Source organism: Dreissena polymorpha, chromosome 2 (assembly GCF_020536995.1).
Source record: "Dreissena polymorpha isolate Duluth1 chromosome 2, UMN_Dpol_1.0, whole genome shotgun sequence".
Lineage (NCBI taxonomy): Eukaryota > Metazoa > Mollusca > Bivalvia > Myida > Dreissenidae > Dreissena > Dreissena polymorpha.
This window is the reverse complement of record NC_068356.1, coordinates 16140359-16203730: the sequence shown is the minus strand read 5'-3', so window position 1 is coordinate 16203730 and position 63372 is coordinate 16140359. Positions and strand designations below refer to the sequence as shown.

Genomic DNA, 63372 nt, shown 5'->3' with positions numbered 1-63372 from the left:
ACGCCACGTTTTGTGGCGTTTCATCCTGGATCCAAACTGTTTGTAAAGCCTTCAAAATTCGTTCCACACTGAACGTTTAAAATCAATTTATAACATTTCGTGTACATAACTTCTAGATTGACGTCAATGATTACACCATTGGCGCTTGCATTCACAGAAAATAATGTTTAGTGCGCATAGTTGTGGCTGAATTAGATGATTGTTTTTTAATCTGCTCTTTTGTTTTCGTCTGTTTGAACATTTCAATTTTAGTCACACAAAATTTTGACAGGTACTCAGAGTGGAAATGATCATTTTTTTATCATTCCCTCGAGCTAGAGATGAATTATCAATTTTCATTGACATGTATTCTACGCTTATTCACCGAATTGTATGAAACAAGTTAAACATATACGAAAATGTATTATTAATGATTAGAGTTGGGATATAAAATATAAATTATCAGCCGCAACTAATGATGTCAGAACAAACGTGCTTCAGTGAAATTCACAAGACCGTTGTTGAAGTTATGCTAGCTGATATCGAAACGTTCACTAGTATTTTTTGCGGAACAAAAAGTCGAGTGGATTCCTGAGTGTACATTATTAATAAATTAATAAGTTTGTCTGTACAAACATAAAGTATTTGCTATTGATTTAATTTCTTTAATCTGTTGGTTCAATCTCTTCCTGGATTTTGTTATAGTTTATTATTCATGACGTATATCGCATTCCCCGTTCTTTTGCTTTAGTAAGGGTGCGGGATCAGGTGATTTGTGGGTTCACAATTAAACATAAAGGATGTAAACCATCGGTAAGTGTTGCGTTTTTCAAATAACTGTTTGAAACTATTTTCTCTTAGAATTTCAACTAGTCCGTGAAAGACATGTTTATGCTGCTTATTGCTATGTGAACATCAGAATTATTACCTTATTTGATACGCATGTGTTCTTGGCAAACAAATCAATTAGTAAAGCATACATGTACACGATTATGCTTGACGTATTCAATAATTAATTTTAAATCTTAAGATATCGGCGTAACACTGTGAACCCCGTTGATCCCGATTCCTGAAAGTGACCATAGTTTTAACCCATTTATGCCTAGTTGACTCTCCCATCCTTCTAAATTGGATCAATTTATTTCCAAAATTAGAGATGTCTAGTATATTTATTTCTATATATAGAATATATCTTACAGAAATTTCTTTAAGCAAACAGCGCAGACCCTGATGAACAACGCATGATGCGACGTCTCATCTGGATCAACGCTGTTTGTCAATGCCTTTTTCTAGACGCTAGGCATAAATGGTTTAATCCTCGTTTATGTTAAATGGTGTATTTAAAGCATTGTGCTGCATCGTAGAATCCTGTAGTCACTTAAATGATTTTTCCAGAGTTGCATATTCAACATATATGAATTTGCAACACAATTGCTACTGTCGCGTAATTAATTCATTCTTTGACAATTTGGTACCCACTGATGTAATTCATTTTTATGCAAATGCAATCTCGTCATTATAAGACTTTCCCCGTGTTCTGACATGGGATTTCTGGCAGAATAGTTGTGCGGTCCACTAAATCGGATATGAAAACAGTGTTTATCGCCAACTCCACCTTATCAATCTCAGCACTACATGAACGATGACGCATTTTTCCAAAATATAGAAACTGCATTCTCGAACACTTATATTTCGCTTCTCAATCAATGCGCGTTTTTACATATTGATTACAATTACAGCCATTGCTATGGACATAGTCACGTGGCAAAAACAAAATAATATCAAATAATTATTTAACGGAAATGCTAGCGCAATCAACGGCGGTCGTTACTTGTTGTATAATGTTACGCTACCACTACTTTAATTTCAGCGTGTAACCACAGCCAATTGTAATAACATCATTGTTGTTAGAAATATGAATATAGGGCGATGTTAGCGATGTATAGAAGTAACAATTAATCACATTTATTATGGTTCCGAATAAACTGTGGCGGTATCATGGGAGAGCATGACGTTGGCTGTATTGATGTTAACAATGTTGATTGATTGATCAGGCCATGGGTCATGTACAAGCGCTCGTGATGCGAAAAGGTGTTGCCCTGCTCACTTATTGTATTCCATCATGTACACATTCATATTTGGAATTTACTTTAAGTTGTATGGTGTTAATTATATGATCAGCCAAATGGTCTTTTATGTACAAAAAATCTACGTGCTCATTAGATTCTATAATACTGCGGTTAATAGACTGACTTTGAAGATAATTATCATGTTTATGTAGCTATTGCCGGTGTTGCGATATTCGGCTAACTAAACACTGACTATCTTTGGCCTAACGTAGTCGTATTTATGAGTTTGTTTTGTAATGGTAATAGTTCGAAAAAAGTGTATCAAAACCTACTCGATCTGCGGGAATTTTTTGCCACTTTACCACATTCCAGTTTAAAGCTATACGGTAGTTGACTTCAGGTTAACTTAAACCCGATAAAACACTCAAAATCAACGAATATTTCCTAAATGTTTTCGTAAAATAACGTAAAAAACATCTAAAAAAATCAGTGTTCCCTGTAGCAATAGCCAAAACGTCAAAGCTTAGTGTTGTATAGTAACATTCAGTTAACGAGATATAAAATGCTCGTTTTTTGTGTGTGAAATATATGCCATGTACATTCATCGCGACGATATCCGAACATTTACGAGCGAACGCGAGATTAAATTTGGGTAGCGTTGGAAGTACGGCGTAGTTCTCAGGAGCTGCCCAAAAGCAAATCTCGCGTTACTTTTCGAAATATTTTACGAAATGTTCGTTGATTTTGAGTGAGGGGCTTTAAGGAAGGGATAAATAACTTCAATTAAGTACATGATGTCCCATGAAACATCGTTAAAGTGTGCGAGTGTTTTTACGCGACATGTCGGTAAAACAATTAATATTTAGCTTTATAAATAAGTACATTGTCAATCAAACATGTTAAGTTCGAAAGAAATGCTTACTATAAATTGAATCAAAACTGATTTCAAACGAATAAACGGATTAACAAGAATGTATAAACTGCACAATTATTATTTGACTAGTATGATGTTTCATATGTGACAAACGTGATGAGGGCATTAAATACACTTCAAGGTTTTAAACCAAATGGCTACTTAAATACAGGAGTTAAAGAATAAAGTGACTTAAATAAACATTTTAAATATTTGGTTAAAATTTATTTTCAGTGCATTGAAAAAAAAAAGTTTAACGTTTCATGACTCCGCAAAGAGTCCTACATAGGATTATCTTTTGCAGAGCTTTATGTTCTTTGCGCAGACTTATCTGAACATCGATCAATATACAAAATCCGATTCATTACAAGAACATCCAATTTTACAAATGTTGCAAGGACTAGTCGGACAAGCACAATAGAATGATATGTGTGATCCCAATCAGACTTCGAGGCATCGTTTTTGACAGTTGATCGGTAAATATATATAGGACATCAAAGACCTACGCTTTGCTTTTAACCGCAGAGAAATGTCTCTGATTTGTTGTTCCATCGAGACATTAACAATTTTTAATTTTGCAAAAACAGAAATAAAAGCGACGAACATTTTTATGTTTATCTATTAGAATGTCTTAGTACTACGGTTTTTACTTTTTAATATCTACTTAACATATTCAATAAATAACAATCTTCTAACAATGTGTCCTTTGATTTACATAAACACTTTTTTTAATGTTGACGTTAATATGTTGGAAGTAACTTTTAATTTCAGATGTAAATTCAAATATGATTAAAAAAAAGAATTTAAAATGACGTGTTGCAACGTACTTGGTGCCTTACAATAGGGCACTAAAATTGCAGGGTCGTAGCTAGTAAATAATGTTTCAGTCATTATCCACTCGAACCAAACTAGCATGTCTCCGTGGGTTGATGGCCATATGCTTGCGAGTCCATGTGTTATAAATACTATTTTGGGACCGTGTTGGCTTTCATGTCACATCACACCTGACAGACAGGCACTAGTGTTGCCCAAAGTGTATATATGAGTCGTGTTCTGATAAAACTGGGCGTAATGCATGAGCGTAAAGTGTCGTCCCAGATAAGCCTGTGCAGTCCGCACAGGCTAATCAGGGACGACACTTTCCGCCTACACTTGATTTTCGGTAAGAAGGGACTTCCTTGAAACTAAGAATACCTTAAAAAGCGGAAAGTGTCGTCCCTGATTAGCCTGTGCGGACTGCACAGGCTAATCTGGGACGATACTTTACGCACATGCGTTATGCCCAATTTTCTCAGAACACGAATCGTATGCCAAACATGCGGAAATTGTTTTACAATAAGCCAGTTAAAATAACAATAACTCGTACCAGCTATAATACAGAAACGATCATTTCAAGGAAAAAAGTCACTTTTGATATAAAACCTTCACTTTATGTTTTTATTATTTGAATACTATTATCGCGTATATTTGTTTCTGTTATCGCTTGTTTCGAGTACAAAGAAACATGTTCAACTTGGTCTTGTCATAATCAAAGAACTAGGTATTAGCTTGAACTGCGAATGAAATTTATATACATTAAGTTAATAAATTAGCCATGCCACCAGAAAATGCGTTATTTGTCTCCGTTTTAATCTTCTTTGTACCATTTTATTTTTTCATACATCTGCCATTAAATTTGTTATGTCTAGGCGGTTGCAAAGGTTGACATAAGTATTTTGTCACAGCCTCCCGAGGGTCTTCGTTCTAACGACTCTTCTGTGAAACTTCTCGACAATCGAAGAAACGCATCAAAATATGAAGTGATGGATTATGAGGATGTCTTCCCTTTCCTTTTTAATATCTTCTACAGTTTCAATGCAATTCGATTGTAATCCAATTAATCATGCCGCAACCAAAACCTCTGAGATATTTTTTCTACTCATGGATCCTACAAAATAGAGACGTGGATTAGTGTGTCATGATAAAAACTTTGTTTAAGACCAAAACGTATAGTGTGTAGAAGAATATTAATAAATTAATGCATTTACAATCCTGAAACGAGTAATATAATGGTCCATACATAATGTTATAATTTCATGCACACAACACAACAATAGTGCGTGAAAAGCGTGGACATGGTAGTAAAACGTCTCGGATCGATTGTTAATATAATATTTTGATATAATTATCATTGACACTATTGCTAATTAGTACTATTGTTATTTGTTTAAGCTTAATGAATCGTGAGGACTGTTCAAATAAATTGACTGTTTAAGACCACTGATCATGTATGAATACATGAACAAGGAACGTTTGATTTGCACATTATTCAATGTTGTATAATTTGAACATGGCAGATTTTATTTCATGAAAGCAATGATAAGAAAACAAAAACGTATATGAATTCTTCTTCGAAGATCTTGCTAAGTACGTTTATTAATATAGGACGTTTAACCAACTAAGACAGCGTTTGTACATGGCGTTATAAAAAATGTAGATCAAGATATATAAAAGTGTCTCAGGACGTAGAAAAGGAAGACAGTAAGACTAAGCGGAAAGACGAAAACCAGTTGCGGAAGAAGGACACTCGACAACATCAAATATGTTTGGTTGTTGCTTGTTATTATGAGAAACGTTTTGACAAGACGATATATCGTTTGAAATTAGGATTAAGAGGTTTGTTTTGGTCGGGTTTAATGTATCCACGTCAAAAAAGTAAATTCTTTCTTGTAAGATGATATGGCATATTTCAAAACAGATAATTCTGAAGAATCTTTAAGTGCTGACAATGAGGAAGGACATGTTGGCAGTTTAAATTTCTCTACATGAGCAAAGCGGGCTGCCAACTAGTGATTTTTATATACGGAATAAGTCTTTATTAGGGGACTGCAATCAATGTGCAAATTTGCGAGAAGGATTTTACCAACTCTTGTTCCAATATTGAATAATTCAGACACTATTTAAAGATTTTTGCACAAAGAGACAACAAGTAACGTTTCTGCGGACTGTCCCTTTCCAAAATATCGTTGACAGTTTTGGAAACAGTGCGCTTACAAAATTGACTAATCTACGTTTTTTCTCGAAGATACATGTAGCAATCGGCCTCAATCATTACCTCTAATAAGACCAATGTCATATTCATCATCTTGTCCCTCTTCATCATCTTCATCACCTTCTAAATCAACTTCGTCATCAACACTAACAACACAACCACTTTATTAACAGACATCGCAATAATTTAATTATTATAGAATATCTTCAACACGTGTAAAGCAGCGACGTACTAGTGCAACATCCGAAGCATTTCACCAGAATATCGAGAAACCCTCGCCAAATGAAATGACTGAGCATCACGTAAGAGAGTATGTGAAGAGGGTAGCATCCATCGACATTGAAAACTACCCGGAATGGGACCTAACGGTAAGAGTTTATATAATTTACATTCCAAAATGTCATATAGATGGGTCACATATTCCACGAATTGTTGGCTTGAGGTAGAGTTTGAAGGGAGTAATGATATGGCGAAAGTTGCACTTTATATTAGACTAATAGACATACACTTTCTTATGGCTTACTTAAGGGGTTTGATTCTGTTTCAAAGTTAAGTTTGTGCAATGGAAAGATATAATGCTTCTTGTGACGTATAGAAATGTATATACTGGTTATAATACGTTTACGAGTAATTAATTTTACAAAAACAGTTTTGTGTGGAAGGTAGTTACAACTTAAGCAAATGAAATGTGCTGACGTTGTAATTTTGTAAGAACACATAGTTGTAAAATTATTACAAATATTTTTAAGAGCATTCCCGTGTATAGATCCGAATAAACCTTATATTTGGTTAATTCTACCACAAGAAACATAACGTATGAGTTGAACAGTTAAAGTAAAGAGTTTCATCAAAAATAGAAGAATACGCGTTTTGTTTCAAATAAGCTGATTTAATCCTGAATTGCCTAATGATAAGTGTTTTTTTGTTTCCAAATACATGCGCGTAGTGTTGTCCCAGATTGACCTTTGCAGTACGTACTGGCTTAGCAGGAAAAACTTCAAAACACTCGAACAATGTGAAAGAAGTTCCGTATGCATGTCGGTCTCTGGGAAAACGAGTCTTAATGCATGGTGTTCCCTGCTAAGCCTGTACGGACTGCAAAGGTCGATTTGGGAAAAACCTCAGCGCACATGCATTAATACTTCTTTCTATTATGAGTGTTTGTTTACAGTAATTAAGCGGATTTTGAACAATAAAATATACACATGTAGTTTGATTTGATTACACATAAATAAACAAATGATAGGTAAAAAAACATCGATTTGCATAAACTTAACGTGTATTTCCAGAGAAATAAAACATTTATTGTTTTTGTAAAATGATTTTGGATGTTTTGGGTTGAGTAACTAAAATAATTGAATTAAAGTACTGAACACTTCGAATAGCATTTAAATTATCTCAAATAACTCTTACCAATTAAAATACCGTGACCGCATTGCATTCTGTAAAATCATACACGCTAATAAACCTTTCCTCAAGTACTTGTGTATGCAATTTATGAAGTATTTTTTTTAAGGACTGCAACAACTGTCACATTGTTAAAAGGTTATAACGTGTTTCATTCTTTCCTTTAAAAGTGCATACAGGAATATGTGTGCTTTTTATAAAGACATTTTTTAATATTATTTTACGATTGAAGCGAACTCGAGTTTTAACCGAGGTGAACAGTTTACATATAGAAGATTTCCTTGCACGGATAATTTTGTTCAGTAAAACTCGTTACCATTTTTAGTCTAGATTTCATAGCGAATATCATTCAAAATAAAAAAAAGGTAAAACGTTTCAAAAGAAATTCATGATAAGTGTCATCAACGTTCAATGCCAATATTGATATAATGTCATATTCTGGCGAGTTGTAAGGTGTGCGTGAAAATGTTTCAGTTGTCACGAAAATTATCTGGTTATATTAAGCAGAAAATAATTTAAAAATCGTTCACACTTTCCCATTTTTTTCTTGACTGAGGTGATAACAAAAGTGTTCGTAAAAATTGCACCGACATATCTTTATGTTTTTAGACCATGAATGGTGAAGTGAACAAGAACGTCATAAAAACTCCAATGATTATTCATGCAAATATAAAGTGCCATCCTCAGAACATTACTTTGGATTTTCTTGTCGTTGTAAACCAATTGGCGATGTTGTTTGCGCTTGCGTTAATAGTGAAGACTACATAGAAATATATAAATCTCGAGAGACATTTTATGGCGCGTAAAAAAGTCCGTTAAGCCTTTGGAATTACCTCTCGCTTATTAGGTTCAGATTTCCAATCATGCGAATGTAATACAATTAGACGACGGTCATTTTTCGCCAGTCTGATTAATTTATTATGTGACTGATAAATACTACCAATCAGAAGATATATACGGCCACATTTTAAATCCATTTAAACAGCTTCATGAACCATTATCTGAAAAGTATGAAGGTCATGAAATGGGATGGGTCGATTTTATTTGCTCAGCTATTTTATAAGACATATGCATTCAGAGTATGACGCAAATTTCGGTAAAAATAGTTTCATCGTTACTGTAAAAGAACTTTTTTCTTTTAGATAATTCTAATAAAAACGTGTAATCTTTGTAATCGGCGGTAAATAATACTTACCCGGGTCATATCATGATAATACTTCGTGGTGTAGTTTAGTGTTTCAGATACTACGTGGTGGGTAGTTTAGTGTTTCAGATACTACGTGGTGGGTACTTTAGTGTTTCAGATACTACGTGGTGGGTAGTTTAGTGTTTCAGATACTACGTGGTGGGTAGTTTAGTGTTTCAGATACTACGTGGTGGGTAGTTTAGTGTTCAGATACTACGTGGTGGGTAGTTTAGTGTTTCATATACTACGCGGTGGGTAGTTTAGTGTTTCAGATACTACGCTACGCGGTGGGTAGTTTAGTGTTTCAGATACTACGCGGTGGGTAGTTTAGTGTTTCAGATACTACGTGGTGGGTAATTGAAGTGTTTCAGATACTACGCTGGTGGGTAGTTTAGTGTTTCAAATACTACGTGGTGGGTAGTTTAGTGTTTCAGATACTACGTGGTGGGTAGTTTAGTGTTTCAGATACTACGCGGTGGGTAGTTTAGTGTTTCAGATACTACGCGGTGGGTAGTTAGTGTTCAGATACTACCGGTGGTAGTTAGTGTTTCAGATACTACGTGGTGAGTAGTTTAGTGTTTCAAATACTACGTGGTGGGTAGTTTAGTGTTTCAGATACTACGTGGTGGGTAGTTTAGTGTTTCAGATACTACGTGGTGGGTACTTTAGTGTTTCAGATACTACGTGGTGGGTAGTTTAGTGTTTCAGATACTACGTGGTGGGTAGTTTAGTGTTTCAGATTCTACGTGGTGGGTAGTTTAGTGTTTCAGATACTACGTGGTGGGTAGTTTAGTGTTTCAGATACTACGTGGTGGGTAGTTTAATGTTTCTGATACTACGTGGTGGGTAGTTTAGTGTTTCAGATACTACGTTGTGGGTTGTAGTTTAGTGTTTCAGATACTTCTACAAGAAATGGTGGGTAGTTTAGTGTTTCGGATACTTCTACAAAAAATGCATTCTTACGGAAATCGTTTTTGACATGTTTGCCATTTACATTGTATTTAATTTCAGAACATTAATTATACAGAGTTCAAATTGGGTAATTTCTGACTTTTACTCATACAAAGTGCGTTCTTAAATACATCTATTTCAAACCGGCATTTGTGCGTACATCTTGTTCCTGTGATTGACTGCTCTTGTTATGGAATCTCTTGGGAGAATTGACAAAGATGATCGAATTATGTATTCCAATTTCGTAGGTAACTAAATATATGAAGGAAGAAAAACATGCATTCTTTGGTAAATTGAAAGCGCTCTTGAGAAGTGCTTGCCCATAATTTCGCGGACAAAAGACTATCTTGCTTCTTTATTTGCCGACTATGTTCTATTACCATGTCGGCTGTGTCATAATTGTTCACGCATGTATGTCATTCAACACGTTGAGTCAGAAAATCGCGGACCAAATGCGTTTATACCTCATTTCAAGTATGATGTCGTGTATCTGAGTCATACATACAATTTGTTGTATCCATATACATCGTTCTGGTGTTTTAGAAACTGTTTTGTTGTAATGTTATTTTGAACTAAAAAGTAAAGCTGCGAAAATGTAAACGGCTGATCATACAACCCTATTATTCCTAATATGCAAGACACATTATGAGAAACTGTTTAAATCGCCTGGGAAAATGTTAAATTATTTATTCCAACGCGACATTAAATTAAATGTCAAAATCGCGGGTAATATGGGGTTGCAAAAAGTCGTTTCATTTTAATTACCAATATCAATATTCCTGGGGTTAACATTTCATGCAGTTGAACACCACGTCGGTGCCTTTTAAAACTCCATAAATCACACATTCACCGTCTATTGCTTCAAAATGCACGATTGAAGTCGAAAGTATTGCTTTATCCGCCTCGTTATCCCATCAACTAAATGATCCTGAACCAAATCTTTATCAGAATGTTTCAGTTGCCGCATTAACATTTTGAGCATATTATACAGCTACATCTTTTGAACTATTGTACATTCCTTTAAGTAAGTAAGACAATTCATTTTCATTTTTGTCAAATAACTCTGAATACTAAATGAATGGCATCTTAAGAAGTCATTTAAGTATTTCTTCAATTATAAATTAGTAATGTGTATCGAATTATTATATAACTTAAAATATTTATGTTCGACGAATATATTATTTTTTCTAACTAAGTAGTATATGCATTTGAATAATAATAATATAATATCAATATTAATAATAATATATTATGTTTATTCTCAGAAGCCACTACCGAAGCTGCCTGTACCGGACCTTATGGGTACCATGAATACCTACCTGACCATAATGAGTAGCGTCGTCTCGCCGAATGAGTTTAGGTAGGGAACAGTTTTAATAGACATATTGTTACAGCCATTTAAATTATTATTGTTTTATTTAACAAATGGCCCTTTCTTTGACCTGGTTAAGTGTCGATAAGATCTGTGAGAAACGCATGAAAATATTAACACCTGCTGTTTGATATACATTTATAATATATGAGACAAAAAAGCCCCTTATTGTTATCAATCTTATCAATATGCGTATAACATGAACATAAAAAACTACGATTACGCAGTCCTGTTAAGCACCAACATTCAGCTCAGCTTATTTTTATTAAGTTCCTTTTTTTCACACATCCATGAATTCAAGAACGTTTTTGTTAAACTATGCAATACAGGCGTAAATTGTCTAAACATGTTTTGTTAAAACAATACCAAGAACTCATGCTCACAAATGATTGACTACATGATCATGCTTTTTTTTAAACAAAAACGCATCGTATATATTAAGTCTTTGATAAATGATAGGATATAAATAAACCTAAGTACGTTCCCAAACATATTCATTCAAATGCTTAATTAAAGTAAACTCATCAAATCAAATAACATAATTATATCTAAATTGTATGAAGGATTCAAAAGTATGAAAACTTGTTAAAGTAATTAGGCCTTAAATGTGAAGAAACTACTGGATTCTTATGGGTTTTCATATGTTTGGCTTAATCCCTCTTCTGTCAATCTTTTTACCTTCCATATAGTTTTAAGTCCACTGTTGTAAATGTTTTTATACAATCTTGGTACAACTGAATTAATAATAGCAGCATTATTACCTACAAAGTATTTAAATGCACGTTGAAATTCGAGTCTTATCTTGATTATTTGACAAATAAATTGCGAAATTGCCTTTCAATACTACGACTATCGTCCCATAAATTAGCCAATGAAACAGGTAGACATAACACTATAGAAAGATCTCAGCGCTTATGAAAAAAATGTCATGTCAGAGATATTGAAGACGAGTGCCATTTCATTATGATGTGCCACGCCTTCAATTCACCGCGAAAAGAGTGTATCAAAGCATACTACTATAAAAGCTAAGCATGTTTAAATTTGTTAAATTGATTTGTACGTCAAACAAAAAACAAATTCAAACCCTGAGCAAGTTTATATGTAGAGCCCTAACACATGCTCCAACATAACTCATCCTGGACATAGTTGTTGAAATATTTATTGACCTTTTCCTCTTCATCTGTAGTGTGTTTTTTTCTTACCAACTCCTCTTGTAAAACGTTCTAATAACTGTATTTCTATGATTTTCATCCTCCCATATTTACGCGAAATAAAACAATTGAATTTATTCTATTCATCGTCTGTATGTTAGTTGAGCTTGTCGCTAATAATATAGATGCATAAAAATCAACGCAAATTTTGTACTACCTAATATCTTATATTTAAATTCAATTTATTCATCACGTGTACTTGTTTGTACAAAACGCTGTATAACTCATTTTACTCTTGTTCTATGTTTATGGTTTCATCCTCCAAATTTTATGCACAATTTAATAATTAAATTAATGTCATCCATCATTTATACATGTTTGTCACGAAAAATCTTAATTTTGTAGTTGCATATTTTGTAATTTGCATAGACGTGTCTGTCGAATTTATCATTTATATTCAATTTATTTATCATTTAGTAGTCGAATAAGACCCTTTATAAAAGATGCATATTTTGTTCTTTGTGTAAAATCACACCAAATAAATAAGTATATATATGTGATAAACTTTACGCGATCAAGATTATATTGAGCTGAATGCAATTATGTTAACGTTGACATAAGTATATGAAGATATATGACTAGCTATTTGTGAATGACAAACAACTATAAAGTTTACGTCAATTAAACGTTCTGTCTGTCTGTCTGTCTGCTTAATTAATTTGAAAACTATATATAATGTATACCATTATTGATGTTAAATAATGCTTCGAAAATGTTTCCCACTGTTTGCAGGCGCACAGAAATAATGGTAGAGGACTTTTGGAAGGATAATGGCTCTGGTCAAATGCTCCAGCAGAAGCTGAAACAATACGCGGAGACGAAAGAAAACTGGGTAACATATGACTATATTTGTCATACCATTCAATATGCTTATTCATAAATAAATTCATAAAATCATGAAAATGTATTAAGCTTTGTCTCAGCGTATAATAAAGATATTTTTTGAAGCCATAAGCTACAATTATCATGGTCTGTAATTTTTTTATACAAACATATACACGTTAAAGTTTGCATTATTCTGAGCCTCAATTCAAGAAGTGTAATGTGATAAAATGGGCCACGGGGAAGGATCTAATAAACAAATGCTTTTAGAGACAGGCTATCTGGGAAACTTCCTATCCAATCATGTTATTGCGTCATTTAGTTAAGAAAAGACGATCTGACTAAATCATAACTTACACAGGCTTGATGTTCTTCGCCGGTTCTTCTTTAATGACGAAGCATAAATCCGCGCAAATATATCGCATGCGCAAGTCTATTTATTCTGCGTAAATAGACTGCTTGATGTATTGGCCGCCGTTGGAGACAATCACATATGTCCGTTCTATTAAGTACGGACCCGTGCAAAAGGTCTATGTTCATCAATTACATTCAGATATCTTGTATAATAATAATATATGGGTTCGTAGTATTTGTCTTATTTTGCCAATTATATTCTTTGTTCGCTGAATGCAAGGCCTTTTTATCAGCGGTCGGTTAATTTCGATGTTGCCATCCAGGAAGTTTTACGGGAAATGCTTTAGGCATTTCGATTGAACGTTTTAAGACAAGAACCCAGGGCCATTCCCATCGATCATATTTGATAAGAGATACGGCGAACATAAAACGATGACTTTATTTCAATAAAAATCAATTGGGTCCGCTATGAGATGGGGGATCTATCATATTTGTTCAATATTCCGACAAATTGCCTATTGGAAAATCCTGTAGCATATCTCTGGCAAATGAGATTGTTTGATGTTATGATCTTTCTCGCTCTCTCATATCGCTATTTTTACGGTGTACGCAAGCTTTTTGTAAGATTCGACTTAAGATAATAAGGTAGCTTAGTTTTACCGAGGGTCATTTCATCCCGGAGATGTTAATTTACTTCGTAAATTGGCATTCTCAACAAGGATAGACCGAATAATTATAAGTAACATGAAGATGAACTGCGATTATATTTTTGTTTTAGAAGATTAGCTCAAGGCAAAAAATGTCGTTTATCTTCAACCTACTTTTAGTTTATGTTTGCGATTTAATGCGTTACCCCTTTTCATCCGAAAATACATCACATACCTGCATATATGTTTTATATGTATATTCGGAAGTGCCCGTAATTTTAGTGTCCGTAAACTACGGACTACTAATTACGGAACTGCAGACCGATAATATAAAAAATAGTACTGCTATTCTTGGAATTTAGTTTAAATTAACACACGAATAAAATGTCATATACATTAGCTTCTTTTTAGTAATTTAATAAATTTATGTTTACACAGTTAACATATTACTTTACATTTATATGGGTATCATTATCGTGTGTATAGTCATGCAAGTTGTAATACTAGTATCTACTATTCCATATGGTCTTAACCTAAAATACTTTGAACAGTGGTTTAATCAATTTTCTAGCACACTAAAACTATGTGAATATTCCTTTACAATTATCAAACACATGACGTTGAAAGTCTTAAATGCATCGTAAACAACAAGATATATAACAGTTATGCCAGAACAAAATGGGTTTCAATAGAAAAAATATTATTATCTTTAGGTCAATTTAAGATGCATCCTTTTATGAAACAGTACATACTCTGATAATAGATCACTGTGGCTAAACAGTCCATATATGAACGGTTTATATGGCAAACAACAATTTAACTCAGCTACATATTCCAATCCAATGAGTTATGATTGTTTTACATGTATGGTCATGCGATTTGAACGGCACATTTTTAAACATTTTTGGAAATGGTAGCGTTTCCTATACAAATATACCACTTTATGCGGTTTAAACGGGTTTAAAGGCATGCCGGACCTGATTAAAATTACAATGCTCAACGTAATCCCATTTTCTCCAGGCCTATTCGTGGTGGATGGACGATATGTACATGAAGGCCCGCCTACCCCTGCCCATCAACTCCAGCCCAGGGATGGTCTTCCCAAGGCAGTTCTTTGAGAACCGCAAGCAACAACTCCGGTAAGTCACTGTTGTGCATTTATGTGTGTGAATATCAGCTGTTGCTGAAATCTGCTGAAAATAGTTGACAGCATTTATATTTAATTAGGTTTTTTTCTATTGAATTGTTTGCATGGTCCTGTAGTACATCTACAATATTGGCAATACAAAATATATGCATCAATTCTAGACGACCGACAGCAATTGATAGAGCTTAAGCTTTTAACATAGCTAATCCTATTATACGTATATTTGAAGCTCGTTTCAACGCATTTTGAACATGATACATGTACAATGTTGTGCATCAACTTTGATAAACGGTAATGGAAATACACTCGAAATAAGTTCGCATTACATGCCCAATATGCGCAACAGGTTAAAAATTAATCAATTATAAATTGTAATTGTATTGATAATCGCCACATAAACATTGATCTTAAAATTGAAATCGATGTCACTCTATATATTAAGGTATGCAGCTCGTCTGATCTCCGGAATCTTGGACTACAAGACCATCATTGATGCGTGAGTATGTTTTCCAAAAAGCCCCATATGTTTGTAACAGTTACACGCATGCTTTTGTATTGGTAATAAAATCAAAATATTATCTCATTGCTAATATGGTCTACATCACTGACATGACTGGCTTAACCCTTTACCACTAAGATACGTTTTAACCCTTTACCACTTAGATGCGTATTTTTACGCATTTGTAGTCCTTTATTTAACATTTAATTAAATACCTTTCTTACTAAATTCAAGTTTTAAAGGCTTCATGTCCAACCCTTAGTTACTGATGAGCAGCAAAAGTCATATTTTCACTTTGCTTCTGAGTGGGAATATGTTATGATACTTCAGTGATTTCAAAGTCGGCGTTAATGTCCTTTTTCAGATAATAAGAACATTTACGCTTCATTTAAAAAATAGCTGGTTGAGTAAGTAAATTTCATGACATTATATAATTATCATTATAGTTAGCATCGTTTGTTGCTGCTTATGTCGCATACGAGACTGAAAGGCCGTTATTATTAGTTCATTATTAGTCTTTCCGGACAGGTTAAATCATTATAAACTCTTCAAACGATTCATTTGAGTCCATTTACCGTTATTTAAATCATTGATCATTTCGCTAACTAATTGCTTTATTCGCCTCGCTATCCCATCGATGAATATAATGATCATTGCAACGATTCTATTGCAAAATGTTTGGAGTTGTTAGGTTCTGTACTATTCTATTTTTAAGCATTTACTATAAAGAGCTTAACATGAATAAAGCTATGTTTCTTGAAATATTGTTAAATCAATTAAAGTCAGTTAGAACAAGATTCTTGAACTTTTGTCATTCCATTTAAGTTAGAACTAGACTATGTGTAAGCATTTATTGTGATAATATCATCACATTATTTTATTGCAAATATCGTCTATATCATTGGCATGACTGGTTTTTGATCTGTGTTTCTTCAGTGAAAAAAATAAAGTCATCGTTATTGTTGATTGCGAGAAGAATAGTTCACTTCGTGCATGATCACCTCACTTTTTCATATGCTTTTTATGTTTCTCGGAATCTCTTTTGCGATAATTAATATATAAAAAAAACAGTCACGTATCACGCACGTATCACATCATTTTGAAATTAAGTAGTGTTAAGAGAACATATTTGGTAAAATAAATTTCTTAGACTAATGTCTACAATAGTTTCGTTCAGTCAGTTAATTTTCATGACATTATGTTATTATCATTACAGTTATCATCATTATTTGCTGTTGATGTCACATACGAGATTGAAAGCCTATATTATTATTTCATCGTTCATTAGTCATTTTGGACATGTTAAACCAGTATAGCTCTTTACACTATTCATTTGAGTCCAGTTACCGTCATTTAAATCATCAAGCATTTCGTTAATAATAGTACGTTTATTGATTATGTGATTTTAACCTTCCACGAACGGTATGTTCATAAATATTGGTATATATTATATTATGACCTCTTGTGAACAAAATCATTTTATGAACACACTTACATTTATTTGTGAATGTGATACTTCTTGTTAGCTTACACTGGTTTGTTTGGTACGGCACTTTAACAGGATTCTTATTATAAAATATATTGTAATAGCTGTTTAATGCATAACGGTGTAACGTATTGCGCGATATTGTTTAGCGACAATCCAAATTCTATCCTTTAAACAACGTTACTCCATACAACTCCCATATTAACACGGTGTTGTGTACAATATAAATCAAATATGTATTTATATATCATTCTATCGTGTCCAGAAAAGCGCTTCCGGTGGACCGGTGTCGCCACAAACAGAAGGGACAGCCCCTGTGCATGGCCCAGTACTACCGGTTATTTAACTCCTACCGGGTGCCTGGTTACCTAAAGGACAAACTCGTGACCAAGGAGACGAGCAGAAATGACGCAGATTCACACCACATCATTGTGGCTTGCAAAAATCAGGTGTATAATTCAACTAACAATTTTAAAATGATATAGTTTGACTGGTATTTCGCGCTAAATATTGTCGATTTTTGTTTATGAATAGTTGTGTGACTTATCAAATAGAAACAAAAACTTTTTTTAAGTTAACAGAAATATACTTATACAAATATATATGTATTGGTTGTTTAGTGTTTTTATTCGTAAAAAATAGTAAAGTATTGTCTGAGTCACAATCCTAACACTCAAAAATGTGCCATATTAGAAAATGATATGTTGCCCCTTAACAATTCGGTATACAATATATTATTAAACAAGAGATTATGGTCTCTAATCAAGTATGTATGGTTGTTTCTTTCACAGTTTTTCGTCCTTGACCTTCTTTTGAACTACCAGCGACTCAGCGAGGACGACGTGTTCACGCAGTTAGAGCGCATATGCGACATGGCCGATGAAGGCGCCGAAACATGCCAGCCGGTCGGTGTTCTAACAACTTCCGACAGATCTACGTGGGCAGGAGCGAGAGCAGAAATGATGACAGGTATCTAACTATGTGCATGTCAATGGCAATGAGTACCGCTATCCCAATCAATCAATGTTTAGTTATAAGCTGCATTTCAGTGTATAACGTTTTCTTTGATTGTCTTCCAGATACATAAGAATATCTGCCAAGCATATAACTTAACCACTATAAAGCTGAAAGAATCATTTTTAAATATAATTATTTGTCATCGACATTACCTGCTGTTTTGAATGAATGAATATGAATTGTACGGGTGCCAGTTAACCAGTCAATCCTGTGCATTCATTGACCGTTATATGATTGAGACATCAGTTGTTGTTGTTTTTGTTACTGTTGTTGTTTTGGCACTGGATCTCTTCTTAATGAGCAATAATGAACAAAATCAAATAGACTCTGCATTCTAATCTAATAATCCGCTCACTTAACCTGTGTTTATTTTTAGATTTTTCCAACTACGTAGTCAAATTTACTTATATACATTTATTATGACGACATTTCATACAACGATGAAAAAAATAGTATATAGAAACTGGCTTCCTACTGCTAATTACAGTTTTCTATCGCTGTCACAGCTTGATATTCACCCGGTTTATTAATGAACGCAACCTTTGCAGACATGACAAACAGGGAGTCCCTGAGCGCACTGGAAACGTGCATGTTCGTGCTGTGCCTCGACAAGAGCATTCCAATCTCATTCAACCACCAGCGCAGTGTGGACGAGACGAGCATGAACCTCCGCGACGACGTCTCCCTCAGCACGCAGATGCTGCACGGCCAGGGCAGCAAGATCAATAGCTGTAACAGGTGGTTCGACAAAACTATGCAGGTACGTATCAAAGCTTTAACAGGTGGTTCGACAAAACTATGCAGGTACGTATCAAAGCTTTAACAGGTGGTTCGACAAAACTGTGCAGGTACGTGTGCAACAAAAGCTGTTTACCTTTTTTTCGACAACATTCTTTTGATACACATCAACAGATGAAACAAGGTTGTTCGGTAACATTATGCAGGTACACAACAATAGGTATTCATCATATCGTTACTATTTATAGTAACACATCCTATTATTATTATTATACCTGATTTGTATAGCGCTCTTTTCACACATAGTTGTGCGTTCAAAAGCGCTTATGTGGCCAATTTTATTTTTCATATATGAAAAAAATCGGATCGCACAGCTTCAACTGAACAAAATTCAGTCTAAGCAAACCGTGATAAATAATGTTAAGGCACAAATCAAAGAAAGAATTGAAAAAATATTGGCACACAATTGGGATGATGACATTATCGATTGCAACTGAAACAGTACTGTATTATAGAGTAATGACACTATTAGAGCTTTTCCAGGTGTCACCAAAAACAAAATAAAGCAAACGACACACTTACCCACATGAAAACTTAACTCCATTGCTAATAAACATAAAATTACAACGATATGCACTTCCACTGTCTGTTCTTCGGTTCCTTTATCTAAATCCTTTTAAACAACTTTATACGAAGGGTTTCCATTCTGGCTAAATACACGATTTACGAAAGCGAATTACTGTTTGGAGCGGTTTATTGTATTTCTATCGAAGTGCTCAATAATGCACGATAGACAATCAATGATATATATGTTTTCAATTCGGTCGATGTCTTTTTTAATATTTTACTCTAAAATAAATTACAAGGTTTGAACCATTTTCCCAGACATCCATAGAGTCTATGTTAAACGGGTGCGTTTCGTCAAGAATGGCGTCACTTGAGATACGCCATTATCAATTGAATGAAAATGAAAGTACGGAAACCTGCTTCGGTAAAATTAGTAAATGAACAACACACGGCATAGCTTGACCGGACGTATACAATCGAACTTAGCCGCATAAACCATGTGCTCACAGGCCATAAGCCCGTTATGTCTGCAGCGGGCCGATTGTTGACGTCCAGCCCAGCTCTAAGTAACATTTGGTGCGATTGAACTATGCACCTCACACCTCAGCAGCTGTAACTGCAGTACATGTAGCTCTTGTGTAAAATAATGCTGAAGCAATTGATTTTGTTGTAACATATATGCCTAATTTATAAAATAACCATTCGAAATAACTGAAAGAAAAACGATTCATTTTAAAAAAGAAATATTGGCAGGAATAGAATGTATGAACAGAGCCATCGATGTTCTTTTGTTGATATTTACGTCAAAGCTTGAATATACGTGCAGCTGATCGAGTTCGGTATATTTGCATGGATATAAGTATGTTGAATAATTATTTATTTATTTTATACAATTTCGTTCAAGTCCCCTTAAAATAATATTAACCCACATCACGATGTCGACACACATTTAAAATGGAACTCCTTTATATTTGCTTTTTCCACCCAGTTGATCATTCCAACGTTCTTAACAGTTATCGTCCGTATTTCAATAATGTATTCGTCATTATGGAGTGTACAAAGTTGATCAAAGAGTCACTTGTTAAAAATTCCATGTTTTTTTGTGAGTGTTTAAATTTCACACTTTGAACTCAATCGTCATGTAGATGACACCTTATGGGTTTTTACTAATTATTGGCGGTGGGTTACAGCCAATTCCCAATACGTGAACACCAGGGTGGTTATATAAACAATCCTGCAACTTCAATATGTAATCTGCGCGTGTAAGTCGATATAATAATGTTTTATTTTTTATTTTTGTAATATTAAGTCTCACAACAAGTTATTTGTCTCGCTCCTATGTGTTGTCTATTGATTAACTATATCTTAAACAGTTATTATTTGTGATTTATCTGGAACTATATCGTTTGTGTTATGTCTAATACACATCGATCCATTTTGACGCCATCTGGCTTTCTCGTTTGCATATTATGCTATACTGTAGATCGCTAAATATGTGAGTTCTGTTTTATCTTACATGTTTAGGGTCAAGTTTCTTTTTAGTGCATAATACCCATAATTTCTGGATGTGCCTTTTGAAAGCATGTGATACATATGTGACTTATTGGACAAGTTGATGGTGTAAGCAAGGTCCTTATCCCATTAAATTATCCAGGTAAAAATGTATGTTATTAAGCTATAAATTCAAAAGAACTTTTATTTGCTTGTCATCACATGGCTTTCTGTTCTTTAGTTTATCATATCACGTGACGGTGCATGTGGCCTAAACTACGAGCACTCACCGGCAGAGGGCATCGCAATTGTGCAGCTGATAGAGCACCTGCTCACATACATGTAAGAATGGCGAACAGATATAGGAAACAGGAGGCGTTTGTTGATTATAGTGTTACCACTCTTTATAACGGCCAAGCCAGTATTGACTTATAAGACACCTTAACTTTTTGAAATCTGTACTTCCAATTCCTATCCTAAGTCGGAATCCTTCTATGTAACTAACTGCTTGGTAAATTAGCGATCTTGTCAGAACGTGCCCTTTTAGAAGCTTGCACCTCATACTTATGCTAAGTATGGTGAACATCATAACAAATAAGGCCGCGTAGAATGTATATGGGCGTGTCAAAAGTGAGAAAACGCAGTTGATTGGTGCAGAAATTGAGACAACACATGCCATAGCTTTATTTCCTGAACAAATCGGTTAATGCATCTCGAAAAATTAATAAATGTTATACATTTATAGAATTGATTTAATGGCTCCATGATGTTGTTGAAACAATTCCAGATTCAACAGATCAAAATTGCTTATTTAGGGACAAATAATAGCATTTACCGGTATCATAATGCAATTGTATAGTTTACAATTAATTAGAGTTTCATATGTTTCGCAGGCAAGAGGTTCACGAGAAGAAACTGCGTCGAATGCAGTCTCTATGTGAGCTGCCTCGCCCTGTACAGCTGGAGTGGAACCTCTCTTCTAACGTAGAAAATGTCATAGCCGCTGCAACGGATTCTATTGACAGGTCGGTGCAAACAGTGATTATCACATGGAAGAATCTCAATGTTTATGCAATAACTTTTATGAATATCATAATCATGCGAAAATCGATCATATGACATGTGCTTTAAGCGAAGCATTCACACCGTCTTGTCAGACGCTTCTCTGTCCGCTCATAACACCAGGAGACATTACGGAACACTAAAACAGACAATATGGTCGCATTGGTCGTAAGACCCTTCTCCACATGAACAGGCCGGTAACATGACAAAGAAGACTTCAATGGGTGCCTTGATATTGTTTTCGATTGGATATTTCCAGCAGCTTAAAACCTTATAACCGTATATTCCGGCATAAAATCTAAACGACGAAACTTTTTAAAATAAAACAAGAAAGCTAATAATCCAATTAAACATTTGAGTTGCGAGAAAAAGGCTTCCTTTATAAATTGACGAAAAACTGCCCCATATCAATGTTAACATATTTTTGTCAATTGTGACCTCCATTAAGATAACATTTAAGTTTTAAAGGGACATTTTAACAATTTGGGCTTGAAAAATACTTGTCTCCAAAATATAATTTAAAAAATATATATATCCCTTGTAATTGTGTTTTGAAAAAGATAATTATTGTTATATGTTATGCCTTTGTTGACAAAAATCTCTGATGAGTTTGTTTTCTTTAATTATACTAGATATTCGTCTAAGTTTTAACTTTAAACCATTTCAGGTGCTGTCCAAACATAAATTAAATAATGAACAAAATCTGTTTAGACCAGAAAAGTAAAGTTAAGATAATAATAGATCCTTATGAACATAAATTTACTGATGTTATCGGTGAAACTTCTTCATTAGAAATACGCAGTGTGAAACATACCTTTAATGTTCCAGAATATGCTATCATCGCGAAATTGTGTTAAGAAATTGGATGGAATAAATCTTGACGCATTTATGTTTATTAAGCTGAATATTAGCACGAATACATACAGAATGACAATCATATACATCTTACTGTAATTGCTTGTTTTCGGCAATATTTATCAGTTAATGATATGGAATGCATAATCTTGGCATGAAAATTACGCCTTTAATCATTATAATGACAAGATTGGGATATTTCGCATGTTCTAAGAGCATAAATTTATAATAATCATCATGTCTGACTCTTACATGAAGATCTGAAAATAAGCTTCTTAAAATAATATGATTGTACTTGCGCGACGTACTGATTACATGCTATCACCATCATGTCTCGTTGTGATCTTAGGTGCATCCATGACCTCGACCTTTACGTGTTGCGTTTCGATCACTTCGGGAGGGAATTTCCAAAGCAATACAACATGAGTCCGGATGCGTTCATCCAGCTCGCACTGCAGCTAACCTACTTCAAGTGAGTGATGTTGTTACCTGCAGTCAGCAATGATACTTTATGGAAATTTTCGTTTATAAGAAGTCTTTTGTATACGAAAATCCAGTTTAGACGGAACGTGTCGTCCCTACAGACTACACAAGTAAATCTGGTGCGACACTTTACGCACGTGTATTATCCCAATATTCCTACAATACAGCTCCTTCATTCGTACATGTTAAATTCGTCATATTATATGAAAATATAATAAATGTAACTAAATATAACAATATTCTGTTGTTGTTTTTTCGATCTTATTCAAACACATCTCAGGTTTACATGCCTTCCGCAAAATAATAACAATATATCCCAACTAAAACACTTCTTTTCCATTTGTGTTGCATGTAGTTAATCTCACGTTTGATGTCGTTACTGAAGGAAAACGGACAAACATAATAAAGAGGCGTGCCAAAGGAAATCATTTCTTGGTGTAATGTCGTAAAGGGTTGTCCCGGATCACCTTGCGCAGTCCACACAGACTGATCAAGAAAGAGACTTTTCCAATATTATTATAGTGGATTTGTGCTTATAAGAATGCTTTAAAACGGAATTCAAATAATAGGAAAGTGGAGTCCTGCGCGAATATCACACAGTTTGATCTGGGTCGTCACTAACAACAGATATTTTCGAAAGAAACAACTCAAATTCAATTTCGTTTTTTTTAAAGAATCCACGGCCGGTTGGTGTCAACGTATGAGAGCGCCTCCACTCGTCGCTTTCGGTTGGGCCGTGTTGACAACATACGGGCAAACTCGCCGGCCGCCCTCGAGTGGGTTCAGGCCATGGTCGCCAAGAACGAGGCCTCGGTAAGTCTAAATGATGCTTACTGCATAAACATCGAATAGGTTATTTTCAGATGCTCCGATCTACCCTGCTAAAAATGCCACGACCCTACGACATTTTTTGTCAGATATACGTTATTGTTTTTAATGTTGTTACTTTTGTTGTTATTGTTGTTGTTGATATTGTTGTTGTTATTGTTGATGTTGCTATTATTTTGTTGTTGATGTTGTTTATACTGAATATGAATATTAATATTTTTGTAATTATCTGAAAAGGAGTCATACTGGTGTTCGAATGCTGCTCTTTCTCTGATCCACCGGTTCTGACCTACCGATTTACTTGTTTGACCCAGAAAGCCGTGTCTCAATTAGCTTCGAAGATTCAGCAAACATAATAAAGTTTTTAAATTGTACAATTATACTGTATCATGGCAAATGTCTAGCGCAATGACGGATACACTTTTAAGAAAATCACAATCGATTTAGTTAAATATACGCTGTGTGAATTATTATGATACATCTTTTGTGATTAATTAAGCTTATTTATTAGTTTACTGACGTTCAAAAGATAAAACAATACATGCGATGCAACTAGCCCCATAGCATGCAGACAAAATGTGCGAAATAAAATGATGATTGTGTCTAATCGCCCGATGTCCGAAGCGCGCTATTTAGTTGCCGCAAATTGGACAGTGAGATTTCGAAGTCTTATAAGTGGTGTCAAATTACAATAAAGACATGAGGAAAATTGATAAGGATCTAGTAAACCTTTTTAATCTAATAAACACGCTCTTCGGGAATCCTCCGAGCCGAACTTCTATAAACGGGCAGTACCCGGCTCAAAATAACCACCCGAATATATGTTGTATTCGTCTTTATTATTATACGAATTCCATGTCACTGAAACATATATAAACATGGTATCAGACACTATATTATTATATGCAAAGTAACAAATATATAAAACATATCATGTGTGGCCTTTAACAAGTTACAATGAAATATATATAAAAGATCTGGTAACATGATAAATGGTACATATACAGCATAAACATACAATTACATGAGATCTCAACTCTTTCTCGTTCTCACTTACCATTTGTGGAATGTGTACGGAACTCTCTCTCAATCTTATACAATTCTCTGCGGGTGCTGTGCTACTGCTGCAAATAAGATTATACATGTGAAGAGTATGGGAAACTGTGAATTATAGGAATCGTTAGCACGTTTAGGATGGCAATGCTGCTTTTCTGAATTTAACCTAATTACTTATCAAATATGAGTTATATCAACTCACAACATAAATACAACTCAATGCAAATACAAGAAAGAGTAAATGCAAACAGGTAGAAATAGAACTAACCTTATATTGAAGTAATGGCAACTCTGTACTATAAATGTACATCTTAAAAGTAGATGTGTACAGCTCTGTGTTCAAGTTAGAAGTGCCCAGAAGACAAAGGAAAGGGCGGGAAAATAACTGGTCAAGCCTGACTGAACAATTATATAAACTGGACATGTGTAACTCACATGCTTGACTGACTTTAACTCTAAGACTGGCCACAGGAGCACAGCTTAATAAGTAACCCAGGTAAACACAATGCGTTATATGGAAATAATAACATTTAAAACAGAACACATGAACAGAATCCGTGAAATGAATATTTCAACCCTGTTACAGACTTCCCTGGCCCGAAAAATGATGTCCTCATCATAACAAACCAAGAAGAAAACAAAATTGTCATGTCACAGTAAAAACAGAATCGTCCGTCAACAAATAACCTTTCTATACAAAATAGATACAATACCTATCTATCTCACTATACTGTTTATAATAACAGCATTGTACAAGCAAGAACAACATACTTTATCGAAACTACATCCACTAGTTATACTACTGAATAACTGATACATACTTACCTTACATAAATGTATAAATATGATTCTGACTCTTTTCCTCCTGCTCTTCAGAACTGTGTCCTCACATTAAAATAATACATTAAAAAAATCAATTGATACTATATGCAATATCAGCAATTCACATTGTTAATAAGAAAGTTACAAAAATAACATCACGTCACTCGCATGAAAACTCACTGAAATTTATTTCAGAGATAACTCTTTCTGATAATTATTAATCAGAATAATACTGCCCGAACTTTGCACAAAAAAAAACAACATCTGATATAAAATACACACAAAATACATACACAATATTGTTTAAAATATGTTAAAACAAATTTTTACTGAAAATTTCACTGAAAAATACTAGAAACCATACGTCCAGCTGTCTTACTGTCTAATTGATTTAAAACACCTGAGACAATCAATTTATTTAATGCCTCAAACCTGGCATCTTGTGGTCTTGGTACCACACAAGCATTCATCTGGTAATCCTTATACCGATCTGGAGGTCGTCTCTCTCTGACAGATTGTCTTGGTTTTGGTGTTGGAGCTCTAGTATCCGATGTAGATGTCTCTGTCCTTATCGGTTGTGCTTCATCCATTTCTATAGGGACTTCAATTTTTTCTCGATTATTATTATCTTGATCTTGTATAGGGTATTCAGTAATGTCTGGTTCTTCAGTAATGTCAGCTTCTTGCGACAAATCTACTTGATGAGGTACGTTTTCAGGCATCTCTTCTTCGTTGTTCTCTTCTTCATTCCCTGCTGTAGATTCAGGAACATCTTCAACAACGTCATCTACTCTATCCTCTGCTTGTATTAATTCTTCCCTATCTTCGTTTCGTTGTTCTCCGGGAACTTCACTAGAAATATCATCTCTGTCTTCTATCCTCGATTCTTCTGTAGACATATCTATGTTTTCCGTCCTTGATTCTTCTCTAGACATATCTATGTCGTCAGCTAGGATATGGGCGTCCCCACCTCTTGAAAAATATACAAGATCTCCTGCATCAGACTCATCCTCATCATCGTCTTCCATCTTTTCTACTTCTTTGGATGCATCCATGGTCTTCTTGTCTGATAATTCTTCTACTTCTTCTTCTGCTACGTCTACAGGTATGCTGTTACCTGAAGTAGTCTCCTGATTATCCCGGAACTCTTCTGCTTCATCCTGATTAACCAACAGGCGCAGATGATTCCTGTGCAGAGTTTTCTCCTTACCTGATTCTGACCTGACACGATAGACTGGTATATGGTCATTTACTTGTTCTAGGACAGTAAAAACTTCCTCTTCAAACTTATCTACCAGTTTGTGTTTTCCTTCAGTATGGGATAGGATTTTTACAAGAACCTTATCCCCTACTTGAACTCTTGCTGCTCGAGCTTTCATGTCATAATACTTCTTTTGCTTACCTTTGGCATTTTCTACATACTGTTCAACTATTTCTCTTGTCCTCTTCATTCTCATCTTTAAATGTTCAATGTAATCTTTGGTTTCTTTGGTCTTGAATTCTGATGTTACTTGTTCAAACTTGGTGTCCATGGGTAATTTTGCTTTACGTCCGAACATTAATTCGAAAGGTGATACTCTTGTCGATTCGTGTGGAGTACAATTGTAGCAAAATACCAGATGCTTAATGTAATCAGTCCAATGTTTCTTCTGATCATTCTCTAATGTTCCAAGCATGCCTAGTAATGTTCTATTAAATCTTTCTGGAGTTCCGTTTCCTTGAGGATGGTAAATAGAAGTATGAGTTTTCTTTGTATTGGTTAATTTGCAGAGCTCTTTGATTATCTGTGATTCGAAATTGGCTCCTTGGTCAGAGTGTAAAGTTGTTGGAATACCATACTGAACAACAAAATTGTTATAAAAGGCTTCGGCGGTTGTTTTCGCTGTCTGGTTCTTTGTCGGAATGGCCATGGCAAATTTGGTATAATGATCCGTTATCACTAGGATGTTACTATGTCCTTTAGATGGTTCAACTGACAGAAAGTCAAAGCACACTAATTCTAATGGATAAGTTGTATTCACATTAATCATTGGTGCCCTTGTATTCACTGTTGTCTTTCTCCTTAAACATCGATTACATCCTGTGACATGTTTCTCCACATCTGTTGTAATTCCTGGCCAAAAATAGCGTTCTCTCAGTAATCTTAGTGTCCTATCTCTTCCAGGGTGACCACAGTCGTCATGAAATCCTTCTAGTATTTCTCTCTTATAGCAGTTTGGTATAACGAGTTGTTCAATAATCTCTTCATTCTCATGTAAATTCCTGTACAGAATGCCTCTCTTTATGATAAAGTTTTCAAAGTTCTTTTTCATTATGATATCTCCAGGTAGAGTATTAAATTGGGGTAGGGTCTTGTCTATAGTTGCTATTCTCCACTTTTCAATTAATTGATCTTGTCTCTGTGCTTTCCTAATTTCTCTTAATTCAAGCTGTGCTATAGGTTGCATTGGTGTTTCTGTAGCTTCTATGATGTTGAGTGACAATGCTGGTAGTGTGTCAATGAGTGCTGGTGTTATGTACTTGCAAATTGTTTTCACTGTGCTGTTGTCTATTTTGATGTTTTCATGTTGTTGTTGGTCTATGATTTTGTGGTGAGGATATCTGCTGAGTGCATCTGCATCTGTGTTGTTTCTGCCTGCCCTGTATATGATGTCAAAGTTGTAATTGCCCAAATCTGATGCCCATCTTTGCCCTGTTGCGTCTAATTTCGCTGTAGTGAGAATGTAAGTGAGTGGATTGTTATCTGTGAGTAATGTAAAGTGAGTGTTGGTTAAGTAATCTGAAAACTTTTCGGTGACTGCCCATTTTAATGCCAAAAATTCTAATTTGAAAGCTGCGTAGTTTGATTCTGATTTACTGAGTGACCTGCTTGCATATGCTATGACGTGTTTGGTGTTGTCGTGATGTTGTTGATATAGCACAGCTCCTAAACCCTTACCTGATGCATCCGTGTGTACTTCAAACGGTAAGTTGAAATCTGGATATGCCAGAACTGGAGGTGTAGACAGAAATTCTTTCAGATTAGTAAATATATCTTCTTCAGTGTCTGTCCATTTCCATTCCTTCAGTGGTTTCTTCTGTCCCTTCTTTGCTTTGGTTGGTGGTAACAGATCATTCAACGGTCTCGTAATTTTGCTAAAGTCTTGAATAAATCTTCTGTAATATCCAGCAAATGACAAAAAACTTCTCAATTCTTCTGGTGTGCTTGGTGATGGCCAGTTTCTGATCTTGTCTATCTTACTTGGGTCAGTTTCAATTCCTTTACTACTCACAATGTGTCCTAGGAAAGCTATCTTTTCTCTGAAGAATTCACATTTTTCAGGAGCTAGTTTCAAACCAAATTCCCTTAATCTGTCAAAAATGGTGTTTATGTTATGTAGGTGTTCCTCAAAAGTTTTACTAAAGATGATAAGGTCGTCCAAATAAATAACGCAGATCTTCATATTCAAATCTCCTAACATTTCCTCTGAATTTCTTTGAAATGTTGCTGGGGCATTTGTCAATCCGAATGGCATTTTTCGGAAGTGGTAAAACCCTAGTGCTCCTACTGTAAAGGCTGTTCTTTCCTTATGCTCCTCCTCAATTTCAATTTGATGATAACCTGATTTCATATCCAACGTAGAAAAATACATCGCCCCCTGTAAACAATCAAAAACGTCTTCTATTCTGGGAAGGGCATAGGAGTCTTTAATAGTCTTGGCATTAAGATTTCTAAAGTCTATACACATTCTGAGTGTTCCATTCTTCTTCCTAACAAGAACTACTGGTGATGCCCATGGAGATTTGGATGGTGTTATTATACCGCATGAAAGTAACTGTTCCAGATGTGCTCTAACCTCTTCAACCATGTTAGGTGGTATCCTGCGATGTCTCATTTTAAATGGCGTTTCGTCATGTAGATTTATTCTATGTTTGGTTTTCGTACACGTTCCTATATCTGTGTCAGAAGTTGAAAATAAATCCTTGTGTTTTTGAAGAAGTGTTTTTAATTGTTCTCTTTGTTCAGGTGTTAAAATGTTGTCTTTGTCGATGTCCAAGCTTTCTATCAATGCCTCTTGTCTTCTCTTCAAATCTTCCTCTTCCTTCAGGTGTCTCCTTGTTGTATCATCTTCAATGTCAACTGGCTGTAGCTCTGCAATGATGGCTCTGGGTGCTATTGTAACTGTATTATAGGTGACGTTAGATAACTCCACTACATACTCATTCTTCTTAAAGTCATAATTCACGAGAGCTGGTCCGATGTCAATGAAGTCAGGAAGTGATGAATCTCCTATCTCTGATATCAATGCATTACATTCACTGTATGGTAGTTTTCTATAAGCTGTCACTGGTATATGTTTGGTTTGATTTGGTCCTATGGTAATCTTCTGTTCAGTAGCACATCTCAGTATAGCCAGACAATTCTTGTTTCTTCTAAGTGCTTTCTCTCTTATTACTAAACATCTAAAGCTTAAAAACCATGGAGTATGTAAATTAGCCTTCTGTAAAAATTGTTCACCAAAATTATCTTTGCAGTCTTGTAGTAATGTTTTCAATATGTTTGTTCCTAGAATTATTGGAGTTCTTGCAGAGTATTTCGTATCTGGTGATATCAAAAAGAGACATTGCTTTGATGTTGCTTTCTCCAATCCATTTTCAATACTAATGGTAGCTTCTATACATCCTAAGTATGGGAGTTGTTGACCATCAGCGCATTCTATGTTGATCATTTCTGTCAGTGGCTCTAATTCAGTATCAGCTAAGTGTTCTTTATAGAATGTTTCAGATATAATACTTACGCATGATCCAGTGTCCAAAAGAGCTGTGGTTGTATTGTTGTTAATATTCAGGTTGACTTCATTCACATCTCCAACTAGTTGAGGGTCTTTCTTAGTCTCTGGTGTGCTCCTCTCCGACCCGGCGACTGGAGCACAAACTAGTTTGGGCACTCCCTAGCAATGTGTCCACGTTGATTGCAGTGGTAACAGGTGGGCATAAACGTGGTTGATGACAGTGGCCTTGATGGTTCCCTTCTTGTTGTTCCTCTGAAACCCCTCTGATCTGGCCGGAAATGTCTATCATAACCGTGTTGTCCACGCCGAGCACCTCTGCTGATAAATGGTGTGTACTGGTTCTCTGACTGACCTGTTACTTTCTCTCTTTCTAATCTATCGATTCTTTCATTCAACCTTTTGAGTTGTGACAGGACTTCAGTCAATTCTGGTGCTGTTGTATTTACCGCAGGGTTGGCTGGCTTTGTTGTCTCTCTTTTCTCCTCTCTATCTTCAGACTCCATCTTTCTTAGATAGATTTTAAAGGCGTCATAATCATGTTCTGTTTCAAACTTGTAAGCTGCCTGCTGCCTGAGTTCCTTCTTCAATCCTTGGTATAAGACCCCTTTAATTATATTGTCATCCTTCTTAATACCCCCCAAAGAAACTGCCTTGTCGTACAAGTCTTCAAGCTTAGAAGAAAATGATGCAATGGACTCTGCAGGTTGCTGGGAACAATTGTAAAACTTTCTTAGAATAGTTTCCTTCGTTTCAACATTTCCATATGTACTCTCCAGCTTCCACATAACTTCATTCACTGTAACCTTTGTTCCTAGTCGTCTTAATATGTCAGCCACATCTTCTTTGGCAGCCTTTCTTATTCCAAATAATATTTGCTCTTCTCTGAATATCCTATCAGCCATCAAAGACTGAACTTCAAACTTGAAACTCTCCCAACTGGCTTCTCCTTTTCCACTAACCCCTCCAAAGGTTGATATCCTGGGGTAGCTACTACTATTGAAGGTTCTGTCATCCCCATATCTTCTTTCCTCAAAGGTTCTTCTGTCTTCAAAGTGTCTTCTGTCTTCAAAGTGTCTTCTGTCCTCAACATATCTTAAAGTATCAGCTGACCTATACCTATCTTCAGCCTTTTCCCGACATCTATATGTGGACATAAATTTGATTAAGTCTTCTGTATTTTCAATTCCAGGCTTAACATCAAGCTTCTTAAATGCTTCAAGCAATTTCCTATCTTCCTCTGTAATATCCTGACCTCCTTCTTCTTGAACAGTCTCCATAATCTTCCCTTCACTTGATGCCATGTTCATTTAACTTCAAATTCAACTTTCAATTATCAGTGATTTAATGCAACCTATCAATTAATCAATTAATTAATTCTGTCAAATAATCAATTCATGTCAACTTCAAAGTCAATAGTTTCCGAAGAAATAATGATAACCCTTCCAAGTATATTGTGTTTCAAAGAAACACTAATCTCTTCCAACATACATAGTATAATATAGCTTAGACCAAATAAAGTTCAAAGTCAGTTAAATGCTACCCAAAATTCAAAGTTGCTGCCAATAAAACAACAAACAAACACCTCACTGATGTCAGTATTGCATCAACTCAACCTTAAGTTCAACCAAATAAATCCTCAAAGACTAATTAAGTTGCAATTCAAAGTGAACTTCTATAAAATCAATTCAAAGTATAAGTACAAACAAATGAATCCACTTTAAATCAAATTCAATAAGTGGAAACACCAGTTAAATCACTTTTGCACTGTCTGAAAGTCAATCAATAATCACCAAGTATAATGAATAATAAATAAATCACTTGTGCGCAAACGGATCCTGGACTAAGAATATTATCACAAAGTATAAAAAAAATAAAGTTAAGATACAAGTAAATTAATTGACCCACAATGAACCAATCAATCAAGTATCACAACTAAAACAAAACATCAAATTCAAACTTCAAAGTATGAACAGTGATGCACTTTCACACAATTTCAGCAACGTTCAAACTAATTCGGTCACAAAAGCACAAACCCAAAATTGAATGAACTGAAAAATAGACTCCAAAGTACAAGAACAAGCTAACACACTATTGCGTCAACTTAAGTCACAACTAAACATGCACAACTTCAATCACCTATATCAAACAGAACTTCAACACACTATGTGTAAATGGAATGCAATGTACATGAAAATAATTAATTATCCAAAATGTCCAAGAATAATTCCAAATAAGATATGAAATGAAATTAACTAAGTATTTCCATCCGTAAACTGCAAGGAAGAACCTAAAAATCAAAGTCCAACTTAGAATAATACAATATAAATAAAACCAAATATTTCAAATCAAACCTAAGTATCAATAATAAATGAAAATATTTCACAAAAAAATAAAGAAGTTTAAATAAGTGTTCAAAATAATTTCAAATTAAATTCAAATGAATAAATTGCACCAAGTATTTTAATTCAAATCACTCAACCTACACTGTGTTATAAGTATTAACTTCAGAAATATTAAACGCCAAAATAAAAATGCAATGCCCTGAGACAAATCAAATTAACTAAAATAACAACCAAAGAAGCCGACCACAAATGTGTAAACAGATTTACCTGATATCAGCTCACACGGGAGACATCTGTCCAAAACAGACCTTACCTATATGTACATGTACTACTACACTGTGTTGAGAATTACTACTCTACTACAACCTCCATATAAGGTAAAATAGTAGTCACATGGTCTGTCAGTGAAAAAAAATTCAGTCATGTGTCAACCAATGAAAACCAAGGAAGCGATGATATCCAAACTCAGTATGCAAATTAGGGAATTCTATATCCAATCAAAACCAAATCATGTATAATCAAGGTGAACAAGTGTAACCTGATGTACTGTTAGCAATGCATAAACTCAGGAATGCAGCAAATCAAAACAAACACTCACACAGTAATAAAATGGAATACAATGGACTAAATAGAATTAAGGCCAAAATGTAAAAGGGCTGGATAAAGGTATGGACACTGGGAAAGGGATTATATGAGAATTTATAGAATAAAGAGGTTAAAGGGATAGCAATGAGTTGGTTACAAAATTAATGAATTTATAATCACTTTATGAATAAATTCAAAATAGCAGCATTTCAATGTTTTTAGTAACTGTTGATAAAGGATGAAGAATAGATCTTATAAAGATGTAACCGTCACCAAGTAATTAGAGCAATCAATTATATTAGTAAAACAAATAATATATTCTCTCTCTCACTCACATACATATACTCACGGTTACGAAGAAAGGTGAAGAATACACATATGATGAATATAGGCCACAAATGATTAAAAGTCTGAATATGATACACGATAACTATTTAAAGCTGTCCACTTCACAATTGTCCACACGGTAGGTACACGATATTGCACTATAAATCCTCGGAAATGTTCTAAATACACGGTTAAACGACTCCCACTTCCGCTACATCCTCAACGACCCTTCCAATAAGACTCTTCCTACGTACGCTCAGTCCTCAACGACCCTTCCACGACTTCTCCGCTTTCCACGGGCCGCCTTCCTCCTCTCGGGTCCGCAAAACACGTTGGGCGCCAAATATAAACGGGCAGTACCCGGCTCAAAATAACCACCCGAATATATGTTGTATTCGTCTTTATTATTATACGAATTCCATGTCACTGAAACATATATAAACATGGTATCAGACACTATATTATTATATGCAAAGTAACAAATATATAAAACATATCATGTGTGGCCTTTAACAAGTTACAATGAAATATATATAAAAGATCTGGTAACATGATAAATGGTACATATACAGCATAAACATACAATTACATGAGATCTCAACTCTTTCTCGTTCTCACTTACCATTTGTGGAATGTGTACGGAACTCTCTCTCAATCTTATACAATTCTCTGCGGGTGCTGTGCTACTGCTGCAAATAAGATTATACATGTGAAGAGTATGGGAAACTGTGAATTATAGGAATCGTTAGCACGTTTAGGATGGCAATGCTGCTTTTCTGAATTTAACCTAATTACTTATCAAATATGAGTTATATCAACTCACAACATAAATACAACTCAATGCAAATACAAGAAAGAGTAAATGCAAACAGGTAGAAATAGAACTAACCTTATATTGAAGTAATGGCAACTCTGTACTATAAATGTACATCTTAAAAGTAGATGTGTACAGCTCTGTGTTCAAGTTAGAAGTGCCCAGAAGACAAAGGAAAGGGCGGGAAAATAACTGGTCAAGCCTGACTGAACAATTATATAAACTGGACATGTGTAACTCACATGCTTGACTGACTTTAACTCTAAGACTGGCCACAGGAGCACAGCTTAATAAGTAACCCAGGTAAACACAATGCGTTATATGGAAATAATAACATTTAAAACAGAACACATGAACAGAATCCGTGAAATGAATATTTCAACCCTGTTACACTTCATTAGTAAACGGTCCGCAAAATAGACGAGTCTTTTATTGGAAAATGGCGGCATCAACTCGGAATGGTTTTCTTGGATTTGATTGCATACTTTACTCACATGACGGATCGCTATCAAAGCGGCCGTAGGGTGTCATTTATCGTTTACATAAAACATGGGATATTGTGGACAGTGAGATATTTATTTGGCAGATATCCGATCCGTTTTTTAGTGTTTTTTTTTACGGTTAAATGTCAAGAAGCGGCTGTTTGTTACTCTTTCCATTCGCAATGGCTGATATTAAGCTGTACCAAAATTACATACTTCCATCCATGTTAATAAACAAGAAACAGTCCCAAGCGGTTATTTTGATGTTCATTTGGAAGCGAATGTAAGCGTTTCTCTGTATCTTGTATTATTTGGGTGGGTTGAATAGACGTAATGTCAATATTTTGGATCAGACAATTCGCCTCCTGCTTATTGCTCAAGGACGGGACGGCGAACTATCAATCAGGGGAAAGTGGTTTTTATTAGAAATGAGTGAAGGTTTCGAAAAAGATTGGTTACATTTCATTAGTGTAATATGTAGTCAGAACCAATAATGGGTTATTGCAATAATCTGAATGATGATAAATAAGAACCTATAAAATGATTCTCCTAACAAGTGGGTCCATAACATGCAACAGTGCTTGTGATAAATAGGGAAAATAAATTACTAGGATTTGATTTTGTTACGGCAGTGGTATTTCTTAACGTAAACGGTAGGTAACCATACATTAAAGTAAAATAGCACAAATGAGAGGTTATAATTTGTCCATTCATGTACCATGTTTTCCATTAAGTTACCATGTTATCAATTACGTTACCATGTTTTCCACATTGTTTCCAGTACGAAACTAAGATGGCGCTGCTACGGAGGGCCATGGAATGGCAGACGCAGATCATGACCAAGGTAGGAGAGGCGAACTGTCCGGAGACTTGCAGTATATCGTAATTTGTAGAAAAGTTAATATAATATAAAGCTTATAAAGATCTAAATTTAATTAAATATGGACTTACTTCGTATTTGAAAATGGATGTTGCTGTTCTATCAACGGCATTCTTATTCTGTCAATTTGCTGTCGCATACAATGAAGAATTATTAAGGATAATACAATCAATCTTGCATATTATCCTGATTGTTCAGCAATATGTTTCTACTGTAACAACTATTGTATGAATACACATTACACTATGTACCCAAACGATTTTACTTTTATTTATTTAAATCGTCAATTTATAATATCGCTTTGAAAACAAAAACTGTAAGGGTAAGAACATACACTTAAATTAGTGATCCTATCTTCCGTCCACCATTTCAGACGATACTCGGCCACGGTATGGACTGCCACATGCTGGGACTCCGAGAAATGGCGGTCGAGTTGGCACTTCCGATACCAGACATCTTCACAGACGACACCTACCGGAAATCAAACCAGTTCACTCTGTCCACCAGCCAGGTGAGACACTCTTGATTTTCCTTACAAATCCTCGCGCGTGTACCATATGCATTTCAATTGTCATTGTTGTAGTTTTAAGTGTTTAAGTGCAAGTGATTACAAACAATGTGCACTTTTGAAATAGGCTTGTTGTCTTTTCAATTATACACAGATTTTTTCTTCTGAAACTTACGACACATGGTTTCATTATTTGCTTCGTGTACGTGTATATCATTTTAAGTCTAGTTTTCTTGGGAGAATATACACATGTTAGAGCACCTAATCTCTTCAATTATCTTTATTTTATGTTACCAACAGGTTAACACCACGATGGATACGTTCATGTGCTACGGACCGGTTGTTCCGGACGGGTACGGTGTATGTTACAACCCGCGCCCGGATGACATTATCGTTGTCATCTCGGCGTTCAAGTCGCATGCGGAGACCCAGTCGGACCATTTCGCGTACACGCTAGAGGGAAGTCTTCTGCAGATGAGCGAACTGTGCACCAAAATCAAAAGTGACTGTGACAATATTGCGGACAAAATCAGGAACGTCTCCTTGACCAACGGCTCGGTGGAAAATACGGGGTTGTCTCCTACATTAAATGGAAAAGCTGTTTGGGGACAAACAGACCTCGTCACGGTATCTAATGGACGCTACAAGAAAGATCTCGAATAGTGACTGTAGGTTGAGATATAAAGGCTAAACCTATATATCGTTCATATAAGACACATTCATATAATTTAATCATTGTTAACAGAAGATAATAGTGTCTTGTTATTTAAGCATTTAAGGAATAGGGTATTGATCTATCAACTACCATACCTACTGAAGAATCTTGACGTATTTTCGGAAACAGCGAGTACAGTGTTCCAACTCCTCCGATACGAAGTCACTGCAAATTAATTCATTTGAACACACCACACCTTTTCGTGTATTCAATTCACGTTGCAGAGTCGGCATAAAACTCTTTCCGTCTTTATTTTGTGACTTTCGCGATCGTGAGCAACTAGTTTACATGATTTGGGGGACGATTAACTTTAACTTGTTTAGATTTCACATGTTCGTATTAAGTACAAAGTGGATCGCATGGGTGCTATTATTTTCATTCGCGATAAATCCCAATAACGTTTGCGTATTATCAAAATCTACTCTTTAACTGAAAGTGGTAAAATGTGTAACTGAGTTTTACTATCCAAGATATGCTTTATAAAGTTGTGTCTTAAATTAACACTATGTGTTCGATACAAGAAATGCATTGGGAAAATCGTTTAATTGTATTTTGGAAATTAATCTTATTATGTATTGCAACGTAAATCAAGGATGTAATTTTTATTCCGTCAGCATTGCTGGAGTTATATGGTGTATAGTTGTATCTTTATACATGCACTGTAAAAGTAGGTCTGTACGATAGTTTTATACAATCGATAATAGCAGTTGTAACGCATCTGGAATTTTCTATACAACCAATGATATTTAGTACCCCATAATATATATAAGAAAACATTGACCATGTTTGGTGTATGTGTTAATATGTCAATTTAAATATTATACAATGATTTAAGTTGGTCAATAATCCGAATGCTTTATAGGCATTTATATATATTCTGACCAATTGATATACATGTATTGTTTCACCCTCATCTTACAATCTTAACTACCGCATATTAGAACTCGTTTTTTACTCATACCGTAACATAGTACACGTAGACATCACCTGTACCTGTGTATGGCTAGAAACATAGTACACGTAGACATCATCTGTACCTGTGTATGGCTAGTAACAAAGTACACGGAGACATCACCTGTACCTGTGTATGGCTAGTCAGTAGTAACGAACATGGAAAAAATACGTCATAGCGTAATAAATCACGTGCATAATATGACGAAGAATTTTTATGTCTTGTTGGGTTCGGTTTTTTTTCGTCTGTATTCAAAACATTATTCACGGTTTTGTAAGAAATATTCGAATAAATGTTTAAATTGGATCATATAACAAAAGCCTCTATACTGTTGGTTGTGCATTATGTAAAACCAGGATTAAGTTTATATTATTAGTATTCATGGTTGTCTGTTGATTGTTAGACTAAAAGTGTGAGTATTTATGGCTGTGTGTTGATTGTTGAGTCATAGTATGTGTTAATGTTGTTAGTATTTTCGTTTTCATAAACATTTAAACTGCACATTTTTGTTTCAAATGATGCTTAGTTTGAGCACACACAACTCGAAGGAATGTGTTTTTTTTTAAATTTATTCTGATATTAAACACGAAGTTTTCCAACAAAATAATCTAAGCAACAGGATACATGCGGTAACCTTCAAGTTCATCAAATATTTTAGTCATTCTAACGAATATCGATGGGACCTCCATAATGGAGGACCCCAAAATTTTACGAAATACGTCCATCGTCCCATCTGTCCACAAATTCAGCCGAAATAAACTTAATATACAGAATTTAGCTTGTTTGATGTACAAAACAACATATGTTTTTCGTACGATTTTGTAGCTACACATTTTGTCGTTTACGAACATAAAAATATTGAACCATAAACATTGTATAATTAAAGCAAATACTAATAAACAATATTTTGAATGTTAAAAAATTGGATGCTTATTTAATATCAGCGACTCCAGAAACTTAATTGAAAAAAATGCACTTATTTATGCGTAAGATATATCATGGGTTTGAATTAATCCACTTAAGCAATAGTGGTGACTTTCTTAGGTTAACTATTAAAGTATTTAATTTTAATCAATATCAAAGCCGAATTTCAAACAAAAATTCCTTTGAAACTTGAAAATCTTGTGAACATTGTTAAGTTATCACGTCACACAAACCGATAAAGTCTGTACATGTTATCTGGTGTACTGGAGTAGCCAGGATTATCCAAAAACTTATTATCAGCGGAAATATGAACCATAAAACTTCTAAATAAAAATTCCAACAGAACTGTTAAATTTGACCAATGAAAATGCGACATATGTATACCAGTCAGTAATGTTTTTTTTATAACAATAAACGCGGTAATTACTAGGTATGTGATATTGAGCAACCCGTTGTCATGTTTCAGCGTATAACCGCAGACAATTGTTTTAGCACCGTTGCAAATATGAATATAAAGACTACGTAGGCGATCTATACAAGCAACAAATAAATAACATGTATTGTGGTCCCAAATAAACTGTGGCGTTGTAATGGGAGAGCATGACGTTCATTGAATTAATGAAATTGGTTCATTAATCAGGCCATGGGACATTAACAGACGAGCGCTCATGATGCGCGCGAAAAAGGGTTGCACTCCGCTCTTATTGCATTCCTTTATGTTAGTTTTCATATTTCGATGCTTCTTTTAGTTGTATAGTTTCCATTAATTATTATGATCAGCCCTATCTATTTCTTTATAAATAAGATCTATATGATTTTTAATATTGCGCTTTTTTTAGAGACACTTATTTTTTAGATGAATAACATAAATTGTGTAGTAAGTTGTCCCTTGCACTGAGCATAGAGGCTAATATGAATAAATATGATTTTGCCGACGATGGTCATATTTATGACCTTATTTTAATCTAACCGTTTGATTATAATCTTACAAAAAAACGCATCGACCAAATGGAAGTGTTAACTAATTTGCCCATTGTCGTTTTCCAGTTTAAAGCCATGTCGTGGTCGGTATCATGTAAGATGGTGCCTAAATGCATGTGAACCCGTCAAATGAAATTTTAATTGTTGTTACAAGACAGGTCGGTCAAACAATCAAGGTATGGCTTTCTGAATAGCTTTACACATTTTCAATCAATGCTTGTCTTAAGCTTAACTACGAAACAGATACTTACTATTGTTTGAAACCAACCTGACAACAAGCGAATGCATGGGTTAACTAGAATATACAAACACCATACATATCTGAATAGCTTGAATATGACTATTGAAACGTGATTAAGACATGACACGCAGATCTCGGGTTTTTGAACCACTTCAAAAACGTAAATGTATAACTCAAACATGGGCCTATCCCGTGTACAGCGTTGTGTATTCTTGCTCGACTTATCTGAAAATCGATCAATATATAAAATCTGTTCAATAGCATTGGATATGATTCAAGAAAATCCAGTTTTACAAATGTGGAGGGGCTAGTCAGGCAAGCACTGTGGAATGATATTTGTGATCCCAATCAGACTGCCAGACATCGTTTATGACGGATGATCGGTTAATATATAACGAACATTACAGTCTTAAGCTCGGCGGTATAACGCTTTTTCCTGATTATTCAGTTTAATCGAGGCATTTTGACCGGAAAGGCATTAATGTCCTGTGAGCATTGCCAATATGTATTTCAAAACTTCTCAAATGTTCATATTCGGTAAAATAGGAATAACTTCGAAGAACATTTTTACAAACAAAATCAGTTAACTGTCCTTGCATTTGCAAAAAAAACTTAAAACTGTTGACATTTAAATGTTAGAACGTTATTATATGACCTTACATTGTTAATGTCTTCTTAAAACAATAAAATAAACATCTGCTAACAATCTGTCTTTTCATTTGCATCAAAACTCTTTAAAATGGTTTTGATATGTTAGACGTAATTGTATATTGTCTTATATCACAAAATGGTTAACAAAGAAATAGTTAACTCATTAACTGACTAGTTAACTCAATAACGCCTTTGAAACGGAAGAAACGAGAAGGGAAAACTGTGTTCATGACGCACTATTTATGTACACTATTAATGTACACTCAAAGAAGAAGTTTTCCATAAACACCAATGTATTTCATTTGATCGCCTTCAAATAAATTAAGCAAATATTCTACAATGTTGTTCTACAAAATTGTCCACGGACTGGTTGCTGTACCAATGCCTCCTTACATCATTCCTCCGACCCGGCTCACTAGACATCTGCACCTTCTTTAATTCATACAAATTCCCACTCCCAGCAACTATTATAAATTGTCCTTCTATCCAGCTACTATTATCCTATGGAACTCCCTACAAGCAAATATTGTACAGGCACCTATCCTGGACCAGTTTAGGCAGGGGGTGACCAAACTAGACCACAGTTTCTAAGCAGGTTGGCTGTTTCTAACATTTTATCTGTATATTTCTTCTTTTAATTAACACTTTCACCTTTGTTTCTATGTCTCACAAATACATTATGTATTACTTTGTATCTCCTATACATTTCTTCCTTTAATTTTCTAGCACTGACACGCGCCTGCTTGTAATGCTAATTGTTGGCGACTAGAAGTATATATAAATAGATAAATATAATATTACGATCGCAGTTTTTAATGTCATATATGTGTTATGTTGAGAACTAAGTAGCATATTTATCGCAAAATGAATCGGGCCATTATTTTTGTTACGTGAAATCGTTTTGTCGCGTACTAGCTTAATAACTTGCACTAAAAGGGTCAGAATCGACAAAAGTTTCTCTGGCATGATCCACTCTTACCCAACTTACAAGTGTGATAAGGCGATGGCCATTAAGAAACCTATTGGCTATCATATTATCCCACTCGACACACAGAAACCCTTAGGTAGACCATATAGTCAGTCAAATATGCGAACATTTATAGACAATAAGCCAGTAACGACAACTATGTCCTATCAGCTATAAAACATGATCGATCACTATATGAAAAAAGAAGTCACTGTAATATAAAAAAAATATTCAGTCTTGTTATATTATTTGAGTACAATAATCGAGTTGGTGTAGCTTTTTTGCTTGTGAATAACACTCACAAGTTAAACTATATGTTAGGTAATCAAAATCAATAATTTAAGATATTTGGTTCCACTAAGTATGAAAATTAATATATTGTTTATGCATTTGTCATATTAAAAACATTCTCATGGCCACCTGAAAATGTTCTTCGTCTCAATTTCAATCGTCGATCATTTTAATTTGTCATCATCTTTCATTGAATATGTCGTGTCTAGGAGATGGCCAAGGTTGACGCAATAATTTTATCACATCCTCAAGGAGCTCCGATTCTAACGTCTTTTGTGATACTTTTGGACAATTGAAGAGACGCAACGCAATGATAAATGATTGAATATGAGGATGCCTTTCCTCATTTTAATATCTTCAACAGTTTCAATGCATTTCGACGGTAATTCAACTGTTCATGCCGCAACCAAAATCTTTGATTTATTGGATCAAATGTGGGAATCAAACAAAAAGACATGTGAATTAATGTGTCATCATAATAATGTGTTTAATATTGTTTAGAAGAATATGAAAACACGTATCGACGGCATTTCCAATCTTGAAACGAGTAATATCAAGATAAGCCATTATCCAAACATAATATTGTCATTTTGTGTACACGTACAAATGTACAATGATATCGGAAACGGAACAGTAATTTCGGGTTAGATCTGATATTTTTAAGAAGTATTTCTGCAATAGTTGGTTTTGCATCATCATTGACTTTTTTGGTAAATGGTGTTTTGCTTTCGTAAACAGATTAATAATAAAACATGCCTACTTAAGCGGCATACGCATATATGTGTTGTGAAATATAGTAAAACATTACATACTATGCTACTTACGAACCACTTAACCTTCCAAAGCACAAGTTTACGAAATGCATGAAAAAATTGAATAAACCTCTCGATTTGATTGTTTATATTGTATTGTTTTTCAAAAATTATAAATGTTACTGCTGTAATTTAACACTACTGTTTATTTGTTCGGGTCAGATCGAAACTCCGAATAGTGCACCGTCGCACATATGCTCATAGCTACCATGTGTGTTAGTTTCAAGGTTCTTGTGCCAATAGTGTAGGAGGAGATAGTGGCCGACCACGGCCACCCAAAATTGTCTTTTAACATACCTACTTCATTTATTCACCAACTGACTTCAAATTAATACTGAACATTTCTTATGACAACACGGTCTATCTCGACCATTCATGTCTACATTACCCACCCCAGGGCCATTTATCAAGGTTAAGGCAGCTTTGTTCCCGTCCTCTTTCAAATTTATTAAGAGGTACACGGATACTACTTCCCCGTACTCCAAAAAAAAATTCGTACCCAACATTTTTCGTATCCATTTTTTTCCTACCCAATTTTTGTTCGTTCACATTTTTTTCGTAGCCAATTTTTTGTTCGTACCCAAATTTTGTTCGTACCCAAAAATGTTCTTACCCAATTTTTTTCGTACCCAAATTTTTTACGTACCCAAATTTTTTTTCGTACCCAACATTATTTTACTACCAAAATATTTTTTCGTACCCGAATTTTTTGAGCCCATTGTTTTTCGTACCCAAATTTTTTGTTCTACCCAATTGTGTTTTCGTACCCATTTTTTTCCGTACCAAATTTGTTTTCGTACCCAAATTTGTTCGTTACCATTTTTTTCGTACCAAGTTTATTTTTGCTACCCACATTTTTTTTCGGACCCAAATTGTTTGTAACCTCATTTTTTTGTACCTAATTTTTTTTCATACCCATTTTTTTTTTCGTTCCCAAATTTTTTTTCGTACCCAAAATGTTGTTTTAACATGACTTCTTCACTTATTTACCAATTGACTTCAAATTAATACTGAATATTTCTTATGTCAGCACGGTCTATCTCGACCATCCATGTCCACATTACCCACATTACCACATTACCCCACCAACATAGGCCTTGCCAACCCAAAATTGCTTTTTAATATATCATCTATGCGGCGTGGGGATACGCGTCGGCCTCTGCCGCGCCAGTTCTAGTTACTAAAATAGTTTGAACATAACGTGATTATTTTATTCATGCAATAATGGGAACAAAACCATGTTACTAAAATGTATATCAATTTTTCTTAATAAATATTAATAGTAAGTTTATGAATAAAGCATGTGTAACATATTAAGGCAATGCTAAACTGGAGGTGAATTATACAGGAAGAAGGACAATCGAAAACATCAAATTTGGTGGGCTGTAGCCAATGCTTATGAGAAACGTTTTGAAACGACTATGTATCGTTGGGCATTTAAATTTTGACTTTTGTTTTTATCAGGTGTAATGTATTAACCTCAAAATAGTGTGTTGTTTCTTGTAAGAGGATATGGGATATTTCCAAACAGTTGTTTTCCCATGAGGTTCGTTTTGCTGACGATTAAGAAAAACCTGGTTGGTAGTTTCAATTTCTCCATATAAGCAGTCATATTTGGAATAGGTCGTTTTTAGGGGAACTGCACTATTGCGAAGAAGATTAAATCAGCTTTTGTTCTAGTATTGAATAGTTCAGACGATTGCGTGAGATTAATATTTTTTTGCAAATAGAGGCCTAAAGTAACGTTTGTACAAACTGTAGCTTTCGAAACTATCTTTGACAAAATTTAAAGCTGTACGCTAACAATTATTAATATGCTAATAATAACAGCGTATTTATCTTCTTTTTCTTTATCAGCCTTATACGCCCAAAAATCATTTTTATTACCAATACAACCATTTTATTTACGACCATCGTAATAATTTCACTATTATAGGGTATCTTCAATAATTGAAAACAACGACGATCAATGCAGACATACTAAGCCAATTTACACCTTTACATTTAACCATAAATCGGTCAAACCTCAACAAAAGAAATGACTGAGCACGACGTCACAGACTATGTGAAGAGAGCAACATCCATTGACATTGGAAACTACCCGGAATGGGACCTGAAGAATTTCATGTACCGTTAATGTCACATAGATAGTTCCTCATCAAGGAGAGTAATGAGATGGAGATAGTTATACTTATTATATGACTATTTATTCTCACTGTCTTATAAGGCTTACCTTTTCGGGTTACATGAAAAGCATGTTGTTTTAATGTGTTATGGAGAAATATAATGCTTCTTCTGACGTATAAAATGTATGAATTTGCAATTTACTGGTGGTACACACGTTTATGAGCATTAACACATTGTTGAGTTGAGATCTGCTCCAGCATTTAATGTGCTGACGCTGAAGGATGCATTTTGTCAGAACAGATATTATTTTTTGTTGAAATAATACTTCAGAGCCTCCCCCAGTATATTGGCATGAACCTGGTATGTTGTCGTTCTTACCACATAAGAACGATGTATTTGCTAAAGAAAGATAAAATTCCAAAGGTAGACATATGTTCGACAGTAACTTCATTCCTGCAATATACAAATTTACAAAGACAGTGTCATGTGATCCAAATATAAAGTAAAAATCATATTTCAACAAGCATTATAACTTTTCATGACAAAGTAAAATCATAAAATGTTGTTTCGTTTATTCATAATCATCAAAGAAACAGTTTTTAATTGTGTTACCATGATGTGTTATGTAATTTATTTAGAGAAATGTTATCCAATAGGGCAATTTCTCGATCCCGTACTGCTTAATAGGTATTTTTTGTAGAAACTACACATTTCTATTTGGTGTTGTTTAATTGTTTAAGTGTTGATATTCGGGTTTTATAACTGTAATTAAGTAATTTGATTGCTGAGAAGGTACGACTAAACACTGCAAGCAGCCTTTAAATGTTTGGAAATAATTAGTTGGAATTTCTTACCGATCAAAATACCTTGATTACCTTGAAATGTTCTTTCTTGAGTCAAACACTTTGCCGTAATCTATCTAAATGAAATATCGTAAGTCATTTCAAACAAATCCATCATTGGAACGTCCAACTCTGAAAAGGTGTCAGATGTGCAAGAATAGTTTGTTTAAATGCCATGAACATTATCTGGCTATCCTGTGCAGAAAGGGATTTAAATGCACACTCTGCTAGATAACTACTTTTCATCGACTCAGGTAAACATTAAAGAGTCCGATAAATTTGCACCGGCACATCTTTATGTTCTAAGACCATGTGTTGTGAAGCGTACAAGAATATAATAAAATCTCCAATTATTATTCATGCAAATATAAAGTGCCATCCTCAGAACATTACTTTGGATTTCTTTGTCATTAGTGACCAATTTAATGTGTTGTTTGCGAGCGCGTTAATATCAACGAGTGCTTAGAAATATATTACTCTCAAGGGGCATTCTATGGCGCGTAAAATTGTCCGTTAAGCCTCTGGAATTACTTAATTCTCACTTATTAGGTTCATGTTCCCAAACAAGCGAATGTAATATGATAAGACGACGGCCGTTTATCGCCAGTCGGATTTATTTCAAATGTGAGTTATTCATACTTCCAATCAGATGATCTGTACGGCTAAACGTTTAAAATAAAAATCTTTTTTTTTTCGTAAAAGAAAGAAAAGTATGAAGCACACGAAATGTGAACAGTGCATATTCGATGTGAATATGACGAAACTTTCAGTATAAACGTATTCGTTGATATTTTGAAAATTAAGTTGCTCATGAAATAATTCAAATAGTATTGTTAAATGCTACTACATTGTCCTTATCATATATAACCCGCGTCATGCAAGAATATATCTTATGCCAACTAGGCTAGTTGTTGACCGGACTGTGCGAATGCGTCTAGAGGTACTCAGGTGGCATAATGCCCATTTTCGCATAACGCGGGCCATATGATGAAGAGAATGCAATATGGATAATTAAGTGTATCTAATAATTCTATAAGATATACATGTATACCAAAATTATCTTTTCACATATCGGTCGTATATTTCATTTCAGAACACAATTACAAAGCGAGGTCAGCTTTTAACTTCTAACTTCTAATCATCAGGAAGTGGCTTCAAAGTAATCACTTTATGGCGGCCTTTATGCGTGCATTGCTTGCTCTTGTGATATACCGCTCTTGTAATGCCATCTCTTGAGGACATTGAATGAGATTGATCGAATAATGTATTCCAATGTCGTAGGTAACTAAATATAAAATGAACGAAAAACATGCAGTCTTTGGTAAATTGAAATCGCTCTGCGGAAAAGCTTGCCAATAATGTCGCGGACAAAAGCCCATCTTGCTTTTTTATTTTCCGAATAGTTTTTTTTCATGGTCGCCTGTGTCATAATTGCTCACGCATGCGTGTTATTCATATATCTGGGTCAGCAACTCGCGGGACAACAGCGTTAATACCTCATTTAAAGCATACTGTTTTTGTTGTATCTTAGTCATACATACACTATTTTTTATCAATAAAAATCGGGTATGATGCAAAACTGTTTTGTTGTTATGTTATTTATATTATTACATGTATATTGAAGAACCGAAACTCTGAACGGCTGATCATGTAAGCCCTTTAGTCCTATGTACTAGAAAATATACGAGAACCTTTTTGAATCCCTTGGGTGTTGAAGGATCTATCTCCAAGCATCATAAAATAAAATTTTAAAATCGCTGCTTATGTTTGATTGCCAAAAGTCGCTTCATTTCATGACCAATTTCACCTTTCCTGTTGTGAACATCCCATAGATTTAAACACCACGTCGGTCTCTTTTTATGGCGATAAATCAAACATGCACTTTCGTTTGCTGGAAAATGCTCGGTTTGATGTCGAAATAATTGCTTTATTCGCCTCGCTATCTCATCAATGAAGTTAATGATCCTGAAAACAAATCTATTGCAAAATGTCTTGAGTTGTTAGATTTCAAAATATTCTATTTTAAGCATTTCATATAAAGAGCTTTAAATGAAAAAAGTTACGTTTATTGAAATATTGTTAATTCCATTGAAGTAAGTTAGTATAAGACTCTTGAACTTTTGTCATACCATTACGTTTAGAACTAGACTATGAGCAAGCATTTATTGTGATACATCATCACAGAATCTTATTAAAGATATCGTCTATATCACTGACATGACTGGCTTTTGATCTGCGTTTAATTCAGTTGTTATTTGAAGGTGATCGTTATTACCGATTGCGAGATCAATAATTCACTTTGTGCACCGACACCTCAATTTTTCATATGCTTTTTATTTTCTCGGAATCTATTGCCATAATAAATCTTAACAAAAGTCACGTATCACATCCATTTTAAATTAAGAAATGTGAAGATAGAACATGTGGTAAGATCAATTTCTTAGAATTATTGTCTATAATAGCTGGGTTGAGTAAGTAAATTTCATGACATCTTATAATTATCATTATACTTATCATCATTATTTCCTGCTGATGTCACATAAAGGACTTAGAGGCCTATATTATTATTCCATCGTTCATAAGTCATTCCGCACAGGTTGAACCATTATGAACTCTTCACACGATTCATTTGAGCCCAGTTACCGTCATTTAAATCATTGATTGTAATAGTACGTTAATTGATAATGTATTTTAACCTTCAATAAGCGTTTTTGTGTTATGTTCACAAATCAAGGTTTATATTATACATAATGACATTTTGTGATACATCTTAAGAACAAACGTATTTGTTAATGCGATACTACAAATTAGCTTACTTTGGTTGGTTTGGAAAGACACTTTAAAGGGGCCTTCTCACAGATGTTGGCATGTTTTGAAGTTTGTCATAAAATGCTTTATATTGATAAAATGTAAAGATTGGATAAAAATAGCTCCAGTAAAAAATCTAGAATAAAAAAAGGTAACCCTCAGCAGGACTCGAACCACTGACCTCTGGAGTCTTGTATTAAAAAGTCTAACACTTAGACCACTCGACCATCCCTCCGGACACAATACTCGACGTGTTTTACACTTGATAATTATAAGCAATCCTCGAACATTCCAAAAATTTAACGACATCAACAGAACTCTCCAAATTATTAATTCGTTTTGCGTTGCAACGCTTTATAATTTTCGGGTTTTTAAATCGTCAAATGATGCATATCATGGCTATTTTAGAACATGGTAAATGTTAATGGTAAATTTGTGTTCCCTCACAAATATCATAACTAACACGAAACTTGCGAATTGAAACAACTTTGTTCAATTTTGTCAATTGACCCAAAAAGGAAAAGGTCCCTTTAACAGGAGCATTTAGACGTCGATCAAAACAAGCACGTATACGATTCTCATTATAAAATATATTGTAATAGCTGTATAATGTCGTTTGGATGTAATGTATCGGGTGGTTAATGTTCAGCATCCAATAAAAAGTAACTCCATACAACTTCATCGTATTTAAAAATAAAATGTTTACACGGTAATTGTGTAAAATGCAAACCAAGTATGTATTTATGTATCGTTCTATCGTGACAAACAAAGCGCTTCCTGTTGACCGGTGTCGCCACCAGCTGAAAGGACAGGCCGAGGAATAATGGGTATTAAAGCTCCTACCGGGTACCGGGTTTCCCACACAGGCAAACACGTGACCATGGAGACGAGCAGGATTAACGCGGATTAACACTACGAAATTGTGGCATGCACAATTCATGTGTATAATCCAAGTTTTTAAATTGGACTCGTTTTGCTAGTATTGTCTGTTTTTGACTTGTCTATTATGAACAAAAAACATTTTTTAAAGTTAACAGATAATACTGTTTTTAAAATAAATCTGTATACTACACGTGTTCTCCGTAGGTCTCTGGCGTATTAATTCTTACACAACTATTTTAGTTTTGTTGTAGTTACAACCCTAACACTAAAAAACTGCCAATATCAAAAAAAATATTAACAATAAATTATCAAACGAGAGATTAATGACTCATTGTTGTTTCTTTCACAGTTTTTCGTCCTTGACTTGCTGTTGAACTACCAGCAACTCAGCGAGGACTACGTGTTCACGCAGTTAGAACACATATACGATTTGGCGACGCAGGCGCCGACACATGCCAGCCGTCGGCGTTATTACAACCTCCGACAGAACCACGTGGACAAGAACGAGAGCAAAACTGATGCGCTGCCATTACCATATAATAGTGTGCAGATATAAATTGCAATCCAGTATACAACGTATTCAACAATTTTCTGCCAGGTGCAGAAGTATTATATTATGTCTTCCAAACAGTTCTTGGCCATCATAAATGTAAGAGAGCTTATTATTAAATCATTATTTGTGAACGACTTTACATTATGTTTGCCTTCATACGCATCCACAAATTAAATAGTATATGTTAAAATGATCTCCACATGCGTTATTTACATTGCAACATTCTTGCGTATAATTTAGTTGCGTTTACCCATTTAACACACTGCTTTCATTGATCGTTCTTTGCCGGAAACGGCAGTTTTTTGTTGTGGTTTATTTTTGCTATTTGTTTGTGTGATGAAGTGTGTTGTTTTTACAATTGATCTCTTTTAAAAGTGCAATCATTAACTCTTTTTACATGTTAAAATAATATCTTCAGTCTGATTGGATCATCATCTTACGTGACAGGTGTTTATAACCTGATGAACCTCTTGCGGATTTTAGTATGGATACATGCTACCGACTGTTTATACAGCAATATAATAAAATGAATGCTATTTAATTATAAAATTTATAAAGGACCGCGCACTGCCAATAATCGTTTATTTATCGCTGCCGCAGATGGAGTTCCATCTGGTATGTAAATGCAAGTAATACTTGCAGACATGACAAACAGATAGACCCTGGTTTATGTTCGTGCTGTGCCTCGATAGGAGCATCCCAATCTCATTCAACCACCAGGGTAGCGTGGACGAGACGAGCATGGACCTCCACGGCGACGGCGTCTCCCTCTGGACGCACATGCTGCACGGTAAGAGCAGCAAGATCAACTGCTGTTGCAGATGGTTCGACAAACCATGCAGGTACGCATCAAAGCTTTTACTGTTGTTGTTTTTGTTTTTTCGACAACATTATTTTGATACGCATCCAACATGAACATGACAATAATAGACTCATCCTTATGTGATATTTATGGGTATATTAATACTGGTTTCGATTGGATATTGCAAGTGGCTTTATAGCTGTTACTCCCTAAATATACTATCAAGTTATTAACAGTATACCTAAAAAGTTAGGAACCTTTTTTAAATATTAAGTTGCAAGAAAACGGACTCCAATGAAATATTAGGTTTTCGATAAAAGTGTCCCATATGTACGTAAACATTAAAACATGTTTACATATTTAATGCCATGTTTGAACAAATAAAGATTACATTTCAGTTTTAAAAGGGATATGTTGAAAGTTTTTGATGAAAAAAAATTGCGTGTCTCTAAAGTATAATTTTAAAACCGGTATTTGTCGAATCTATCCAACTTGTTAACATTGCTGTTTTGTTTTTATAAACACAATTATTTTTTTTAATATTCTTTCTTTTTTTAAAGGTCTCAGGTATGATTAACCTGTTGGGTTAGTTTTTTTTTATCAATTATATATATTCGTCGAAGTGTACACTTTCAGGTTCTTTCTAAATATTAAAATATAAACAAAATTGTGTTAAAACCAGGAAAATAAACATGCATTCTTATGCACACAATTTCGCTGATATTTTAGGTGAAACATCTTCATTAGAAATAAGCAGTCTTAGACGAAATGTCTCATTCTGCAGAATATGCTTCCATTTCGCAATCGACCTTAAACTTTGATGAAATAAATCTTGAAACATTACTGTTTAATGACCTGAATATAATCACGAATACACAAAGAATGTCAAACATATAAGGTAAGACTGATTCTATCTCGTTGTTCTCGATGATTTTTTATCCATTAATGAAATAAAATGCGCGATCTTGCAAAAAATATTATGTTATCATTATAATGACAAAATGTAGATGTTTCGCGTGTTATAAGAGCATATATTAATAACAATCATCATGTCTACGTCTTACGTGGAGATCGGGCAATACAATCCTGATAACGATGTTATTGTATTCACCCGACGTTATGAAACCCTTACACTGTATCACCGTCATGTTTCGTTTTAACCCAGGTGCATCCTTGACCTTAAACTTTACGTGTTGCGTTTCGATCATTTCGGTAGGGAATTTCCCAAGCAGAACAACATGAGTCCGGACGAGTTCATTCAGCTCGCACTGCAGCTAACCTACTTAAAGTGAGTGATGCTGTAACCGAACCGGTTGTTTAAAACTACTTTGCCTCCTTCCATAAGGTTTAATTCGTCACATCATGAACATGTAAAAAAAGTAGTAAGAATATTATTGCACCGGTAATTAAATGGTTATAATGTATTATGTTTTGTCCGATCTTAATATACGTGAATAAATTGTCGCCCTTGATTAGCATGTGCAGGCCATACAGACAAGAAAGTGGCTTTCCTCAATAGTGGATTTATGAAAAAATCTATTATGAATGTGTCGTCCTGTGCGAATTTCACATGACGATCTGGATTGGCATTTAAAGAAACGTTTTTCAAAAGAAACAACGCAAATTAATTTTCGTTCTTCTCCAGAACTTACTGTCTGCTGGTTTCCGGGAACGAGAGCTCCCCGTTGAGTCGCGTGTGCATATTACAGGCAAACTAGCCAGCCGCCCTCGAATGGGTATACATGGTCTCAAGAATGAAGCCTCATTAAGTCATCACGACATAAACCTAGAATAGGGCTGACTAATGTGCCACGACCTACCCTGCTAAAAAATATCACACAACTCAACAACAATTATGTTACATATATAGTGTTATATGTTTATCTTCATGTTGTTGTTCTTGTTGTTTGCAATTAACATGTAGTTTCAAAAGCGTTTTTAATAATGTTAATCCCACTAGTGTTCCAATTTAACACACTTGTTTTCAAATGCCGATCTTTCTCTGATTCACCAAACAACAAATACATTTTTAACAATATTACAAACGATTTGTTTTAATTTTCTCTGTGAAAATGGGTTTAAAATAAACATCTTTTTTGATTAATAAAGATAATTCACGATTATAATACTGTTCAATAAATAGTACATTGCATACGATGCAACTAGCGACATAGCATGCAGAAGAAATGTGCGAAATAAAATGATAATTGTGTCTAATCGCCCGATGTCCGAAGCGCGCCATTTAGCTACCGCAAATTGGACAGTGAGATTTCGAAATCTTATAAGTAGTATCAAATTACAATAAAGACTCGAGGAAAATTGATAATGATCTAGTAAACCTCTTTAATCTAATAAACACGCTCGTCGGGTTTCCCCCGAGTCGAACTTCATTAGTATCGGGCCCGCAAAATAGACAAGGCCTTTATTGGAAAATGGCGGCACCAAATTCGGAATGGTTTTCGCGGATTTGATTGCACGCCTCGCTAACACGACGGATCGCTATCAAAACGACGGTGGGTGTCATTTATTGTTGACATAAAACATGGAATATTGTGGGCAGTAAGATATTTATTTGGCTGATATCCAATTCGTTGTTCTGATTTTTGCGCAGTTAATTGTCAAGTAGCGATTGCTCGCTACAACTTCCATTTGAAATGTCTGATATTGAGCTGTTCCGAAAATATATACTTCCATCAATGTAAATAAACAAGAAACTGTCCCAAGCGGTTATTTTGATTTTCGATCGGCAAAGGATGTATGAATTTCTTTGTGTCTTGCATTGTTGTTGGTGGGGGAACGGCGAGCCAATATGTGCCAATTCGTTATCATTACAAATAACTGCATAAGTGAAGGTTTCTAAACGTATTGGTTACATTCCATAGCTGAAATTGATAGTCAGAACGCATAATGGGATAATTCATTACTCTGAACGATGATTAATAATATATTTTCAAAGGGTACTCGTTACAGATGCGCTCATGACATACTAGAGTGCGTGCACTAAATATAGGCAAATCAAATACCACTACAGTATTATCGTTAAATTATTCTTACAATAAAACTTCATTGGCAATACGTTCATACGTTGGTAAAACGTTTACATGATAAAACATAATTGAAATTCAAATTAATGAAACATAATGCAGTTTTCTCCATGGTATTGCTTTGCTCAGTATTTACGCTGTGAAGGAAACCCATGTGCTTTTAAGAGATTTAAATAGTAACTGATTCCTACAAATAACCCGAGTCACGTTTTTAAAATTACGTGATCATTTAAATATTGCATGTTTTTGTTGTTATATTTTAAGGTCAAATCTGTACAAATTGTCCAATAATTACAAAAAGCATTAAATCAGAACAAACTCCAAACCCTTCCAGATTTAGAGGAATTTTACCTTGACAAGGCGGAGGTAAGCGTTAAAATATAGGGGAAATAACTATAAGAAAAGTATGAAAGTCCCAAAAAGGAGTTGCCATATTCTTCGTACATTTTAACTGTTTTCCGCACTGTTATGTTTGAATACAATTATTGCAATTCCCCTGGGGTTTCATTTTAAAACTGACAAGTTTGTAAACTTTTTTTCATGCCTTTTCGGAACATCAAACTTTGCGTTCTAAGAACATTGTACATTTATCTGTCATCTTCCAAAATATGAAATAGATAGATGCAATCTTGCAAAATCTTAGAAAAATTCCCCAAAATGCAACCACCATCGGAAAACAGGGTTTCGGCAGTGAGAATTTGATAAACCCGAAGATGAGAGGAACTCTTTGCAAGTAGTCACTACTTTCGAGGGATACTAACTGATTAAGTGGAATGTAACTTGTTATCATATTCTCGTTTTCTCGTCCACAGAACGAGACAAAGATGCTGCTGCTTCTGAGGGCCACGGAGTGGCAGACGCAGATCATCACCAAGGCAGATAGAGGCATACTGTTTTGAGATTATCCTTCTTTCATTGGTTCCTGTAGAGCTGTTCATATAATGTGGAGCCTACTGAGAACATAACAATAATTAAATATTTAAGCATTACGTGCTGTCCCATGGATGTTATTTTGATGTGTCACCGGCATACTTCTTGTTTTCATATGCTTCATATGAACATATGGTACAAAAGGGTTTAATACTTAGTTTATTCCGAAAATTTTGCCTGACCGTTTTAAGGCAATGGCCCCAAGCTAGCATGCTGTGTTGAGTGCGAAGCACTGCGTTGTATAGGATTTGGTAACTTGAGTTAAATAAGATAACATGGATTTTCTCCTGGTGATGTTTCTGGAGTGTTATATTCTGTATTACGAACATAATAAAATATGCCACACAATTACGTAATTAATTCATTAAATTACACTCGGGCTGGACAGAATGGCAACACACCGGTAAGAATTTTATTTTTTCAAATATATCAAATTATTAATACACATTTGCGACAATCTTTAGTGCATAAAAGACAGTTTTGCCGGTCGTTAAATCCGAAATATTAAGATTTAAGAGTAGATAACTGAACACGTTTGAAATTGGTGCCAAAATTGGAATAGGTTGAGAAAACGATGTAAAAATAACCGTGTACATAAATGCTGTACACCTCGAAATTTTGGCCAAGAACATAGCCTTGTTAAATAAAGAAATTTTGATGTAATACACATTGCCATAAGCAGCATAAAATGTCTTTTATGCAATAGTTTTCTTTCTTCAGAAATATTGTTTAAAGAAGCTATTTGAAAACTACCGGTGTTTTACATACATACACGTTAAATTATTAACCCTACAAAGTTACGTTATCCTGCACTCTTTGTCACTTACTGGCTTTCCCCAAGTTCCGATATGGGATTTTGGGCTAAATAGTTGATATGTTTGCTTAAACTGAAAAAAAGGTAAATCGTCATCATGACGAATTTTCCAAAATATAGACACTGCATCCTGCATCGTAAGATTGTAAAAAATGATGACACAAAGCACAATTAACGCGGTCATTACTTGTTCTATAATCTTGCGCTATAGTACTCTTATTTCAGCGTATATAATTATATAAAATATATTGTATGAGAACATCATTGTTGTTAGAAAAACATATGAATATAGGGGCGATTTTAGCGATGTAAACAAGCAACACATTAATAACATGTATTGTGGTCCCAATTAAGGTAGTGCACCTCTAATGGGCACATATCCAAATATAATCTAATTAATCATTTTCTTAATCAGCATCATTTCACTGAACTACATGCAAATTTGTAGGTAGGCTTTCCATGCTTTTAAAAAAAATATACCGATTTTTTCAAAACCACCCCCACGCTCGGCTTTTGTCCATTTTATTTTCACCCCTGGGGTATATAAAAGTTCCATAATTCATTCAAATTTCCAAATATGGGCATGCAGTTGGTGTGTACAGATGCTGTAAAGGTGTTTAAAGTTTAAACAAGATGAAATAAGTATTCTTTTACAGACATTTATTTTTTACAAATTTTTATCTATGGAAGAGCACCATGAAATGTAAGTGATTTCAGCCAAGTAAAAATTGGGTCGGTTAAAAACAAAGTGTCATAAAATTCAAAATAGTGTCATTTAAGTCATATTTTAAACTTAGTTTTTATAGAAACACTATATACAGCAAAAATACCAAGAACTAGACAGATTTACCGTTTACTTTTTGAAATAAAAATAAAAATGCAACATGCATGGTTCGTATTTTCAACAGTAAATCACCCAATTTCGCCATAACGTTGTTTTAATTTTAATAATTGAAAAATGTGCATAAAAATTGCAACATATTTAACAATAAATATAGCTTATATGCCATATTAAATCAAATTACGTTAGAAAATAAATAAAACGCGTCGCAAAAAAGTATACGTCGTCGGCAGGATTCGAACCTGCGCGGGAATATCCCAAAAGATTTCTAGTCTATCGCCTTAACCACTAGGCTACGGCACCTAATAGTAGGCTCTTCAACCTTCGAAGAAATCGCGGGAAATCATTAGAGGTGCACTACCTTAACTGAGGCGGTATCATGGGAGAGCATGACTCTGACTGTATTGATGTAAACAAAGTTGATTGCTTGGGGTGACCATTGACCATTACAGACGAGCGCTCGAGGTGCGAAAAGAAAAATGGTGCAGTCTGCTTTTATTGTGTTCCATTATGCAAGCGGTCATATTTGCATGTTTGGCTTGGTTGTATTGTTTCGATTGATTATTGTGATAGCCAAATGTTTCGTTACCCAAATGAATGTTATCACCAGATTTTATGAAATTGCGTTACATATATATGTGAATAAGGCTGATTTTGAAGATCATGATTTCTAACAGTTCGAAAGAAATCTTACAAACATAATCAAAACTAAAACATGAAACAAATTAGATGGCAAACGAATGAACGGACTGACTAAAATGAAAAATCTGCACAATTTTTAATTTGACTTAATTTTAACCATATCGACAACGAAAATACATAAGTCATACCATTTAGTGAACTATACAAACATGTTTCTGGTCTAAACGTATTTGCTTTGTATTGTATAATGCAAAACGTTTCATGACCTCGCGAAAACGTCGAAGATCAGCTTATTTTGTGCAGGGATGTATGTTTCTTTGCTCGAGTAATCTGAAAATCGATCAATATAAAACAAAATCAGATTCTTTAGCATTGGTAATGATTCAAGAACATCCAATTTTACAAATGTTGCAGGAGCTAACCGGGCGAGCATTGTGGGATGATATTTGTGATCCCAATAAGACTGTCAGACAGCGTATTTAACGGATGATAAGTAAATATACAACAAATATTACAGGCCCAAACTCTGCGATATAAAGCTGTGTTCAAAAATTTTCAGTTCTATCGAGGCATTGTGACCAACAAATTCATTCATATCTCGGTTGTATCAGCAATATATAAATCCAATAACTTTACAATATTCGTATTTTGGGAAACATAGAAATCAAGTCGACGCACTCTTTTACACATACATATTATTTAAAAAATCAGCCGACGATGTGCCTTTTCATTTGCATCAAAATTCGTTTGAATATGTTTAACGTTTATATTGTACAAGTAACTTTTAAATATTTACTTTATAATAAAAAAAATATAGCACTGAATTTGAAGAGAATCATCAGTCAAAAGCTATTTAATCTGCTTGTGTCAGAGTAGTTAACTAAATATTGATCTTGAAACACAGGATATAAGAAGTGAAATCAGTGTTCATTACGCCCTTTTGATGCGCAATCAAACATGAAGTTTTCTCTAAATTGAATTAAAAAAATTAGATCTTCTTCAAATAAATTGAGCAAATATAATATTACTATCGCAGTTTTTGACCGTGTTATGTGCGTTAAAAACTAAGCAGAATATACATTGCAAAGTAAATTCGCGAAATAAATAAATTTGACCAGTTAAAAAAAAGGAGAAACGACCTTTTTGTATAATTCTTTATTAAGTATCATATCAGGCTCGGCACCAATACAATACAATAGAATATATTATTCTAAGCCTCGCCTGATATATTACAAAAATATCAGGCAGTAACTTGTTATTCTCTATATATTAGCATATAGTTTATAATCAGTAAAAACTGCAATAATTATAATTTTGAAATATAACAATAAATATAATTTCGAAGGAGCACACACTATACATTTGAATCACAATCACATATTTAGGTATTATCCCCCTTGACAGAGAAAAAAACTAATGTAGACCAAAGTCCACATATGGCAAATATTTGGACATAAGCATGTACCAATAAGTATGTGTTTTCATTCTTAATAAATTATCAATCAAGATATGAACATAACAGTCACTGTTATAGTAACATAAATCAAAATCAACGAATATTTCGTAAAATAAAGTTAACCAATACAAATGCTGTGTTCATCATAGCAATAGCCAAAATTTAAACGCTGTGGTATGGTAAAATATATTTCATTAGATACACAATGTTCGTTTTTATTTGTTGTGGCACAATATATTCCATTTTTATTTCCCGAAACATTATCTATTCATACGACAAATTAACACTAACTTGGTACATAAACATGTGTTGAATATATTGTCCCACAAAAAACAACATAAACGAGTATTTTGTAGCTTGTTAAATCTATGTTACCAGACCACATCTAGCGTTGAAACTTTGGCTATTGCTATAAGGAGCATTGTTTTTTATTTGTTAACTTTATTTTTTTAAATATTGTACGAAATATACGTTTATTTTGAGTGTTAATATAAAACTACAAAATACATTATTGTTTCATTATTAGAACTCAATTATCGCATTAAGTTGCTGTTTCTAGTTGTAAAGAGCTCATATAAACATGGTAAACATTATTGTGTGCTCATCAGAATCAACATAACTAGGTATTTGATTGAACTGGGAATTAACATCAATATATTTTTAAATAAATAAGAAATAATTAATTGTTCTTCTTGCCACCAGAACATTCGCTCTTTTTCTCCGTTTAAATATTTCGTTGAGCATTTTATTGTTCATTCATCATTCACTAAATTCATTATGCCTAAAAGGTTGCAAAGGTTGAAAAAATAATTTTGTCACAACACCCAAGGGTCTAAGGTTCAATCGAGATATGTGATACTTTTCGACAATCGAAAAGACGCAACAAAATGAGAAGTGATGGATTATGAAGAATTTCCCTTTCTTTTTTAAATATCTTCAACAGTTTCAAATCAATTGGATTGCTATTCAATTATTCATGCGACCACCAAACCCTCTGAATTGAGTGAATTCTGAGTTTAAATTTTGAGAAAAGAAACAGTAGACACTTGGATTAAGAAGTTATGATAACATCTATGTTTTATATCAAAACCTATAGTGTGTATAAAATATAGATAAACATATCGAAGGCATTTGCAATCTTGAAACGAGTATTCGTAAAGGTCATATATGGTTCAGACAAAATTCCATATTTTATGTACACGTCTAAAATTAAAAATATATAAATGGTTTCATGAAAGGAACAGTAATTTCGCTGTAGATCAATACTTCTATTACATATTTCTGCAATCGTTCGTATAGTATTATCATTATTCTTTTGTTAGGTTAAGGGATTTTGGTTTGTGTAAACAATAATGTATTAAAACATTCTGAACTGGGCGACCTACGACGATTTGTGTCGTCAAGTAGTAAAACATTACACAATAAGCTTAATAAACCCTGAACACTGTCCAAACAAATGGACACTTTCGGACCACTGCACAAGTCTTACTTTATCTCTCTCCCTCCCCCTTCTCCTACCCCTCCCTCTCTTCCTCCCCTCACCTCCCTTGCTCCCTCTCTACTTTCCTCCCTAACTCCAAACCTCCCTCTCTCTCCTCCTCTCCTCACTCCCATACCCCCTCTCTCTTTCTCTCGTCAATCCTTCCCCCATTCTCCCTCCCTATCTCCCTCCCACCCTATTTCTCTCTATCAACGAAATGTGTAAAAAAGATTGTTCAACGGCTCGAGTTTACTGTTTACATTATATTGTTTTGCTATAATCGTAACTGGCCTCTCTCCCTCTTTCTCTCTCTCTCTCCCTCTCTCGACTATGGAATTTATTTTCGTTCGGAATACCTTGGTTTACTTGAAATTATTTGCTTTCAGTCAAACACCTAAATCACGTTGCCCTTTTTGTATCTGTATTAACAATCTTATGCCATTCGAAATAAATGCACAGGTTAACAATTTCAAAGAAAGTTCGTGACCAGTATGTCTTCAACATTCATGATCATCATTGGAACGTCCAACTCAAAAAAGGTCTAAATTGTACGTTACAAACTTATTTTAAATGTCAAGAACATTATAATTATGGTTATCTTGAGGAGAAAGTGATAAACATGCACACTTCGCTTGATTATTACTTTGCCTCAACTGAGGTGATAACCGAAGCGTCCGTGAAAATTGCACCGACAAATCTTTATGTTCTAAGACCTTGTCTTATGAAGCGAACACGAAAGTAATAAAAACTCCAATGATAATTCATGCAAATATAAAGTGTCATTCTCAGAACATTACTTTGGATGTTCTTGTCGTTAGTGGCAAATCGACGATGTTGTTTGAGATCGCGTTAATATTTAAGACTGCAAAGGAATATATTAATTTCAGGGGATGCATTTTATGGCGCGTAAAATAGTCCGTTAAGCCTCTGGAATTACCACTCGCTTATTAGGTTCAGAATTTCAATCATGCGAATGTAACATAATTAGACGACACACATTTATCGCCAGTCTATTTATTTCAAAAGTGGCTGATAAATACTTCCAAACAGAAGATATAAACGGCCACATCTTAAATACATTTAAAGTTTAAAAGTTTAGGGATGTCAACGAATATCCGAATATCCGAATATTCGGTCCCGGACAATATGTACATACTAAGTAATTCGTTTAAGTTCAGCTTTAATTATATGTAGATCTAACTGTTTTGTCATGTAATTATTTTGTCGTCATGTAATATTATGTTTCTCGTTCTATTGTTGATGTACGAAATAATAGTTTAAAAACAGTTTTTGTCATTCAATTTTAACAATAAAAAGTAATCAACAACATCAGCTTCGAATTAACGACGGCAACGCCGTGTCAATATTTAAACACTTCCGGTGAACTTCCGGTAAAAACGAAAGTAGAATTCATGGAGTAATGGTACGGTAAACAAAGTTGACTTTTTTCCAACAGATGTTGACCGAATATCCGAATATTCGTTCGGAAGGGTGACCGAATATTCGAATACCGAAATCGGTATTCGTTGCCATCCCTAATTTAAACAGCTAAATGAAACCATATTTGAAAATTATGCAGCACATGAAATGTGAAGAGTCGATTGTATTTGCTTCGCTATTTTATTTCTTGTTTTATCACATGCTATACCTTGTTTCCAATGTAAAACAACCATTACATATTTTTTATATATTTCACATGTGTAATACAACATTTTAAGCGTTTTCATTGGCTAAATTTTCGTTTATTGACCAATCGCATTTTGTTTTTTTTCTGAAATGACGTTTCAACGTCAAATGACGTCACGAAATGTAAACAACATTCGGGATTTATCAGTATGTTGGCGTAAATATTTATTTAATTTGCTCATTTAAAAGCATGTGGTAAAAAAGATCTGACACTCGTTGTCATATCATACCATATTTTATTAAACTCGTTCAGGAAATTCGTTAGTAAGCTCGCCAAAGGCTGGCGAGCTCGCTTACTAACAAAATTCCTGAACTCGTTTAATAAAATATGGTATGTCAACTCGTGCCAGATCCTATATATATTATTATGTACATAATGTATAATGGTTGCAATTGGCGGTAAAAAGTACTTCCGCGGGTCATATCGTGATGATTATACCTGATGGATAATTAAATGTACCAAATACTTCTATAAAAATGCATTCTTACGGAAACCGTGTTTTGACATGTTGGCAATATACTTGAATTCAGAACACAATTAGAGAGAGAAAGAGAGAGAGTTCAGATTTTAACTCCTGACATCAACTCATAGAAAGTTCCTGCTTAAATACATTCCGTTCAAGGCGGCATTTGTGAGTGCATTGCTTGTTCGTGTGATATACCGCTTTTGTTATGGAATCTCTTGGGGAAGTTAAAGAAGATTGATCGAATTATGCATTCCAATTTCGTAGGTAACTGAATCTAAGATGGAAGAAAAACATGTATTCTTTGGTAAATTGAAAACGCTCTCGGGAAGTGCGTGTCCATAATTTCGCGGACAAAAGCCTATCTTGCCTCCTCATTTTTGGAATAGGTTCTATTACCAGGTCGGCTGTGTCATAATTGTTCACGCATCCGTGTAATTCAAACAGTTGGGTAAGAAAACCGCGGCCCAAAGCGTTAATACTACATCCCAAGGATAATTTGTCTCAAGTATCTAATTCATACATAAAAGTTATTTTATCCATATAGATCTACATCGTTTTGGTGTTTTTGAAACTGTTTTGTTGGTCTGTTACTTACTTTCATAAAATTGAAGTTCCGCAAATTTGATCATACAACTCCTTAATTCCTAATATACTAGAGCATTCATGAGAACTTTTTGTAATTGCCTGGGAAATGTTCAATTGTGTATTTCAAAGCAACATTGAATAAATTGTCAAAATCGATTGTAATATGGGATTGCAAA

General features: G+C 34.5%; 1 protein-coding gene across 1 annotated transcript; it reads left to right on the top strand.

Annotated features, from left to right (window-relative positions):
* The first annotated feature begins 6197 nt into the window (after nucleotides 1–6197).
* LOC127866029 (choline O-acetyltransferase-like) lies at nucleotides 6198–38871 on the top strand. The gene is made up of 15 exons (XM_052406266.1): nucleotides 6198–6360; nucleotides 10802–10896; nucleotides 12852–12951; nucleotides 14963–15081; nucleotides 15532–15585; nucleotides 17340–17523; nucleotides 17866–18043; nucleotides 18640–18851; nucleotides 21129–21229; nucleotides 21781–21912; nucleotides 23154–23276; nucleotides 23962–24100; nucleotides 36097–36159; nucleotides 36569–36706; nucleotides 37004–38871. Exons 1-15 carry the CDS (start codon nucleotides 6280–6282, stop codon nucleotides 37364–37366), a joined length of 2082 nt encoding a protein of 693 aa, XP_052262226.1. The 5' UTR covers nucleotides 6198–6279; the 3' UTR covers nucleotides 37367–38871.
* The last annotated feature ends 24501 nt before the right edge of the window (nucleotides 38872–63372 follow it).

Coding starts and splice junctions, on each gene's coding strand:
- LOC127866029 (XM_052406266.1), top strand. CDS start 6,280: ATGACTGAGCATCACGTAAGAGAGTATGTGAAGAGGGTAGCATCCATC. Junction 15,586..17,339: donor TACAAGACCATCATTGATGC/GTGAGTATGTTT, acceptor TATCGTGTCCAG/AAAAGCGCTTCCGGTGGACC. Junction 18,044..18,639: donor GAGAGCAGAAATGATGACAG/GTATCTAACTAT, acceptor CAACCTTTGCAG/ACATGACAAACAGGGAGTCC.